Source organism: Thunnus maccoyii, chromosome 24 (assembly GCF_910596095.1).
Source record: "Thunnus maccoyii chromosome 24, fThuMac1.1, whole genome shotgun sequence".
NCBI classification, from domain to species: Eukaryota; Metazoa; Chordata; class Actinopteri; order Scombriformes; family Scombridae; genus Thunnus; species Thunnus maccoyii.
This window is the reverse complement of record NC_056556.1, coordinates 7,703,792-7,775,643: the sequence shown is the minus strand read 5'-3', so window position 1 is coordinate 7,775,643 and position 71,852 is coordinate 7,703,792. Positions and strand designations below refer to the sequence as shown.

The 71,852-nt window shown below is 41.1% G+C and overlaps 3 protein-coding genes and 2 long non-coding RNA genes across 7 annotated transcripts; 4 read left to right on the top strand and 1 right to left on the bottom strand.

The window, feature by feature from the left end:
- The first annotated feature begins 454 nt into the window (after positions 1–454).
- On the top strand, positions 455–2,179 carry LOC121891806. Its single transcript, XR_006094167.1, has 2 exons — positions 455–838; positions 1,693–2,179. It is a non-coding gene; the product is annotated as an uncharacterized LOC121891806 (long non-coding RNA).
- A 1,867-nt stretch (positions 2,180–4,046) lies between these two features.
- Positions 4,047–7,103, top strand: LOC121891779. Its single transcript, XR_006094154.1, has 4 exons — positions 4,047–4,123; positions 4,226–4,440; positions 5,900–6,081; positions 6,640–7,103. It is a non-coding gene; the product is annotated as an uncharacterized LOC121891779 (long non-coding RNA).
- A 39,494-nt stretch (positions 7,104–46,597) lies between these two features.
- LOC121892156 (cyclic AMP-responsive element-binding protein 1) lies at positions 46,598–53,019 on the top strand. Of its 2 annotated transcripts, none has more exons than XM_042405014.1 (8): positions 46,598–46,970; positions 47,948–48,042; positions 48,137–48,283; positions 48,804–48,904; positions 49,268–49,407; positions 49,917–50,099; positions 50,263–50,416; positions 50,663–53,019. In XM_042405014.1, exons 2-8 carry the CDS (start codon positions 47,956–47,958, stop codon positions 50,805–50,807), a joined length of 957 nt encoding a protein of 318 aa, XP_042260948.1. In that variant the 5' UTR covers positions 46,598–46,970; positions 47,948–47,955; the 3' UTR covers positions 50,808–53,019. The 2 variants fall into 2 exon arrangements, with proteins under 2 accessions (XP_042260948.1, XP_042260949.1); XM_042405015.1 differs by lacking the exon at positions 46,598–46,970 and adding an exon at positions 46,977–47,138.
- Positions 51,561–54,411, bottom strand: mettl21a (methyltransferase 21A, HSPA lysine). The gene is made up of 3 exons (XM_042405016.1): positions 53,970–54,411; positions 53,769–53,880; positions 51,561–53,518 (listed from the first exon to the last, which is right to left on the bottom strand). The coding sequence occupies exons 1-3, from the start codon at positions 54,114–54,116 to the stop codon at positions 53,121–53,123; spliced, it is 657 nt and encodes a 218-aa protein (XP_042260950.1). The 5' UTR covers positions 54,117–54,411; the 3' UTR covers positions 51,561–53,120.
- A 2,651-nt stretch (positions 54,412–57,062) lies between these two features.
- Positions 57,063–62,627, top strand: LOC121892061 (cyclin-Y-like protein 1). Of its 2 annotated transcripts, XM_042404844.1 has the most exons (11): positions 57,063–57,325; positions 57,814–58,021; positions 58,155–58,229; positions 58,321–58,355; positions 58,617–58,717; positions 59,904–59,939; positions 60,807–60,858; positions 60,953–61,072; positions 61,198–61,364; positions 61,537–61,699; positions 61,823–62,627. In XM_042404844.1, the coding sequence occupies exons 2-11, from the start codon at positions 57,862–57,864 to the stop codon at positions 61,937–61,939; spliced, it is 1,026 nt and encodes a 341-aa protein (XP_042260778.1). In that variant the 5' UTR covers positions 57,063–57,325; positions 57,814–57,861; the 3' UTR covers positions 61,940–62,627. The 2 variants fall into 2 exon arrangements, with proteins under 2 accessions (XP_042260778.1, XP_042260777.1); XM_042404843.1 differs by having other exon boundaries at positions 57,063–58,021.
- The last annotated feature ends 9,225 nt before the right edge of the window (positions 62,628–71,852 follow it).

The following is a 71,852-nucleotide window of genomic DNA, read 5'->3' as shown; positions in this document are numbered from 1 at the left end:
CACCATAATCCTGAATACACTGAGTTTTTTTCTTTCTTTTTTCGATGGGCTCTTCATTGGAACTGCCCCACAGTACAGATTGCTCCTGTCACTGTTGAAGCAGACAAATTCCCCTTCATATCCTCTGCATATGGGATGGGATTGTCTCGTTATGGCCCCGTTACATTCCCCCATGGCAACATTAGCCAGCGGCTGTAAAAAGACTATTAGGATCCAAATCATTCTGGACTGAAGACGGCAGGGCTAAGAGAAGTTAGTGAGGGGGGTGATGGGAAAGAGAAAAGAAGATGTAGAAAGAGATAAAGAAAGAGAGCTGGATTAGGTGGTGTGATTTGAGAGGGCTCATCAGTTCAGAGACCTCCAGCATAGCTCCAATTGCACACATGAACTCCCGTATATATATATGTGTGTATATATATATATATATATGTTTATATCTATACACATACTGCATGCTAAAGCATTCTTTGCAGCAACGCAGCTGTCCTAATCCACCGCAGCCAATCAATAAACACTTGACAGGTACTGAAATACAATATAGAGTACAACACTGGCCTGCTGGTTCTTCTGCTCCATTTAAACTGCAGTTTGACAGCTGAGGAGGGAAGCAGGGGGGAGATGCATTTGGAAATGTCTCGATTGGCCCCGACAGAGGGCTCCTATAGAGGAGCAGACAAACACACACTGCAAAAATCTTCATTTTGTCAAGTGAGTTTTGTCTGTTATTGAGACCTTAAAGATGTATTTTTTTTGCATATTTAGATAATTTTATCCAGTTTCTGATGGAAAAAGAAGACTTTTCTAGCGGTGTAAGTGCAGTAATCTGCTTTGTTTAAAGGTAAGGTTGTCGCTTTTTATCAAAAATTCAAACTTCTGTTCAATCGTAGGACAAAAATTAAATAATCTGTAATTGCCCAACGCAAAATGGAGACAGTAATTATAGCATCAAACCATTTCAGAGATAATGTGTGAAATGTGTTTTTTTTACACTATATAACTGGGGGAAAAAAGTAAGGTTCATTTTGTAAAATGCAACCGCTTTACAGTAACGATACAGCTTGTCACTCAAGCGAGGCAGCGGAGGCACTGCTAATGAAAGGAAAAGGATAATTTATGAAACATAGTTTAGGATTAGAGTTTGTGTGCTGTTTAAATTAGTTAGAACGTAACCACGCTGACATTCAACACGATTTGTAGTGAAAGCAGGTTAAAGTCATTTTAATGCCTTGATATATTTTTCACTTTTTTAAGAAAAAAGACATTTACGATTCAATAATAGACAAAAAATACATCATAAGACAGTTTTTTTTTCATGTGACTCAATATATGGCAAAATATATACACCTGTGTACACCTGTGTGGATACCTGGTTACCACCAAATTACTTTTTTCCCCAAAAAGAAATTAAGTTAAGTAAGAAAGAAAAATAAAGGATGAAAGAATAACATTCTTAATTGTTTTTCCATCCTTTCTTTCCCTCTGTCTTGTGTGGCAGATGAGGATCCGGTGCTAATGTCCCTCTTCCATCACCACTCCTCTCCAGCTGCAAAACGCTGATTGGAGCTGGAACCACCCCATGATTGCACTCTCTTATTGGGTGCAGGGGGGGGAAAAAAAAAAAAAAAAAAAAAACAGAGAGAAAGAAAAAAAAAAACGCTCATTTAATTCTTTCTCTCTCTTTTCATCTTCTAGTGTTTTGCAAGGAGGAAATTGGAAACGCCCCGCAAATGTTTGGGAGCCATCCCAAACCGAATCGAGGTGCCATTACCCCGATGGGTGCAGCACAGTGGGGCTGAAAAATGTCCGGCTTGCTCTCTCTCGCTCAATGATTGTCTCATCAGCAGGAGTAATTTGGGTTTCTGGTTATCGCGTCATTTCTGATGCCGACGAGGGGGAGAAACGGGGAGAGACGTAATTACTTCTTTCGGCAGACGGAGAACAGATGAGGAAATGGGGAGTAATTGATAACTGGCTGGTACCCTCCTGGAGTAGATGCTACCTCCCAGCACCACCGCCGCCTCCTCCTCCTCCTCCTCCTCCTCCTCCGAGAGAGACTTTACTCACTGTGAGAAACGAGTGGGAACATACTCCAGTAGCAGCCTGATGGATCAGCAACAGGCGTTTCAAAGAGGGAGAAACAGAGAGAGAGAGAGAGAGAGAGAGTGGGGAGAAAAGAGAAGAAAAAAAAAAAGAAATGAGATAGCAAGGTGAGAGTGAAAGAGGCGGGGGAGGGGGCAGAGGGAGGAAGATGAGATGGAGGAGTGATAGGAGCTGAAGAGAGAAGAAAGAGTGAAGATGGGGGATGAAGTGGATGGATGGTGAGGGGACAGATTGGCCTCGGCTTTAGTACACATGAGAGGCAGGGGGAGACGAAATGAGAGATGTGTCAGGCAAGTAGAAGAGGAGAGGGGGAAAGATGCTAGTAGGCATTAAGCAAGAATAAAAAAAAGTCTTCACTTCTGATAAGAGGCTGCCTTTCCTGAGTCACTTTCATGTGGAATAAATCAAGAATATATTACAAAAAGACAGACTTCTTCTTTTCTTACTGACCGTTTTCATTTCCTCACCTATGTTTGAATAATGTTTGGCTCTTCCGCTCACATCTCCGGCATGCATAGATTATTTCGCGAAAGCTCCCTGGCAACCGCATTCGCGATGCTGCCGGGGCTTATCTTATCTCCTCTGTGTGTGAGGCGTGTCGCTTCGACAACACATTAGCCTGCACTTTACTGTCCAACATGCCCCCTTTTTCTCTGTTTTTCTCTCTTTCTTTGCCTTTGTGCAACCCTCTGGAATTCTCTTCTTCTCCCCCACTACTGAGTCATCTTCAACACACTTCTACTCTTTAGCTTTTAACTCTGCCTAACCAGCTCAGGTTTTTCTCCTGAAGTCTCTGTAGGTCTGTGTTGCCACAATAGGCTCTGTGTGACCATGTGCCTTTATTATTATTATTATTATTATCATTTTTTTATTCATTAACCCTAATCCTAACCCTTAACCCTAATCCATCACTCTGATTTTCCTCTTTTTCTTCTCTTTCCTTTGGATGTGTTGTGTTTAAAGTGCTATATAAATAAAGTTGAGTTCAGAGTGTAACACAGGAAAACACACACATACACACACACACACACACATATATATATATATATATACACACACATGCAGTGATAGTTATCTACCGAACAGGAGTGCAAACACAAACTGATAGCTATCTCACAAAATCGCATGCAATAAAGTAGACACGGTGGACAAGCATATCCATTTATCTCACACACACACACACACACACACACACACACACACACACACACACACAGCGATGGTTATCTTCCACACAAACAGAAGCTGATAGCAATCCCAGGTACACACACCCACACACACTCATACCATGACTGACCATTTTCGCCAGAGCTGAGTGACTCATCTTCACGAGATACGGTGATGAATGTTGTGTTAGCGCTCCATAGCTGCACTCTAATATTCAAAGACTATACATAAAGGCTTATTTATTGAGGATCAGCACAGATAAAGCCGCAGTCTCACAAAGAGGGATTGTGAAAGGCTGAGCCGGCGAAAGGTAAATGAGTTTGAGTGCGCTGAAGAGGCTCACATTGTTACAGGCCAGTACCAATCAATCACGCTCATCAGGGTCTCTGAGAGAGTTTATTAACAATTCAGGAAGCAGCCGGGCCCCATTTTGACCATTAACTGATTCCTACTCAATTGCTCCGAGTCCGTCTCTATCTACATCCATTTTTCCTGCCTCGTACTTTCATTCTTTGGCACACTCTGCAATCTTTACCATGCATTTCATGCTTTTAGCGTTTCTTCCACACAAATAAAACACATCCTCTCAGGGTGCAGAAAACTACCTCATTCAGGAAAACACTGCTCGGCAGGCCTTGAGTTGACTGTAATTTCAAGTCAATCTTTTTTACCAAACTGTTACACATGAAATTCCTCTTTTGATCTAAAAATACAAACCGTTATGTCTCCCTTTTTTACAGCCGTAGCTATTTAGCCGGTGTTTGTGCACAGCCAATTCCCCTATGGGGTCACAATGATGACGCCAGGTGCGGTTGCTAGGCGACGTGTCACGCAGCTGACTGCAAAGCCTGTAAAAGTGAGTATGTAGGTGTTGCTGAGAATGTGCACCAATCGCACGGATGTCTAAGCCATACTCCGTCAGGTAAGAGGAGGCCTGTCTGTGTTTGTTTCTCTGCAGCCTCCTGTATCCGCTATCTGTTGACAGCACCTGTGGAAAGCAGCTGGCTGGGGGTGCGGGGTGCTTTGCATCGCAGGCAGAGGGGCTGGTTAAACCCGTTGGGGTTACAGGGATGTTACACACCATGACAACAGTCAGAGGCCCTGCTGCTGATGCAACTGCTCACATGGGACACAGAGAGAGAGTTGAGGGAGCTGGGAAAGGTGTTAGCATGTGTGAGTGTGTTCATTTTTGTGTGTTGTACTACACACGGCTGCACAGATGTATGCATAGGTGAGGTACCTGCGTGTGCACATATGTTTAAGGGGAAGAATTTCTGGTATTTTCATGCAACGTAAGGAGTTTCAGTCCAAGAAGAGATGGCAAATGTTGCATACAAGGTGCATACAATGTTTATAATTTAAATTTAGAGTTTACTTTAAAATCTATTCTGATCAAAAGATTACAAAATTGGACTTACTATTATTATTTTTAAGTCATAAGATATAGTATCTTGAGTCCTTTCTTATAAATCTACAAGATTAGTGAGGATATTTAAGGTTTAAGTTTCCAGTATCTCTTGTTAAAATCTGACAAAAATAATATCCATTTAATAATTCATATGGAAATTTGATTTTTAAGATGCTATATAAGCACTTTGTTGCTTAACCATGTTCTGTTCTTTAAATTGAATCACTAAGAGGTTCTCAGGTGTGTAATCAGCAGCTCATTTGTGCTTTCCCCTCATTTTTGCCTTCACTTTCCATTACTGGAGACATTTTCTGAGCTGTCATCGTCACAAGAGTGGCTTGTTTGCTATAAACTGCAGTAATCAGTGTCTTCTTGCAGCAGGAAACAACTCCGAGGTAACTGGAAGTGTACAATCTGGATTTAAAAGAGCTTAAACTGATCTGCTATATCTTCTGTATGAGCATTATATGACTGCCATAAATACATGAATATACGGCTTAAATCTATGCTGTCAAATTTAAATCTTTCTGCATGTTTCTTGACACAATAAGAACGATAAGAATTCACCCTCCGCAACATCTATCTGATGTAATATTGCAAGCTCACCAGCACTATTAGACGCAGATTTACCAATTGATTTCAGTGGAGCCAGTTCTTACCGACAACATGAGCCTAGAGCTGGTCTCTTTGGCAGGTAAATCAAAGGCTGAGGCTTGTTATCGGGTTTCATATGCAGCTTGAGGATCGGGGGTATGTAATGTAATAAAACAGGTGCTCAGTGGGAGAGCTCTGATGGTATTTCTTCTGGTGCGCTGGGTCAGGCATAAGCCTCACGGGCTCAGACGCATAACTTACTCGCATGTATGCATGTAATAATATAGACTCTGACACACAGGCGCAAACATAAATATACTCGTGCTGTGTATAAATGCTAGTATACCACATACACACGTCATAGCTATGAGTGGAAAATTGACATGTTTTAGATGTTCTTGAAATAAAGAATTAATTCATGAAGATTTACAAAACTCTGGAATCAATCACCGCAACTCTTATCACGCCATCTTGCTGAAGTATTGCTCAATTCCCGCTCCCCTTGCTTGACACGACAAATCCCCCCGGCCGGAAATCCAATCCCGCCTCTGTGTGACCGGGGAGGAACCGTGACGGATAGCTTGTAAGCATCCCACCATGTTTCATCAAGCCTTCTTCTCTCTTTGTCAGGGCCGGAGACTGAAGACTTCCATGCAGCGCCTCACCTTAGGGACGCCGCTGTGTTCAATAATTCAGTGGCTGTTGCTCCAGTCCTGCGGAGAGCGCTCATCAGTGACCGATGAGCATCCCTAGTGGGCTCAGCTCCATCCCGGAAAGGATTTTTCTCCCCCTTCAGTAGTCCGAAATGGATAGTAAGTTCAACTAATTACTGTATCGGCCCAAATTTAAGAGAATATATGTGTTTTATGAAGATTTATGTCTTCAGCTAGGATGAATGGGCTTGGACCTAAGAGCCACACAGAGGGTAAAGAAGTCATAAAGTTTTGAGAGAGCGATTTGTTGAAGATAACATTAAAACTTGTATTTAAATGTGGTTGAAGCCTTAATGTGGCTAGGCTAGCTAGTGTCTGCAAGTCTTTGTCAGGCCAAAACTTTGTCATGTATACATGCAAATACAAGATAATGAGACTGGAACACCTGCTTTTGAGTAAAGACTCCTTTAAAGATACTCTTTGAATAAAATAAACCACATCCTTTCAACTTATGGTCATATTTAAAGAAAATTACAGTTAATCACTACAAAATAAACACTCACACAAAGATCATAGTTTTGAATTAAGTAAGTTACTAGTAGATGAAGAGCATCAGCCTTTCATAAGCCTTTTTTCACAGCAGACATTTTGACTTATCATAGTAGCAAAGGTGCAGGTGTCACTAATATCATTAACGATGGCTGCTTTCTTCTCAAGTGCCCCAGTAAACCATGACAGTGTGACAGTGAGCCAGCCTGCACAATGCCAGGACCCTGAAACAGAGGCAGCTGCATGGAATCCAGCCAGCAGTAATTGTATTAGTTACACTGTACTTTTCCTCCAGTGACATGTGGAAATGTCTTCCAAGAAAATGGCATATTATTCATGCAGAGAGAGAGAGATCGGTGGCCTCGTGTAGTTCCTCTACACAACTTCAGCCTGAGTCTAATCAGACAAACTGAGAAGACTTGGGTAGGTATGCAGAGCCTTTCAACTTAACCGTTACTTTTTTTATTGACTACACAGGATATCAGTTCTGTTACAGAAAGTAACAGACCCAGAAAGTGTCTAGTAAGTCCAATCAAGCTAGTCCATGTTACATGTTTTGCTGCCAACCTTATTATAAGAAGAACCTGCCTTTGTATCACCTGTTTTGGGATAAGGACTCTTTTGAAACAAGACACATTTAGCATCTTTTAAATGTATAATCATAGATGTCAGGGCATTTTTAAACCTATAGTTCATTTCCTCTGGTCCGAGTTGTTAACTTGGTGTGTTTTCCCCTTGTTTTTTTTTTTTTCTTCACACAGAGAAACATCCAAGTGACCCAAAATGCATCACTACAAGCCACATGAGAACGTTCACTCTGCTCGTTGGTCAGATGTATCTGGGGCATGAGCAAGAACGTGAACCCAGGAAGAAGGTCCTGTCTGCCAGTACCAAACATGTAGTCCAGGTTGGACCTTGATTCATTCTCCAGGTATCTGCTTGCAGCTGCTGATTTTGCTCATTTGCATCGCAGTATGCAGAACGCATCTGGCCATTTAGCTCAACCTTACAGAGTATGTCTTCTAGTTGAGTCGGATTGAGGTTTGATCACGTTGTTTATGACTGGCACCCTCGAGTATGATTCCTGTGTTTAGATCAGAATCAGAGTCTGATTCAACCAGACTGAACAGCGCAGGTCTGAAAACACCCTTAATCACACTTATAATCTGGATTAATGACAAACTATAGGGTACCGTTCATTCTAATTCTGCTTTTCCATCTCGAAGAGAATCAATAACATTCAAGCAGTGGATTCAATTTGAATTATGACTCTAGTAGCAGTTCCTTCTTCGTTCTGTTTCTCAGTCATGTCACACTCTCCTGCAAAGCTCTTGGAAGAATAGAGAAAGATTTGTGATTGCATTTTTTTTTAGACCACATCATTATTTAACATGATTTAACGTGATTTTCATGACAGATGACTGCCTGGAAAAATATTTTTTAAATAGTCCAAAAACTGGTGTTGTAAAAGTAGAAGTGTATAATTATGGTCGTCTTATATTTGGGGGACTAAATGAGTAACACAGAAAATTGTTTGAAAATTTGTAGTGTTGATCTGACAGTAAAGATGCTGTAATGTCCTTCATCCAGTGATTGCTGATCAGTAGGCCAGTTCTTTGAGGTTTTATGTTGAAGGTTTGCCAGGCCCAGCAGTAAGCCAAAGTTCATCCCCCAGCTCTTCTACTCTGTGAACCCCCGGCGCCTGATTCTCAAGCTGCAGGATTTGGTTTTTGTGGGAAAAAACAGTAGAGAAAGGAAGGCATCAAAGCTGACAGACGTACAAGATGTAGGGAGACAAATAGAGAAGAAGGCCCGGGCAGACTGGCAGACGGAGAGACAGGACAGGCTGACCAATTAATCGTCACCGGTGAGGTTTGAGTCCTCTGGGATTTAGGAGTATTTCAAAGAGAGTTGGAGGTTAACATGCATCTGCGGAGAACACAACAGATAAAATCTCCACTGGGTACATCCTAAAAAAATCAATGCTCTGCTCGGCTCACCTCGGTTTTCAATACTGTTTGAAAGCAAAATTTTTAGCAGTGCTGCCAGTAAAGTTTTCAATACATTGTATGTTATTCCTACAGTTGCCATATTCAACTTGCATTACATTTGGGATGGGAATTGCTGGCCGCTTTGAGACATATATATATTTTATAAGTGTATCGGGCCGCATTTCATTCCCCAAGTCTTCAAAATGGCCACAGTGGGAATAAGGTTAATTCTTAATGATCATGTCTTTTTATTCCTCTCTGCACATACAGAGATTTTGTAGTCTTAGCAATAAGGATTCCTTTTCCAGTCTCCCACTGTCCTGTAGGGAATTCAGCCATAACATCTACCTCTGCCACATTTATGTGCCGTCCCTTTAACAAGGCCAGTGGCCGGGGAAACAGCCAGCGAGGGAACCTGGCAGGAGTCCTGGGTGATATGTCGGCTGGTTCTGCTTCAGGCATTGTTAGGCGAATCCAGGTGGAAGAGGAAAGAAAAGGAGATGGAAAATGAGGGAAGAAGAAGAGCGAGAAGACATAAAGGAGCAGAGGGAGGAGAATGTCTCTGGAATGATCATTATTATGAAGGTAATAACAAAGCAGGGGTCGGGCCAGCAATCATCAGTCTCATTAAAATTATATCATTACTACCTGGATTTAAATCATGAGTTAGTGCAAGAAATGACCGGCTTTGTAAGAACAACAAGAAAGGATGAGAATAAGGTACGTCACTGCACTAGAATCAAGAAAAATGCAACTTTATTTATAATAGTTGTTCAAAATATCTCTAAAAAAAGATGATTTGCAACAAAAACAACTTGATAAGAAGGAGATTTTTGTAGTATTTTACAGCAATTTCCATTTCCATCACTTAGAAAACTAACTAACTTTTTTGATTCCTTAAGAAAAATCTGAAAAGCTGATGTTTGGAGATACATGGTTTTCGCTGTACAATGACGAGGACCAGAGCCAAAACGACGTGGCTGCTGCAAAGCCCGAGTAGCCCAACCATAGCGTCACACAGGGAACACGAGTGGAAGAGGCTTTGTGTTTCACATTACTGGCCAGAAAAAGAGTTGCGACCCATGTCGAGTGTTCTCTCTGAACAATGCGAGAACAACTGCACATGCATGATAACAGCTTTGTTCTTTCTCAGCTGCCAATCTCTCTCTGTAGATCTATAGGAGACACATAGAGCACATAAAAAAAACACACATAAACACACGCGCGGGGGCTCTTTTAGCTCTAGTCCAGCAGTGTTTTCTCAGTAGAGAGTAGAAGAAACAGCATGATCTAAATAGCTCATTAACTTTTGATGACTGGGTCCTTTGGCTGTAGATCTTGAAAGCAAATGGGAGCCAGACTCCTTATGGCTATTGATTCAGCAACACCCCCCCCCCCCCCCTCTCTGCACATCCTGAGGAGGGCTACTAGGGACTCCAAATTATTCATGCCAAGATCCGTGCATTTGTTAATGACTGATTGGGACAGTGTGTCCTGCTCTGTTTTAAAAGCAGAACCAAGGTTGTTTGTTACGACACCTCTAACTGCTGTAACACATTACTAATATCCCGAGGAGAGGCCTACCAGCCAGAACGGCTACAATTATCCTGATAGGAGGATGTTGCGCCTCATGCGTGATACAGAGGCCAGTCCTGCGGCTACAGGTGAGCCAACACAGGCACAAACAGGGCAACACTCACACAGCAGCTGTCACATTTGGAGCAAAAAGCTGACGCAAAGGGTTAACAGCCTCTGTAAATATCTTCACCATAGTTTTTGATTTCTAGTTGGGAGACAAACTAGAAATTGATATCATCACCGCAACACCTGGCAGATGAATCATACGTCATCATGCTGTATTGTACTTCACTTATATCCCCCACAGTGATTGTATTTATTTATATGTATTTACTGTTTGTTTACTTAGCCTCCGGATTCACTGGAAGTCGGCATTTTTTAAACTATAAATCATGCAACAATATACCAGTAGAGCCTCAGAATATAAATACAGATCTGGAAATGTGCAGACATCGGAAACTTTTAGGGAGGAAATACGAGCTGACCAAGCTAACAAATCACAGTTCTTGAGTTCTTCATGTGATATCTCTGCAGCTGCTGTAGCCCCAACGTTTAGTTACATATTTTAGGAGGCGCACATCAGCTGTGGTGTAACTCAACACTATCCAGTATGTCACAATAATGATTTTTATACTTTCTGTACTAATCTTGCTCTTCCTCACATGTATCTTGCTCCCCTTTTGAGGGGTTTTGATCCCAATATTGAGAACCTCTGAACTAGGCTTTAGTCCTTAGTCCAAACCGGTTTGCACGGAAACCCCCCACTAGTATCAGTTTGGACAATAAGCCCAATGTGAAGGTTATTTGCATAGGAGAGAGGGGTTGGTGGGGTGGTGGGGGGCGGACGGTTAATGCTTTTGTTGGAATACCAAACGGAAGTGGTGTATGTAAATTTGGATTAAGCGGATAAGGCCCCCGTCAGCTTCAATAAGTATTGTTGCCTTTGTGTGTGTGTGTGTGTATGTGTGTATGTTTGTGCGCGAGTGTGTTTGCGTGTGTGTCAGCCAGTGGCTTTAGGCTGAAGAAATGCATATAAATGAGCTCTTTACCTGCAACTACCTCTTCAATTAAAGGCTGCACTTGGGCGAGCTCATAACTGTGTGTGTGTGTGTGTTTTTTTTTCATGAGGGATACTGAAGTGTGTGTTTGTGCATGTGTGTAATCTATGAACATATGTCTGTCTATACACGCCTGAGGGAAAGACCAATCCACACTTTTAAATCACACCTTGAACTGCTTTATGACTGCGGGCCAACAGGCTCCGTGTCCGAAGCTGATAGTGCTGCTCTATGACTCAACCTATATCTGGCGTTACGTTTCCAGCATCACGTTCCGCACGGCGCCAGGGGAGAAAGACCGAGGGACCAAGGAAAGCACTGATAAGACGTGGAGCTAGTCGTGTAGAGGGTCAGTGCGGCGGAGAGATAGGGCAGCTACATGGCAAAAGGAAGCCAAGCGTGACCACTTTCTTACTCTTTCACTCATCCGTCTTTCCTTTCCGTCCCTCCGCCCCTCCGGTCATCCTCAATATGGTCTTGTTATCTCACGCAACACTGATGGCTGCTGCGTGTGTCACCACCATGTGTGTGTGTGTGTGTGTTTGTGTGTGTGTGTGTGTGTGTCTCTCTCTGCTTGAATTTGTGCTCCCATTTGTGTATGAATGCGTGCGCGACGGCCTGCCATTTTGTTGTCACTGTGTTCAATTCTGCTAAACATCATTTCAGCCACTATTGAGGTCTGCAACAACGAGCACAGAGCTGCTTTTCAGCATGAACAAAAAGTAAGGATGAGACGAGGTAAAGCCCCTGCATCGATTTTACACCCACTCCTCGGCTGCAGCTGTCCTTGAATATAAATGACGGTGTTTCAACCCACTCCTCTCTGCAAGGCTCCCAGAATTCTTTATGGCTATCATAGTGAGGATCTCTCTCATTTTCTAAGCTTACCCAAACCTGCTCCTCTCATATCCCCACAGCAACCGGAGGATAGACCTCGACATCTGCCTCAACACTGAAACTCATTTTGACGCCCATGAGGGAGGCAAACTAAGATAGAATTTGATCTTCGCGAGTCTCTGGGAGCGAGTGCTCTAATCTTTCCCCCCGACCAATCCGGTGGGGCAGGGACACTTACTGTACAACTCACTCATCTCCAGTGGCGGCTTTGATTCTCTCGCTCCTCTCTGCTGATTTCGCATAATCACACGGTAATGAGGTTGGCTGCGGTGCGCTGGCGTGGCCCCGGCGCGCAGCTAGCTTGTGCTGGCATGTTAAGAGGCTGCAAGGAGGTTTTTAGTTAAGAGGAGGGGAGGGGGAGGAGTTGAAGAAAAAGGTCTTGAGCCCCCTACTTTGCGAGCACATTTGTTAGAAACACAATTACACAGGCGCACAGAAGCATACCGGGCTCCACAATGATTTCTCCATTCTCCAGCCGGTGGAGCGGCTAATTTCCTTAGCAGCTAAGTACTTATGGATTGCTCTGTAACAGAAGCTTGCGACGATGGAGGCGAAGCCCAACGGATGAGGGCAATGTATCGCATGATTGTTTCTGCCTCATATCTGCCATATAGTGAAGCTTGTTCTTATACAGGGGCCACATAAGCGTGTAACACACTCGGTGGGTAAGCACTTGCTGGGGGTTGGATTTTTCAGAAGAATAGGTGTTTGTGATGTTTCGACTGCTAACTGAGTGGAAACACAGGGAGTGGATGAGATGACAAGAACACCTCTCAGAATAATACACCTACAGGGCTATTGTACTGCAACAACTTTGAGGTACTAGGACTTCAGGATTTCATGCTACTTTATACTTCTACTCAACAGGATAAAAAAATCCCATAAAAAAACAATGTGTTATACTTTCTGTCTGTGGCTCTCAACCCCTAGAAAAACAGCCTAAAACAGACTTGTAGTTTTTAGCAAATGTTACTCAAACAGGAGTAAACGTTGCATTTGTTTGGGATTATTTTGAGCTGTGGATTTAGTACATATTTGCTGCTGAGTTTTTAAGGCACTAGGGCTGATGTGTGTGGGATTCATCATAACAGAAGAACACGTCACCCGGCGCCATCAGTGTGGCTCACTGGTGCATTTTTAGTGGTTTTTGGACAACAGCGGAGGTCTGTGCCACAGAGGAATAAGCTAGATCAAGCTCTGACAATCTTGTTAGTTCACTCAGTTCGTTGGTGGTTTTGCTCTTTTCATGGGATTTGTTGAGAGTTTAAAAAAAATGATAGAATTTCACCAACTTTTAGGTAAAATTTTGAATGATAATGAATTTTGAGGGCCTGAAAAAACCTATGTATGCATTTTAGGAGAAATTATTGATCAAAGCACATGTTATTTTGTCCCTAACATGTCTTATTGTGTTGTAGTAAGTCTCAAGGTGGCTCATAAATAAGTATTTCTTTCATGCCGACATTTATTTAGTCAGTGTCCTACTTTCCAGATGGTGGATTTCTTACATCATCATCTTTACTTCAGATACACTCAGATCAGTGGGAGCAGCCGTGTATGATGTGCAGCTAGGCTTGAGGTTTTTGTGTGCATATCCCATAACATCACAAGTGCCAGGCGTCACACTGAGAGTGGACATGAGGTGACGGACCGCTGCGAGCTACTGTCAGACTCCGCGGGGGGTGTCGTTTACCCATCATGCAGCGTTGTGGAAAGCGCAGTACCACCAGTTGTGTCATTAACCCTTTACGTGTGGCTGCGTCTCAACAAGGAGACATCGAGCCGCATCTAATTGTAGTTTCATAGAAGTCGCCACTGTAGCGGTACCAATTTATTGCAATGGTTCAATGCAATTCAGTATCAGAGTTAAAAGTCCCCCTCAACTCAAATATGTGTGTTGCTTATTGTTCACTTGGATGTTTGAGCTTCGCTTCGGCTGTTTTCACATTCATCTGCTGAAAGGGGAAAGTTTCTCTGTGCTCACCTTAAATCTAAGCTGACGACATGTACGCAACAGCATGATTTTGTGACCTCACAAGGCAATGTACACAAGCGTGATGTGGAAACTTGAAACCTCCAGTACACACACACACACACACGACTTTTCAGTGAAGTAGAAAACATCTTGTGTTCAGCAGTTAAACTTTTGAAATGAAAAAAAAATTGAATGTTCATAGATTTTGGATCTTTTTGTGGAAAAACCCGATCACAACAAAAACTATTTCACTATCTGTTTATTATAGTTTCTGTTTTATAGGCTGCATTTTTACACACACAACTCTTTAATAACCAAATGTAAGGGATTCTTATCAAAGATATTTGTGCTGTTATGCATTTATGTTAAAAAAAAATTAATATCTGATGATATATTGTTCATATCTGCCACAAAAATCCAGTATCAGACACAAATGAACCAGAATGGAATAATCAGCACTTAAATTCAAGTTTATTAGCTCAGATTAATTAATTTTGATCATAAATTGTTCATCACTGTCACACTCCACCAAACAGCTCTGAGCATCGCTGCCTTCTTACAAATGTGACTAATGTTTATCTGTCAATTCAATTCAAAGTGCTAAATATCCATCTGCTTTTGTGTGTCGCGGCTTTTCGGTTGTTTTGTGACGCATATTGTGATGATTTCTGAATGAAATATGCTATTTGTAATAAAAACTTGACTTAACGTGACGGCACTGAGAGGAGTCAACCAACTACAAACACACACACACACAAACACACATACAGTCCAACCTACCCCACTGACCTGCTTTCTCAACACAGCAGATGCACATGATGTTCCCTCTTTCTTTCTCTTTCCCTTCTTCACTTCACTTCACTTCACTTCACACACACACACACACACACACACACACACACACACACACAGATGAGGAGGTGAAGAGCGGAGAGGTCTTGTGGGTGCTCATCACACACACTTGACAGAAGCAGTGCTCTTGGCAAGGAGGAGCTACATGATATATGAAGATGGCCACTTTGAGCCCACCATCACACACACACACACACACACACACACATATACACACACAGCTCATCAGCCCCCTGCCCTCCAACCAGCTCTTGAGACGCTGATGGTGACATATATGGAACACATGCAGACTGAAACCTCTTAAATATTCATGTCTTGTCTGTGTGCCTGTACGTCACTGTGTGCATCACAGACGGCGTGTGCGTGTTTATGTGTGTGTGTGTGTGTCTATACAATTGCAGACAGATGTCAGTCTGGGCTTGTGAGTGTGTGTGCTGCATATTGGCACATGATTGTATACTTACTGTGCATCTAGCGTCCTATATTTCAACTGTCAGCTGTAAATATGTGCAGACTATTCTTTATACCATCTCAACAGGGGTATAATGAAACCTGATTTTGCTAAATATATCTTTGATTCCCACTGCAGCCATTGTAACACATATCACATATAAAGTCATGAACGATGGACTAACCGCACCTATGCAGACACCCAGTATAGCATAAACAAAGCAGTGTGTATACGCTTTGAAGTATAATGTTTAAAGTTGTTATTGGTACGATTTCAGTTCATTTGTTGATTTGGCGACACCCTGTGGTTAATGGTGGTAACAGCAAGTGTGTATTAATAATCGCTTAGCAGCTACTTTCTCAGAAATATGGACAAGCAGCTGGTGTATTTGTTTGCAGTGCAGCCAAACGAATTCATGTTTATTAAATAAAGATGTCGGTCAATAATTTGACTTTTTCCATCATGCCATGAGCAAACGTGATGTGATTTGAGGAGCCTGCTACTCGCTGCATAATTTTCAGTTTGCATTAGCAGTAACTTAATACAGCTGTGTTATGGTGTTAGGAAAGTGACCAGTAAACATGACATTGAGATATCAATGAGATAAAATTACAGTCACCCTGGATTACATGAAGGCAATTTCAATCCTCCGCAAGGATGGAGGACTTCTATTAGAGAGGCTATTATAGAATGTAAATGCATTGATTGGCTGTAAATAGTATCAAAATCTTTCACTGCACTTGGAGTTTTTTTACTTCTCTAGAGACAATTTGAGGTTTTTTTTTTAAGTATAAAAATTATTTGAATAGATGGGGAGTAGAACAATTATGCTACACAGACCAGCAGAGGACCAACAATTCACAGAAAGAAGAAGGGTAGTAAACGGCATAAAACACTTCAAAATTAAACTATTTCTCACCAAAGAACAAAAGCTATGCAAGTATAAGTCCTTTGAATGCCCCTGACTGCTCACTTAAGTGTAAGTGTATGATTTTGTCCTTAAGTGTTTATGGTCCTACATAGATTCACTCAATTTTCAGCGCTCTTGAGGAAAAAACAGAGTGTTGTTGTGGCCCACACCTCTATCACATTGATCCATCTCTGTTCTGAGAGTATCCTACAGGGCTGCAGTAATTTAACACAGTGTTGTGGCTCCAAGCGTCTACGGCAAAACAACCAGTAGCTTTGGATACAAATGCCTCCAAGATAACTTCTCAAAACGATCTTTGGGTCCAACCAGGTCTTTCTGACACACTGTTTTAATGAAAGCCCTCGCCTCAAGGTCTATCTCAATGCTGTAATGTATGGTCGAGTGTCTGGGCCTATTTGCCGTTATAACACTTGAATCTAATCAGAGGATAGGCCACTTTTAGAGTGTTTGGAGAAACCACTTGTGCCCACAGGCAATCAACACCTCATCAGAGGTCCCCCTCTTATGTGGAGAGAAGGGGGCACCAGGCCCAGCTGTGAAGAGCACAATTTTACCTCCTTGTCTTTCTTCCCCTTTCTTCTATTCCTGTACCCTTTGTCATGTTACTCTTCTCTGTAAAGTGTGCTTCTCTGCGAGATACAACCATGAAATATTTGTTTTTGCTGCTTTAACCACAATCATTTCCTAATTTCATCTATCATGAAGCCAAGATGAGTCGTCTGCCAGCAGTGCTCATCAGGAGCCAATGTAATGCTACCACTTATCATGATTTGCTGAAAAATACTCCTTTTTTGGGGGGTTTGTATTTAAGTGGGATCACAACACAAGAAATTGGGTTGTCCATTTGTTTTCTGCTTCTATTCAAGGAAAAAAGGTTTGAAAAGAAAAATGATACATAGGACACGATAGCATCTGCATTCAAAAGAGGTTTAGAAGTGTGAATTGTTGTCCATGTGTACAGCCAGTAATTGAGGCCACGTTACATGGAGCATGACAATAAGTTGCCTGAATGAATACGACGCAGACTGTTTCCGCTGCTTCACAGTTGTGGGATGAGCACTTAGTGTGAGCCCTGCTTGGAGAAATACTGAACAACCTGGGCCCAGACTTAGCTTCACTTCACTTCTGCTGAGGGAATTATCTCTGCCTGTGCTTTCCCCATTGTCACCTAGTAGCAGCGCATATCTCCACCCCTGCACACTGATCTGCTTCTGAGACAAAACAGAGGGAATGTATGATGTCTGTTCTCTGTGAATACTCCTCCACCTGTTTCCCCACGATTCCCGTCAAGAGAGACAGACGGAGAGAAAGCAGGGTAGAGGGTGAAAGAGGTAAGAGACAAGAGAAGAGACGTAATACACACAGACAGAGACACACTAACGACGTTGTCAGACAGCCCTCTAGTCTTTGAACACACTCCCAGTTGTGTTTGCGGGTGCGCCTCTGCGTGCACACGTGCGGACTAACACATCATTGTATTAGACAGGCACTCCATCACTGTCAAGTGGCAAATTTGGAGGGAGAGGCAGCTTCCTGCAGTTGCAACAAATCTCAAAAAGCCCTTTTGTGTCTGTCAGTCTAGGAGTCTTTCATTTTGACGGCAGAGAGAACCAACAACATCAGACTTAACAGCGTTCTTTTCATCTTGCCGGGGATAAAGGAAGACAAACAAACCAGTTATGTTCTCCTCCGTCTCTCCATCACGTGGTCTAATCTTTTGTAGGAGCCACATAGAGATTCAATATTAGCCTGGAGATAACTGCTATTTGGATCAAGTGAGATTATCTGGATAGTTTTAGCATCTAAAGTGGCGTTAAAACAATATCATCTGGTGTGGTATCGTCAAAGTTTTGTGTTTCAATCACACAGTCAATAATAAATGTGGACAATTAGGACTTTTAGTATCAAATACATGTTGCATAAGTGTCTTTTTTTTAGCATTTCGGGGAGCACCACAGCTCAGTGAGCAGAACCCACATGCACTCAGTAATGTTATTCATGGCCTCCCTGACTGACACATTAATCAAAAGCACGATCTACTGTTATCCGACATGATCAAGTGCATGCCTCTTTGTGTCAAATGCCCCAACCGGTTAATGTCGATTTTATAGTTTAATAGTTGCACTGAGGAAGGGGACAAGTAAACACAAAGTCAGTAAAAATGATGGCACACAGCTCACACATTGACAGAACTGAAACTGCTGAATGACACGAGGAGGAGAATTTGCCTGCTGGTACAGGCCGTTTGTAAAGATGGGCATAGCCAGGTGTGACATCACCCACTGCTTTGCATTGCAGCCGGTTTGAAGCCCAGAGTTGCAGCTTATGATTGGTGTCATCTTTTCCATTTGGAGCCAGGACCTTCCAAATAAGGAGTGCAGGGTGTTACCTTTCACGGCCTTGAAACACACTCCGCTACCTCAAAGAGAACGCTAACATTAAACTTACCTAAATATTGTGGCAATAGTCCGACTCAGTGCAAGTCCCAGAGCCGGGACTCAGGTGAGTGACCACAAAATGACCACCAGCACACTTATTTAGCAATGGAGACAGTACTGAGTCACTGAGAAAAATGATTGTCGCAGTTGTTCTAGAGAGAAGTTGACGCTTTTTGAATGGGAGTCAATTGGAGAATCTAGTGGCCGTCAGCGGCGTTGCACTTTAAGGTACTTCCACACTGGCTTCAGCCTCAAGCCGTGGTAGTTGCTATCTGGTACTAACACTACGACTACTACTATCCTCTACCTACATACTACCGCTAGCAATAAAGTCCACTCCAGCTCCGCTATCTCTGAAGTTTGAAATTCACTTGTGAATGTATATAAATGCTGATATTTAATGACATTAATTAATAATTGACATGAACTGAATCTGTAATGATGCATTCCGGTTATTGTCTTTATATACATAAATGTAAATATATAGCCATACCAGTTGTTTCTTATTTGTCACTACTTGATATCACTATAATGCTTCTCTTCCTTGTCCTCTTCCTCCAACACTACAGCTTCTAAATACCAATAACAACAGAGATGGCAAGTAACTAAGTATGTTTACTCAAGTACTGTACTTAAGTTCAACTTTTAGGTACTTTACTTGAGTATTTCCATTTTGTGAGACTTTAACTTTTACTTGGTAAGAGTTTCCAATTCTCTACTTTTACATGCTGTATGAAATATGATAAGCTCATAAAATATTGCACATTGCATACTGAACTACTAAAGGTGATACTGAGTGCCACTACTGCTAAGTGCCAATACTAATTTAAACACCACTGCTGCTGCTGCTCCTGCTGCTGCTACCTCTGCGATTCTGATAATGATTACTGTAGGGTGAAACAAGAATAAAACAGGCAGGAGGTAAGACTTTATGTAAAAATATGCTTTGAGAAGTGATTCAGAAGACGCCGCCGCATTGTTAAATTAGCCCTCAGTAACGCAACGGAGCCGTTAGCTAACCAAATGCGTAGCAGGCATGTTAGTGCAACAGAACAAAGACAACAAAATGTCAAGATTGCGATACAAATCTGTTGTGTCTTTGTGGATGAATTGTTTGACACCCCCCCCCCTCCACCAACACCAACACCACCACCCCTCCTCATCCTCCTCATCCTCCTCATCCAACTTGAGAGACAATTCCTCTGTTCCTTAATGATGTCTGTGTGGGAGGGGCTTTTTTTTTTCCACCATCAAAGACAAGACACTCAAAGGCGAGTATAAGAAATGACTTAATCATTGCACCAGCGCACAAACTCTCTGTCTCTCACCCTCTCTCTCTCTCTCTCTCTCTCTCTCTCTCTCTCTCTCTTTCCCTTTTACATCCACACACTTCTCTCCTTCTGTGTAACTTTGCTAGAGGCAGCAGCTTGGCACCCTCTCTCTTTCTTTAGAACATTCTCGCACCAATCAGTGGAACCCTGTCCTCGCCCCAACACACAAGGGGAGTGTGTGGGGCATGAATAAGGCACCAGGCTCACAGCCACAACGTTCAGCCATGTTCTCTTTTTCTATCTTTTTCTACCCCCCCATCACCACCACCACCACCACCCACCCACCACCAGCACCACCACCACCAAAAAAAACCCAACTCCTCCCCCCTGAGCCCTGGGTGAGTCTTTCTGCTCTTTCAGCACCCTTCTTTTTGATGTTTGACAACTGAGAGAGAGGAGAGAGAGGAGGGGTTAGGGGAGTGGGGGGGACGACTGCACCTTTCATCCAGCGGATGCTATCCTAAAGGGAAAGAAGGGGTGTGTGTATGTGTGTGTGTGTGTGCCAACATTGTGTAAAAAAAACAAATTAATGCTCCTCAACTATGAAAGATTAAAATGTATTCACACAACTCATCAACAGGTACAGTAAGTAAGAAATGCTCTTAAAGGGTAATTTCACCCAGATCACAAAAAACTAGTGGTATATACCCATGCAGATATTTTCAAATTAGAGCACTCTTGAGTTTTAAAACATTACAGCTTTCAACTGCATCTCATGGTCCTCACTGAGGGAATAGTAAGTGGATCTTTTGGCTTACAATCTTTTTGCAGCTACATGTCATGTTCCAAAAAACAGTGTTCCACTTAGGATTATATACACAGACCGCATTGTGATCGTTTTTATAACCAAATACCAGTATAGGTAAGTTGGAAAGGGTGTTGTTTGGGGTATTTGGGTGTCTTCTACAGTCGGGGGTCAAACTAAATAACTACAATATCTTTGGTAAGATGCATATTTGATTAAGGCGAATAAAAAGTTTTCATGAACTAAAACAGTCAAGAAAGTTTGGGGGTGAAATGAATCTACCTTTTCACTATCCTCGCCTCCACACTTGACAGTGAAAACCATCCAATTCAGTTCAATTCAACAATTCAATCAAACTACTGTTGTTTGTATTCTGTAGGGTGATGTTGTTGAGAGTGTTGTTTCTGCAGGTTTATGGACAATTTCATGTGTAAATTACTGCATTTTCCAACTAATACCACAGTTTCAAATGCTTGACAGAAGATCCTTGTTGTGAAAACGCCAAACAGCAACTTTTTTTGGTCCAATTACAATACTGATTATCTGTTTTGCAAAGTCAAAAGTATAGCACTTTAATACTCAATACTCTCAATACTGTAATCCTCAGATGAACTTGTGATGAAGAGTTTATGGAACAGTGAGTGATGTGATAGATTTTCAACTTCAAGCAAGCTTCAAGTATGACTAACATGAAGCTACGAAGTACAAAAAATTCATAAACCTGCAAAATCAAAAAAACAACATTTGTATTTCATAAGATAAACAATGCAAAGTCGTCTTTTAAGGCGTCATGACCCATGCACATTTTATGAAGCCAGGCTGACGATATGCAATATGTGCACGTATACAGCATGTATACATGCGTTTACTGTACATATGCATGCATAACCACGTGTGTCACACTTTGAGACGAGGATGTGCAGTAATGAGCCTCACATGTACTTTGCACAGCGGGGGATGAACGCACACAGGCCGCGTCCCCTTCACCAACAGAGAGCGGGAGGGAATTGAAGTCATATATGTGTCCTTGTCCCCGCGTGGAAGCTCTTGTCATTGTGCAGCAATAGGCCTATGATCTCCCTCACTCTCTCGCTCACTAACATAAAGCCCCCTCAGGCTCCTCTCTCGCCCACCTAAGGTTTCAAGGTTGCTGCTCCGCTGTCACATTCTGACTATTCGTTCCTTTTTTTCTTTTTTTTTTTCTTGCCTCTGCTTTGAATAGAGTGTTCACCTCCCCCTCGACTTCACTGTAAGCTTGTCATTATGCCCAGATCAGGGTTTGGTAATGGAGTCTTGAAGTCAATTTATATATACAGTACCTCCTTCTACCGTATGTTTCCCGACTGCACATCCCACTTCTTTACTGTACGCAGCAGTAACACTCATCTTGTCTTGCAGCTGTAAAAAAAAAAAAACGTACTGCACATTATTCATATATATTAAACTCTTTCCATAACATTTACATATTTAATGACACATCTTAATATGATCTTCTAAAACACTTTTGATTGGCTCCTCTTCCTACAGCTTCTATATGTTATATAGACCAAACTAGAGGTTCACAAATGAATTATTCAGTCTTACTCTCAACTTCTGTAGTTATTCACTTTTAAAACAATCCCACAGACAATCATTGTATCTAGATCTGATTCACTGTATAGACTCAGTTTTCAGTATTGTTCAGCTGATCAGCTTTAAGTTCACTGTGATGACAGTTTATGAGTTATATAATGCATTAAATGAATGTAACAAACATTCATGCATTAAATGGCATCCTTGCTAGAAACAAACAGACTTAAGTTATTGAAAGATCATCAAAATATGAATGAATTTTCACTCAATAATCGATTGTTTCAGCATTAGTCATTTTATCTCAGCAGCTGTATAATAACTTATCAGTTCTGCATAATTACATGATGATGACATATTAAGTTTATGAGTTATTCTGACTTATATAATACATTCAATTCTATGATTTCCAGTTCATTCCTACTGAATACGTCGTCTTCCAAAACGCCGTGTTGCTCACTGATTGATTAAACTTCTTTGCTCCTTATGATGACATGCAAAGTTAATGAAGTTGTGCATTACAGTGCAAATGCATCTTAAGTATTTTAGAGCCAATACTGTCAATATAGCAAATATATCAAGGGCAATGAGTTTTTTTCAGACACTGGCTGACAAACAACACATTTGCTTCAGGAGAGGCTGTTCTAGTTGCATCTATTAGTAGGTGTGTTTCATATTGGTGAAATATGCCCTAAAACACTTCACTGTTAGTAATGTGACTTGCATTTTGTCCGTGTTGGTATATTTCTCTTATTCTTATTACTGTAAAAAAATATACCTTTGAATCAAAGAGCAAGTTTTCTTGTAAACTCATTTATCACCAACATTCAAAAGTTACACAGCAAGAAGTTCTTTGCAGGGAAAGAATGAGATTACAACAAGTCATCACAAAATAACTCTTGTGTGCCTTGAAGATCGCAGACTCATGATTTATTGCGGTTTAAGAGTATCTGAGGGCAGATTTGTCTTTTAAGACCCTCTTAAAATGTCCGTGTTATTGCTCCTCACAATAAACCCGCTGGAAATGACCGGTGTCATTGCATTGACTGAATTCAAACACAGTTTTTAGGAGTTTCACAAGGTCAGCAGTGGAGTTTGGACACTAATACACACATATATACACACACACACACACACAAGCTGGCGTCCATAAATCCAAGCATGCTGGCCTTGGTGCAGTAAAACCAGCAGTCTCTCTTTCTGTCTCTTTTTTTTCATTCCTTACAGAGTCGTCACACACTTCAACACATTCGTCCTCCATATTCTCTTTTTGTCCACTCCTTACCTTTGCTTCATTCAGCCAACCCAGACCTTGTAAAAATCATAATTGAATGCAGTCAGAATACGTGAGGTGGGAAAAAAAAAAAGCATGAGGTGCACTCGAATCATCCTTTCTTCTTCTTCTCAAGTCTTTTTTTTATTGATTTTACTCCAGTATTGTGAACAATAAACAGTGACATATCTAAGACATATAAACAACAAAAACACTAACCAACCCTCACTTCTATTGACTCCTACCCAACCTTCAAATCTTTCCTTTGTGAATTGTCCTGCTTGCCTCTCAGAGTCTTGGAAGGTGACCAAGTGCATTTCTTCAAACTTGAAAAAGTAACTTCTTCTTTTTTTTTTTCTTCTTCTTCTTCAGAATGTCCGCAATTCTGTTTTAATTATACAACGGGTTTTGAGAGGTCATATAAATTCTCCAGCGTAAAGAGGATAGTCAGTAAAAAGTAGAACTGTGTCCCAATTTCATACTACATACACTGGTGGCCGAATGATTGTGAACAACCTGTCCTCATACTTTTGTATACTTCACTTTAAGGGTTGTTATAGCAGCAGATGAATGGTTTTGGATGCGTATTAAATCAATTTTATTTTTAAAGACACAAGATCTCTATAGTTATCTCTTGTTAAATGCCAAATATATGTCAAAAAAAGAGTATATTTGTTGCAAACACCTCTTTTTCCTCTTCCAGTCATCTTGAACTTGTGGGGTGTACACATTAATTTGTCCAGTCATGTGATCTGAGGCATCTCTTTTCATGTTTTAAAATGTCTTTCCTATTTTAACATTGTCATTGTATTTTATTGGTTTTATCTAATTCTTATTTTATTTTAGATTTCTTTTACTTGATTTTATTATCATTTATCTTTTTTTTCACATGTGCACATTGGTTCTGTCTTCTTATTGGCTTGTCAATCATCTATAAAGCAATTGGAATTGCACTAACCTGTCCAACCGAAAGGTGCCCATAATAAAGTTTGATGGATTAGCTTGTGGATCATGTTAGCTTAGTAGTAGTGAGTCATTGATCTTTTACTTATTGCAAAGACTGCATACTTGCATACATACAACCGGTGGATATATTATCATAGAGCAGAATTTGGACACAGGCATATAAACTAGCAAAAACAGTTACAACAATAATATTTTTATCCCTTCCTCCACCTCTGTCATCCTTCCCTCCTGTCTTCCTCCTATATGTCACCCCATCCCCCGTGTCCACGCTTGTATTTGTACAGTTTTATTTTTACAAGGACATATATGGCAGGATGACTTACTGCCAGCAATTGCCCGTTGACTTGTATGACAGTATTCTTGCTGTTGTTGGCCAAAAGGGTAATGCTCCACTACCTGTCAGATATGGATTTAAGGTGGCGTCAGATCAGTAGAAGTGTGATTTTTCTTTTTCAATATCAGGTGTTAAACTTGCAACCTTTCATCGACAAGACAGTAGCCGCTTCTTCAATACCTGCTCTGTCAGTACAAGTGGAAAAAGATGTTGCACGACAGGATAGAAAAAGTGCAGAGGAGCTTGAAGGAGGAGTTTATCTATGTGTACTACATGATATTTTCTTCACTTTAAGACTCTTGAGCTGTACTGCTGTCAACATGATGGATAATGTTTTAGGGCTAGGTCTCCTGGGAGTGATCTGTTGTCTGTACTATCAACTGTGGAGAGCAGAGACAGAAAAGAGAAAGACAGAAAGAGAGAAGCTGACAGAGGGCAACAGACAGAGAGAGCAGAAACAGTCCTCATTACAGCCAAATCCTGCTGGGGGTTGACCAAACTGGGGCGATTTGAAGTTTAAAGTTTAAAGAATTTTCCTTGTCTCTTTCTAGCGCGATCTCTCTGTACTTTAATAACAAGGAAAGACAAAGACACACACACACACACACACATACACGCACCTTCAGTCAACACACGCTTGGCGCCCTATCTCTAGCCTTTGGGAACTCATTATCTTCCCAGACGAGTGGTGCCACGAGTTGCCAGGTCGGTCTCCTGCCACTGTGTCACTTTGTGACGTCCAGTTCAAATATGTGGGATGAAGAGACGCTTGGGTGGCAGTAGACAGAAAGACAAGGCAACGGCTGACACACAGGACCCGGTTTAGGTCTTTAGGGTATCACATGGTGTGTCCGTGGGGGTTTTTTGGTGATTCATTTGCAGGGCTCTTGAGTATATTTGGAACAGGCATGGACCAGTTGTAAAATGTCATTATTGAAAAAACAAAAAACATAACACCTGAAGTTTAACTTGTAATAAAGTAGAGGATCAAAAGACCAATAGGTTGTCATTGTTGGAAGTCATAACCAATATAATAACAAACTGAAATAATAGCAGTGGAACGGAGAGGAATAAAGTCATTTATGTATCACCTGAAAAGTGAAACATGCTCCTGTTTTTTTTTTTTTTTAATTATCCTTGATGTCATAAAGCCATAATCCAGATTACCTGCAAAATCTGACCTTGTGTTTCTTTAAATGATTGTCTCATAATGATTTCAGTAGATGTATTGATGTTAAATGCTACACAGTGCTTTTACTAGAGGACTGTAGCCATGCTTTAGATATTCAGAACATTTTCTCCAATATTTTATTTATTCAACTGTGCCATTAAGAATTATTCAAATTATTATTATTATCTCCAAACATAAAGGTCTGAATGCTTTCTCAAAGCCTTCTTTACACTACCTGGAATAAATTGTTTTTCTGTGCATTCATTTATTTATTTTGTTGTGTTGAGTGGTCAAATATAAATATATTTAGTCTAAAAGCACAGAAATCAGCCAATTAAATATCCCGCATGTGTACGTTTTTAATTGAAGAGTATGAACTATACCCCCACGCTGCTAAAATGTCTAGAGAAAATGGAGATGATGGTAGATGTGGTTCTGCTTTTATACATCCTGTCATCCTTTGCCGCTTTGTTTGGCCTAAAGGTAGAAATTATTGAAATGTTCTTGCTATACAAACATTTTTTTCTCATCTAGCAAGCAGTATGTGGCACAAAAAGGTTTTCCTTTAAAAGAAATTTAACCTTTACGACACAAAAGAGTGTCACTTTGACAGCCACTTCAAACCCGCATCAATTTTCCTTGAGGGTCTATAATGTAAACCACAGGTAAACCTGCTATCTCGGGAGCAGCAGCAGCGAGCGTTAATGCGGTGACCCTGGATGGAGGTTAGCAGGTCATCCACTCACCGCTGCACAGATGATCTACGCACCGCCTCACAGAAATAGGTCGATGGCATAAACTAAATCCAATAGGAATATTGCTTTTCATTGATTTTTTATCCACCTTGGGATAATACACGTATTTCAGGGAACGGATTGGGCCTGCGCGTGCGTGCACATGCATAAACACATGATGGATAAAAGCACTGATGATTGGTCATTACAGTATGTGTTGACTAATGCCTTCATCATGGGGGCGAATGGAAGCGTAAGTCTTCTCGGACATATAGGAGACATAATACAGTATAAGACTATAACTTAGAAGGAGTGTGTTATTATTAGTGTGCCGGGTCTCGCTGCGGAGGGAGACGGAGAAGAGTTATTTGTTAAATGCCACCACGACTGTACTGGGTTCCTAATTGGATTTCCTCTCTCGTTCAAAACGTCCCCTCTACTTTTTATGACAATGACCTCTGAATCGGTCACATGCGCACGCTCTTACACACATATATTTGAAACACACTAATTCAAGTACAGGTGCACACACATATTTGGCAAATGTGAAAATATACTTTCTCATTTACTTGTAAATTTTTCACAATCATGTGTCGTTGTTTCTTTTTCTCTCCTCAGATTGCATTCCTGTTCTTTAAACTTCATTATGCATCATCAAGGTCGCATTATTTTATTTTGTGTGTGTGTGTGTGTACTTGGCCTGGGTTAAGGTCATTCTGTAATAAATGAGTAAAGGAGGGAAACAAAAGAGGAAACTATTTGGACACATCGGCACAGAATATGTGGGATGGCTTTTTATGAAAAGAAATGTATCCGAGCTGAACATTTCACACATGTCTTATTGCTGAGGTTGATACAAAGAAAGCAAAGAAAGTGACTTTAACGCCATCTCTTTGGGTACATGTTGTACTGACACCACAAAAATAAACCAACATGACAGCTGAAAGCCATTTAAGCATTTGGATTCATGATGTTTTGCTTTAATAACAAGAAATGATGAGCTTAGACAATACATATAATGCTATAGGAAAGCATTGCAGTTACACAAATGCCCACAAAAAGACATTCAGGCAGAGTTGTCACGTTTGTTCCATTTTCTATGACATACACATACACAAATGAATCTCTAACATATTAATGTATTTTGTTATAAGCTTACATAAGTGCTTCCTGAGTTGGGGTCATTCTATGATAAATTAAAATGCAACCGCTTGTGCGTACACAAGTCCAGAGCCGGAAAAAAGGAGTAAAATGCAATCTGTGGGCTGCCATTCTATCCATTGAAAGGGGTGTTGCATTCACAGATGTTATTGTTGAGTTTGATGCCAAGGGAGCAAGGAAAGTGACTTTCACTTTTTTTGTTGAGTTACAATATTTCCTGCAGTATAATGCTGCCATTGTAAAATATGCTAATATGACAGTGGACTGCCCTAAAAGAACATAAGAGTTATTTTCTTTGGCTTTAAAAGCAGCGAGTGATAAGCTAAGACAATGTATCTTAAGCTATAGGAGAACATATTGCTGCTTAAGCAATGCATCCAAGCTGCAAAAAATACTGACGTACATGTTTTTTTGTTCCTTTTGCTGTTTTATCACCATTTATAGCAGGTGGAACTGTATTTTTCAGGGCCTTGAACGCCAAGTTCACACAGGGGCTCACACCCATCCAGCATTCACGTTACACACACATTTGTATGCATGTATGCTGAAGTTTCTAGGGAAGAAAATACACACAAATAAGAGAGATTTTCATTCATTCCTTCGATATAACCCCCCCCCAAATGCATAAATACAATCATTATTCTCATCTAAAGCGTGCAGTCTGCTGACTTTAACTGCTTATTTATGCTGTTTTACTTGCTCTGTCTCATCATTCTGGAAACAAACCTGTCCGCCTGTTTACAGATGGCAGAGCTCAGAATAATCCTCATCCACACCCACACACACTGGCTTCAAACATACCTTTTTTTTTTCTTCTTCTTCTTCTTCTTCTTCTCTCATACATTTCCTACTCCTACTTTAATAACTGCTCCCATATACAGGCCTCTAAACTCCCACACATGTGAATGTATATGTTTGCTGTATGTCTTTTTTATATACATATATATATAGAAAGTAGGCTATTTCATATAGGTCTTATTTGTGTTACAGATGCACCAAACTCTCAAGACGTGTCAGAAACCACAGGTGTGATAGATTGGTTCGTTTTCCTAATTAAAGCTAATTAATGCTAACGAGCCTATCAACGAGGAATCATGTGTGTCGGCAATGTTTAATTACCGTATGAATAAATAAAGTGAAACGTTAACATGGAGTCAGCATATTATTGACTGTTTGTATTTGGCCAACATAGATCCAGCAAATGTGTTCATTTACATACATGATAAGAAATTGCCCTGCATGGCTATTAGCATGTAAATGGCCTCATTCACCATCTAGCCTATTGAGGCAACAATCAAACCTCTCAGAGGGTGTAAGAAATAAGCTGTTTCCAAGCTGCGGATGCAGGTTTCAAATGATTTAAATGCAATTTTGTGCTGCAAATTTTAACTACAATTCAAGGAGGAAAAATTAAAAAGCTACAAAGAATGATATCATCACCACAGGAAATAAATGGTGGCCATTTTCACCTCAAATTATTATTCCCTCTATCCCTTTTCTTCTCTCTCTGTAAGCGAAAAGGCAGAATGTCACATTTAATATTCACAACAAGCTTCTCGCCAATCCCCCAGAGTTCCCTGGTGCCAGATGACGAGCAGGCTGTCAGGGGTCACCCGGCAACCCGGTCGCTCTCTAAACACCCGCCGGTCCTCTACGGAAGTGACCTAATAACTGTGCCAGGCCCTTGTTGCGCCCTGCCATCTCTGTCCTCGCCGCCCGCTCAGCGGCCACAGATCGTGATCTCGCCCCCCGGTGCCATCGAGGATTACAGTCCCCACTGCTTCCACTTCTCCCGCCTCAAGGAATCCTCACTTCTCAGATCCGCTCAACAGTTTTACGAGTTGGGGTTTTATGAGCTTCATCTACTTATTTTTTCCTCTTCTTCCTCTTTTTTTTTTCTTTCTTTCTTATTTCTAACAGACGTTCCTGCAGACAGCTTTCTCAGCTCATTTCCATCGGATGCCCTACAGGGAATCGCTGAGCGTAAAGTTGTGTCTATCCCTTGCCGCCGCTCAACTTCTGCGCCCATAAAGCAAAATAAAAATGTGCTTTAGTGATTTGTCAACTTCTGTCCTCAGGGAGATATAATGTGGAGATGGGCTATCCTTGAAATCTATTGTTTGGAAACGCTGTGTGCCATCCTTCAAAAGTGTTCGATGAACACTTGGTATTGTGTTTGTGTGATTGAGTGTGCGCGTTGCTACACGTGTACTTTTTTGTTTGTTTGTCCCTGTGACATGATCTCTTAAGTTGTTACCATTCATGTGTGCACCGCAGACAACTCGTCCATATGCTTTCATCAGCCATCAAAAAATATGATGACTATCAGCAAGCCACTCAACCCTTTCTTCTCGTTCCAAATCAAACCCCCTCAGCACACCACTCCATATCCTTTGTCATTCAAACATGACTCCACCTCTATCCTTTATTGTTCCTCTCTTCCTCCTTAACTCTCTCTCAACATGCATCCGGATGAAAGACAGCTTCTTGTGACCTCCTGTTATCTTCTATCCGTCTCTGCTTTCCTGCCCCGCCCTCTCTCTCCTTCCATTCACACCCAGCCCATTACCGTCAGACAGACCGCCACGTGCTGCTCCCCGTCCCTCGCCGCTCCGACGGGTGGCAACAATAGAGACAGGAGAGCCAAAATGGCAGCCGCCCGCCCCTGTCTGGCCCGTCCCCCAGGGGCCAGTCCCGTATCGGCCCAGCCAATCTTAATGCACGTCTTCCGCAACAAATTGGCCAGTTTACTTAAGAGTCTGCTGTGGCCCATGAATATTTGATGCGGTCAGGGCTGTGGAGTGGAGGGATACAATGACAGGGTCTTATCTTATTTAGCCAGACAGAGGGGGTCGGTTCCTGGTCCGACCCAGAACACTCCACCACTCTCCTGAGATCTGGAAGAGCCCAATCCAGGAGACTATAAAAACATTTTTTTCCTCCATTTGTCCACACCTTTGAAGTGTAAAAAGCCCAGGTCTTGAGATGGTACCAATCATGGCTGTTGGATGGAAACCAAATTGAGAGCAGAATGCTTTTTTTTTCCCTCAGTGATTGACATTTGGGAAATCATAGAATGGGCTTTTAACGGGTTTAATGGACCCAAGAGTGATATAACACACCCCAGCACGCTCACTCAACTCACTTAAATAAAAATGTAAATTTCAATCCAAATAACAAAAAGAAAACATGACCACAATATTGAGCACAGCGCTCATGTTACATCTTCTGTGTTGGAGATGAAGATGTGGAGATTTGATCGTCAGAAACAGAAAACGAGATGACATTGTTCATGAAGAAACGTGAGTAGAAATGTGAAATATGTTATTTCTCTCCATGATAAACTCAACACAACATGGATAGCAGGGAGAAGAAACAAAATAAGCATAGTTTTCCCAATTATCCCTCCCTCCTCCTCCTCCTCTCTCTCTCTCTATGCCTTCTCTCTGTCCCTCTGGGCTCAGGGTAGCTGTGTGATTTAAAAAAGGCCTCTCATATTGCCTTGGCTGTGATGGCTAGTAATACTGTAGCCTCCAAATCAATGGAGCCTGTCCTAGATTTCGCTGCGGTCTCAACTCTCTCTCTATAAAGGGAACTGGAGGGCACTCTATATTTTTATTACCTGCAGAGAGAAATGGAGAGGTCCGGGACCTGGATCTCATTTCACACACATACACACACACACACACACACACACACACACAGTCACGTATGTACACAGATGCACACACAGAAACACACATGCTCAAAAGCAGGCTTGCATGAATGCAAACATAAAAATTGTCACACGTACATGAGCACAAGAACAAATACACGCACAACCACGCATTCAAGCGTGTATCCACACACACGCACGCACACATACACACACACACATACACCAACTGTCCACCTACTGTACCTGAGACCCCTGGTGGTTGGAAAAAGGGGACCCCAGCAGAGACTGTCTCTCTTCATTAGGAGCTGAACACACACACCCACACACACACACAGGGGCATGATGCAAATGCCACAGTGGGTTATGCTGACTACTCTGCTGACTGTGCACATTGGGAGGCTGCAGCAGCAAAGGTTGCATTTGGTTTCTGGAGCGAGGGGAGGATGAGAGAGGGAAAGGGTGAAAAGCAGAAATGAGATGTGTTGTATGTCGTGCGCTGACAGGAGGAGCAGAACCCCCCAAACTTTCGACGTGAAACATGAGCCACTTTCACTTTCCAGCAGCAGCAGTGAAGGAACGCTCTTCAACAATAGGCCTGAAAGGTGGTTCTGAAAAGTTTGCAGCTGGCTGATTTATGGAGGAGCAAGAAATTACATTCATATACTTTTTTAGTAGCATAATGAGGAAATGTCAAGTTGCATATATCATATTGTTTTCCTACAATTTCCACTCATAGCAGCTGAAGAACTGATCTCCTTTTTTTTCTGGTTATGTCTAGGCACTCAAAGCACTTTCCTTAACCAAAGTGTTTTGTAGCGTAACCACATGCAGGACTCAAAATGCAGTGTCTGGTGTCAAAGTCCTGTATTTTGTACATCCACTCTGTCCAAAACTCTCCCGATGAACTGTACAGTACAATTATGTAGCAATATGTTCCCACCAATTACAATCCTAGCAGCAATTACATTTCCCTCAAAATGTATCTGGCAAAACAAAAGAGTAGTATATAAATGTGATTTCTATAAAATAGAGTTGGTCAAAAAGGGTATTAAAATGTTAATGAAGCTTAGAAATAGCATGACTACACATAAAGTCAATGGAAAGATGCTAATATATTCAAGGCACAGGAAAGTGAGGGGAAGATGTATCTGCGCAAGTTGAGAATGTGTCTGTGAAAATTTGCTCTTGTGCAGAGGCTCTTTGACTTCACTTCATGAACGGGCAGAGCCGAGAAAAAGAAAAAGGAGAGAAACTTTTCCAGCTGCAGCGTTCGCACAAATACAGCAAGGTGGTTCACTTCAGGTGCATCATAAGAAATCGATAGCATGACATAGAAGTAGTGTACTTTACTGTAGCTATGTTGCAGAGAAACTACGAGTGTTTGGACCACAGAGAGCATATGGATGGAGCAGCTTTTCAGAGACATCTTTCAAGCCTACAGGCATTGAGTATCTGATACTCAAAATGTCGATTTCTGGTGGAGTATTCCTTTAAGACCAGTTTTATGATCCTGCAGCCTGCACTAATAAATTACTTCATTTCTCACACACAGTTCATGCAAAATGTGCGTCAACTCGACAGCTAATGCACCTCACCCCTTTGACATCGGCAGGTTAAAGGCGAACAACGCTCGTCTCCCCCGTGAGCTTCTGCGCCCCGTCCACCCACCCGACTGCCAGCCAGCCAGCCATCCAGCCAACCTTCGTCAGCAGCTAATTAAATCTACTGCTATTCATTTGGCCCTAATGTGCTTTTAATTGGATTACAGGGCCAGTCATGGGGAGGGTTCAGGAAGGGGTGAGGAGGACGACAGAGAGCGGGGCGTGAGGTGAGGGGACGAGGGAGGAGAGGCTGTTTGACATGAGCGTGAGCGAGGTAACCTTATTATTCTGTCCGAGCAGAGAGGGTGGGGTGGGGGGTGGCAGAGCAGGGAGGGAAAGATGGAGGGGCGGGAGAAGAGACGGAGGAGAGAGAAGGATGAAACTTCCATAATGATGCGATAAGTGTTTGTTTTTTTGCAGTCAGCAGGATTTGGATTTTAAGAGAAACTCGGCACATCTGTAACCAGCGGGGGGGGACAGAGAAGGGCAGAGATGGAGGGTTAGAGTAGAGAAGAGACAAGGCTTTGATGTGGTGATAAGAGTTACAGTATGTAGGTATGTTTTGGCATTTGGGAGTAAAATAAGAGCAGGAAAGAAAGACAGCACCCAGTGATAGCCAGAGAGGGAAGAAAAGATCAGAAGAGCGGGAGGAGTGATGAGAATGCAGATGGTGGAAAGAGGAACTGAGGTTTTGGCACGGCGGTGAGAAATATATGAGTTGTTTATTGTCAGAAGTAGAAGTCCTAAGGGTTTGGGAGATGCAGCAAAGCAGAAGCTGAAGTCTAGAGCTTTTAATAGTCTTGCTTTTGAACTCTAAAGCGAGAGGAAGACAGAGAAAGCTTCTGTTTCACCGTGACTTGTTTAACTTTTTCGGAATTCATGCACTCGACCGCTCGCTTGGTATTCAAGTCATAATGTCTGACAAGATTAAAGGGGGGGATTTTCAAAGAATGCTGTCAATGTTTAATTTTTAGTTGAATTGATAAATAAATTACAGTTGGATCGATGGGGTTTTAATCTGCAGCTAGGTCTTGACAGGCAGCCAAGTCTCACTCCCCCCTCCCGCCCACCGCTTGCAGCCAGTGTTGGCTGCCTGATTATGAATGAAACTTGTGTCCAGCATGCTGACCCTTCATCTCCCAGCACACTTAATGTATGACTTTGTTCATACTACAGCTTTAACACAGGTACACATGTGTACATATGTTTTTAGCCATATTGGCATGCATGGCAATGTCAGTGGGTCAGTCCATGCTGAAATATCTCAACAACTATTGAGTGGATGCCCATGAAACTCAGACATTCATGGTCCCCAGAGGATGATGGCAACACCAGCAGGTCAAACATTTCACTTATCCTGTAAAATATCTCAACTTGATTGGCTTTCGTGTTGTAAAGTAGCATCATTTTGTGCCATAAAACAAAACAGACTGTAACCCTGTGGCTTGCAATGGAAATGCAATGCCAAGACTGGTAACTGGTCCCATTTGTTTACAGTAATTAAACTAATGTCTCAATGAATCAATGCAGCAATGATTTATAGATATTTAAAAGATAATACCGGTGTAATTTATTTGTTCCTGTGTGCAGTACACAAGCCCACCAATGCTTATGCTAGTCAATAGCCACTATTGTGTATTCCTCTGCAGGTTTGTCTTACTCAAAGCTCCCAGAGCTCACATTGTTTTATAAAATCCATTAATGGGTGCCATTTTCATTTTTTCTATTACAGTGTGCCGCTCCATACTTCTTCTGGCTGCAATGAAGTGTCAAAACAAAAACTTAAGGCCAAATGGCAGGCAAATTTAGGTGGAGACGTGCATTGATTTCTTCACTTTCAGTGCCGGTAGAACGGAGTTACTTTCAATAAAAATGAAATGATTGTGACTTTATAGAGCTACAAAGCCATGTTTGGTAAAATTAAACAGGTCACCATCCATCAAGTGATGAATTGTATTTGCCAGTGCAGCAGCAACTGTTTTAATGCACTTTTTACAACAGTGGGAGACCATGACCTCAGGGGTGGAAGGCAAACCTGCAGCGGAACAAACAGCAGTAGAGGCAGTATTTCCCTTTCCGTAGGTATTAAAGGGGAACTCCTGTGTGGCTCCAGGGGAGCTTTTTCAAGTTTGAAAAAATGATTCAGAAGACATCACCCAGGTATCTCAACTCGAGGTTGGAGACCACAAATTTTTAAAGACCATGAAAACCTCTTTTCTTAAAAAGCTGAGCAGCGGAGTCCTACATAAGCAAGCACAGTTTTTGCCAGTTGTTTAGTTGTTTGCTTACATTAACCAGCCATTGTCATCAAATGTGATCAAACCACACCCACACAGTCCTGATGAAGAAGATTAGCTGCTGATTAACTGATAATAATTTAGGGCATATTTCCAAACTTTAACTCTGATTGTTGCTTATTTAGTCATGAATATGTAATGTTATAGAGAAATACTTAAAATTTGAATCCAAGCTTTCAGGGGCCTCAACAGAAAGTAAACTGATGGCAGTTTGAAAGAGTCAAAGGGTCTAATAAAAAGACACAATTGCATTATGGGATCTGACGGATTCGTGTTTTTTGGATCTCGACCCATACTAGTGACTACAAGAGTTAGGATATCTCTGTGTGTTCCGCATTAATTATTTTTTCAATCTGTCTCTCACAAGTTCAACTTTATAGAAGTGCCATACTAAATCAGGAGTCGATTAGCATAGCTTAGCATCTTTAAAGCCCAGTTATTAACTACTTTATTTGTGGCATGGACATGGCCAATGTCAAGGTGTTGCTGAATTGTCTCTACCAATGTTTTTACCAATCTCAGACAATCTTGCCATTTTAACTCAACATAACGTTAGATCTCAGCAGGGCTGCCAGGTGTTTTCTGCAAAAAAAAAGTGGGTTATTATGATAAAGAGTGAAAGAGGGGAATACTTGACTTCACTTCAAGCTGTATTACGCATTGTTGAGTAGCTGCAGCCCAGCAGAGTCCTGGTAGTAGTAGAGGCTGTGATGAACAATGTTTAATTTGAAGTGCTTAGTATTTATTCATAGCTTAAATGTTTTAGACGTAACAGAATTGAAAACGTCTTCACTGGACAAAACTAACATCATATTTAAATTTCAGGCGTTAGGTGTTGTTAGCTGATTTATGATTCTTGCTCAGACATGTCGTTTAATCAAAGAACTATTACTGTAGGCGAAAATTACTCCCACAAGCAAATTAAGACTTCAGGTGTAAGTAAGAGGCTTAGCTGAAATAATGCTCTTTAATCAATGATTAATCTTCTTTGACATTATTATATATAAATATTTATATAACCCCTATCCCTCCCCTGCTCAAAGAGTAGATGAGTTATTATATAACACACTGCAGCCTCTCAGTTGAGCTCTGATGTCATAGTGAAAGTTAAGTTTAAAAAATAACACAATTAGAAGTTTTTTTAATTATTAACCAACAAACTGAAAGAAGAGCTGCAGGTTTGAAAACCTTACAGCAGATAGTTGGTGCAGGTTATTATACATCATTTTCTTGTAGCAGTTATTGTGGAAAATTTATCATATGTCAATTTTAGATATTATTGCCTGTTTCAGGCAAGTTATATCAGTGTATGTGTGTGCATACCAAAGAGAAAAGACAGATAGAGAGCACATGCACATACACTACTGTTTATTTTGGACGTTTGATTAAAAAAAAATGGCCCTACCAAGGTTAAAACCAAATCTACGCCCTTGGGTTGTGGTTTCATGAGGAGTTATGTGATTAATATAAGTTTTCAATGTTGTGAGCACCACAAATTAAATTCACCTGTAATGTTTTGAGGTGGAAGCATAAATCTAAGAAACTAGTAGGGCAAATTAAACCATAACTATTTGCATAGCCACTAGAGGTAAGAGAGAGATGTTTTAGCATACAGAATCATATTTTATATAAGACTTCTAATCAGCTTAAGCTTTAACATAGCTGTAATAAGTTCATGGACCTCAGCGGCCCTGTAAGCCTGCTGACACAAACAAGGTGACACTTTGGTCGCTTTGGTTTAAGACCCAGCCTCTAAAGCACATCCCAACCAGATGATGTCAAAATCAATATGGCAATGTCATCAGGCCTGCTCCAGGAGTAATGATGGTCCCTCAACCTGCTCTGAAGTCATGCACATGCACACACTTAAACACACCCACATTACTCCCCCACTTCTTCATCATATCATCAAGCCCATCAGCAGGCTTAATGGGGAAGGGATCAATACATCGGAAGGGGTCGAGGTGAGCCAGGCGAGTACACCGGCGGCTCGTGACACTCGTGCTAATGGTGCTGTGAGCCGCCACCGCCGCTGCCCCACCCGTCACTGTCAAACTAACTGTCCCCGAATGAGCCACCCATTGTCCTTATCATCGCCGTCTCCACCCTCGCCTAAGCTACTCACTGTCGCCACCAGTGACCAATGTGTTGGATGATAACAAGGCGAAGGTCAATCCCTCTTGATACTGCGCTGTCTTCAGTTGATACCTTAGTTGAGCGTTGGAATCATGAAATCCAAATAAGATCTCGGTAGATTAGTCGTTTCTCGGATTCAGCGGCTAGAACGCCGTTCGCTCATTGGCTTGAGTGCAGGTTTATGTTTAGTCTGTCCCCTCGCCCTAAGCCCTCATTACAGCCAGTTTATCATGCCAGGAAGAGAGTGGCAAAAACAAATTAGTCCACGGGAGGGGAAAATAGCTGGGGATATCGATTTCGCCTTTTCATGCCAGAGTGGAGCACAGAAAATATTGGGCTATAAAAGGGAAACAAGGATATAAAGCCATTACGGTGCGCACTTAATTGATCCCACTTCCCATAACAAATTAATTGAGCGGAAAATGGCAGATGGCTTTGATGAATGTCATAAAAAAGGCTTGTCAGCAAGCCCGGTGTGTGCGACCCCCTTGCTCACTTGCTGTATCGTATGAAGGAGCCGCTCAGAAAGGAGGCTTGTGGGAGTGCAGTGTGTATTTCTTCGAGTATTTACATCTCAGTGATCCCGATGTTAATCATGTTGACTTATTGACATCGTTGCTAATTGTCTACCGCTTCTTGGTGGATTTTTTTTTTTTTTCCTTTACTCATTGTCTTGTTTCTCTCCCTCTGCGTTCCTTAACTGCAGTTGGTGTGCAGGTGCATGTTTGTTTGCCCGCATGGAAGTGCGTGTGTGTGCGTGTTTCAGTGTATGTTTATACTGACAGGCTGCTGCCCCAGTAGCAGAACAAATGCTAATTTAATCAATTGGCTATAAATCCTACTGGCCGCTGACTCATGCATCTTCTGCCCTGGGGACTCCAACAAAAACCCTGCCAGTGCAGTTTGTTCAGCATACACACACTCATGCCCACACACACACATACACACACATACAAGCATCCATCTTCCATTCTCATCTTTTCCCTCTTCCATCACTGCAACATCAGAATTATTTTGGAGCAACCAGCAAGTACAAACACACATGCAGATGTTGACATACTGAGATAATTGCTATTTTTTACCATCAGCTAAAATTCTTCAGCTGTGCAGACAACTTGGAAGCTGCGATTGATCCATGCTGGCACTCATACGCACACACGCACACACACATTTGCACAAGCATCTTACTGTTAACTCTCCTGCAACCCATCTTAACCAGAGAATTATTTATTGAAAGCATATTCCCCCTCACTTTTGCCCTCTCTCCTTCGCACACACACATGCGATGCTGACACACCTGCAGTTTCATGCCATCCAAATCTGCTAAAGCTGCTGAGACAGCGTCTTCAGGGGGGGCTGCGAGACTGGTTGGAGGGCACAGTGGGGCGATAGAGTGACAGAGAGACAGAAATATGGGGATGCAGAAAGCGGCAGAGTGACAGAGAGAAAAAAATGCCAGAAAGAGCAACAGAGCGATAAAGAAAAAGTCTGAAAAAAGGATAGAAAAAAACAGTGACAAGAGAGAGGGAAGGAGAGAGGAGCTGCTGTCTGCTTGCAGCGTGGCTGGTTGGTACCCACAGGCTCTGTTCAGAATTCTGCGGGGCCTCTGTGGCCCCCGTGTTCCCCATCAATCTCAGCCTGCTCTGGCAGCCGCCAGCGGCTGCATCTTAATCTGCTGGGGCTGGACGTGAGGACGGACAGGTCGCCTGGGCCGCGCAGTAAATAACCCTTCTCCTGACTGTCCCCTTCTATTCCCCTATGCATACACAGGCATGGAAACACACACACATTTAGGCTGCTGTTTCTCTGCACAGATATTCCGGCATCTTTCGACTCCAGAAAGACAGCGAAGTGAGAGTGTCAAGTTTTTAGCTTTAAAACATGCACGCTAGATCATTAGAAAGTCAAATTTTTCACAGCGAAGAGGGCAAGATATTTAAAGTAAAACATTTTGTTTTTTTATTTTATGTTATAAACACTGCAAAAATGTCTAGAAGTTAGACATTAAGACTGTGGCTTACTATAAAAAAATCTAAAAAAATATATTTTAAGAAAATTCAGATATGGATGAACACTATGCTGGAGTTAAGTGACATTATCTGACTTGACTGCTTCATATTTTGTCTTATTTTAAAGAAAAACATAATTTGTTCAGATAGATATTTTGGTCAAGCTAGATAACACTTGCTTAAACAAGCTTTGCCGAATGAAAGTGAGCAATATCGTGTAAACAACATGTATTTTCCCCACCATCTCTGAGATAAATTTAGAAACTACAGAAATTCTGTTGAGCATGAAAATCTTGATGTCGGAAATAATAGTTATTTACTATCTTTCAACTGAATCACTGGGTCATAATCAGTGGAATTTGCTCAGAGGAGAAAACTGTGGTTTTGAAAGTGGATGAAAGCTCTGCAAAAAGCAAGTAAATGCACTTAGATATGCTTTTCTTTTTTCCAAAAAGAAATTTTACTGAACAACTGATAATTTCTGTTTTGTAGAATAACCCTGATATTTCTTAACTTCACCGCAGACTTTGTCAAATTCCCTGACACTCCTTGTCTAGAATACATATTTCAAATTTACATGATATGTGCGACTTTCCGAGCCCCATGGGTACCGTACTCTCTTTTTTAGGGGGCGGTTTGTAAAGGCACCTTTCACATCTCTCAGTATTTTATGTGTCTGTGTCTCTGTCTCACATTTATAAACACACACACATGCACACACACACACACACACACAAACCCACACAAAGCCGGCATCATCCTTACAAGCAACAGCAGTGACAGCTGCAAAGATCTGACACAAAAGATGCACTATCTGAGAAACACGGGGGAGGCAAGGTGAGAGAGACTCGGCGGATTAGAGGGCGGCTATCTTTCTCGCCCAGGGCCCTCAGAAATCCAGGAGGCAGCCGGCACGAGTCGCAGGGCTCAGAAGCTATAAGGCCACTCTGCCCACAACTCTACGCCGCTTCTCAGTGAGGATCAGTTGAATTTACAACCTGGCGCAGCCCTGTTACGCTAACCCCCACTCCTCCTCTCCATTCGTAAGACCTTGACAGGTCAAAGGTCACCGTATCCTCCCCACCTGCCAAGCCCGCTTGCTCCAATGGCTCTAGGGCAGAGCGAATTGTGTCCCCACTGGGACGCCAGTAGCTATGGCAACCTTTGAACTCAGCAGAGAGGGGAGGTGAGGGATGAGAGCTGGGTTTGTAAGGTAACGGTGTTCTGCCTGTGTGAATGACAGCTTCTCAGGGTCTTTATCTCTCTCTCTCTCTCTCTCTCTCTCTCTCTCACACACACACACACACATGTTCACCCACCAAAATAGTCGAGGCATATGTAAAAACACACACAAACAGCATACACAACATATGCAATCACATGCTAAGTCAAGCCTACATGGAGAAGATATCCACACATTCTGCATGAACACACACACACTTGCCTCCTCTGTTTGACAGATGACCTTACGCTCTGTGTCACTGAGCTGCAGTGTCTGCCTCTGTTGGGAGTAATAGTGTCTAGAATGACATGTTATGACGGGAAGGAGCACTGCGGCAGTGTCCACACAAACACACAAACTCTAGCACCTAGCCCATCATGTGTGTGTTTTTGTCTTTACCGCTGTCCTACCCTCCTACTGTCTCACTAAGAGAAAAAAAGGGCGATGGGGGGATTGAATGTTGATTTTCATTTCAGAAGGTGACAAAGTCATAGATCAAAAGCTAAAATATGAAAAATGCACTTCTGTGCCTCAGTTTGAGGGTGTTTTTTTTCATTGTATCAGACATTAAATGTTGACATTGATGTTGATACATATGAATGAGATATGACATCACTAAGAATTATGTTTTTTCCTACTTTTTACTTTGCTAGATCATACAATCTTCTTAAAATGTTATGTTCATTGGAGTATAACTTCCTGCACGCCCGTCGAATTGTTGCAGAGTTTGTACTACATGTTTCACCTCCAGCGTGAATACCTGAACGAGCAGTTATCTCTCTCCACAGAACTCTAATTAAAGAAAAGATTCTGGTATCGTTCTGCGCTTCTGGTTTCTTCACAGGAACGAGATGGCTTCAGTTGAAACTCGATTTGCTTTGACAAGCACAGTGGAGTGCGGGAAGCACTTGTCTACCTGTGTGAAGCCAAATGCGGAGGATAAAGAAACACCAAAAACCAGCTTCAAACCCCTAGCACTCAAAGAAGAAAATTGCAGCCGGTAAGATACTGCAGCGACTTCCCAAAATTGAACTGAAAGTAACAAGGTGATGCTTAAAATGAGACACTGTAGGTTGCAACCTTTTCTGCCCTTTTTATAGTCTTGGGAAAGGTTTTCTGACACGCCACAAAATTGATATTGTACACACTAATTATGACCTAGACTTTATTAAACCCATCTCAATGCAATGAGCTTGCAAGAATGTTGTTATCCAACAGCCTGTAGGTGCCTTTAGCCAAATCAAACGCCTCTTCTGGCAGTCAAACTGGACATGCTGATTGATCCCCTCTCTACAGCTCAGCAAGGAAACACTGGAAACACAGAGAACTTTGGAAGGTGCCCATTGACTTAACATTTTCAAACCTGCCTCATTTAGTCTGATTTAATCAGACTCTAGTTCTTTTTCTCCGGTCACACAGATCTGAACACAGGTGTGGACCAAACCAACTGTACCAAAACCCTTTGAGGAAGTGGTTTGACACAATGAACTCTGGAATGGTTAATTTGTGGTGGGAACGTGATTCGACCCAATCACTAAGCAAGTTTGAGCTAAAGAGCTTCCGTCGCCAGGTGCACTTTGCATATTGGGATGCAGATGAGGGAAATCGACCGTTGCTAGCAACTAGACGGAGAATGAATCGAGATCCAACCTGGACTAGTGCAACAAAGTACATTGAATTTGGCAAGAGAACCCTCTTGACGCTCTTGCTCCCATCACAGAAACAACTAACCAATGAGTGGCGTGAATATTCTCACCTGGCTTTTAGTGATGCATTTCGGTTTGCTTGATTTTTTTATGTGTGAAAAGAAACTGAACCGAGAAGAAAACTGATTTGAACCAGAGCAAACAAACTATAGATTTTTAAAATGCCCTGAGGCTGTGGAAGCTTAATATAAGCTTTGGCTAAACTTTGGAATACCTTTTTCCAAAGGTAAGGACAATATTCATATCCTTTTCTTAAATTGTTAAAATAGGAATACCACACTGCAAAAATACACCATTACAAGTGACAGTCCTGCATTGAAAACATTACTCAGGTAAGTATTATCAGCAAAATGAAGGCTACATAAAGTATTGAAAGTAAAAGTACTAATTATGCAGAAAGATGGCCCCTAGATATTACATCACTGGATTATTATTACTGATGTGGAGGTGGAGCGGATTTTAGCTATTTAATGTTGGGTAGTTTCATTTGCTATATGTTTTTCTGTAAAATCTTCATTTGTAAAGTAACTTGTAAGATAAATGTAGTGGAGTAAATTCCCTCTAAATTGTAACGGAGTAAAAGTATAAAGTAGCATGAAATAGAAATACTCAAGTAAGCAGTTTATATGGGGGCATAAGTATTTTAATAAGACAGACTTGAGGAAATCCAAACCTATCCTTTAAGAAAGAAAGAAAGAAAGAAAGAAGGGATGGTCAGATTGGAGAAATAGGGGGAGGGGAGAAAAAAGGTTGAAAAAACCTTACACTAGGAAAAGATAGAGAGGGAGGGGGGGGAGCTGACACCTTGACGGATTGATTGAGATCGCCCAATACACGGTGTTGCCTACAGCCTAGATTAGCAAGAGGTCTGGGTCAGCACAATCTCTCTGTGTGTTAGATAACTTCCTTGCCTCGCAGCTGCAGCTTGATACTGCACCTCAGTGGCACAATATTTTACTGGATATCTCTGACACTCACATCTTCAGATTTGAGAACCTCGCTTAGGTGTGTGTGTGTGCGCGCGAGTGATAGAGAGAGAGAGAGAGAGAGAGACAGACTGTGGGGCCCAGTATCCATGGCAACCCCAGCCAGGTGCACTGGTTCATATGCGATTCAGGTAATTCAACCTACAATGAAAAGCATGCATATAAGGTCAGTGGTATTTAAATGCACTGCATGTTTTCCCCCATTGGCTTCATATTCAGCCGCTCTCTGGACGGTGCCACGTGGCCTCCTGGGCGCCAAAAATGAGCTGCTATCTCCCACAATGCCCCTGCTTGAGTGGCAGGTATGATATTTCCACTCTGTTTGATTGAGGGCTGCATTTGAAATTCGACGGCAATGTTGACAGACTATATCAGGCATGTTATTAATACACTCAATATCACAGTGCCACGCAGGGAAGACAAGTCTGACGCCAGGGTATGCTTGTTACATACACTGCCTCAGGCCATGATTTTTCATATGACTGCGTGATTAAAAAAACACACACACACACAAATAGAGAAAAGAAGGACAAATTGAGGGAAACAAAGAGAGAGTAAGAGAAAAAAAAATTGGGGAAATAGGAAGTGTCATAGGGCTTGCTGTCGATGGGGTTTTGGAAGCTTGTGTTAAGCCAGGGGCTTTGACAGCCGGGTTTAAGGAGAGAGGAAAGGGCTATGGATTGGAGTCAGGTCTCTACTTCATATTCTGAAGATTAAACTCCTATCCTCCCCCTACACCGTTTTGGACGTCTGTGGCATCATTTTACTCGGTGGTTTGTGGGTGTTTTCAGCAATGATTTACAGCCAGGGTCGTTGCTGTGGTGCGGTTGCTGCAGAGTGCTCTGGTGGAGCTTGCAATCAGATATTCTGTGCCAGAACTCACCGGCGTTAGCAATCAGAATCAAATTTAATCACCGGGCACCACTGACTGACCATGTTGATATGCGCACGGGAAGCGTGATAAAGAAGTTAATAATGCAAGGATATTCTGATTGTGTTTGTGCGTTCATGTGTTTTCAACAGCAAATGTGAAAGGCTTTTATGTGATAGGGAAATTATTTTAGTCTCAGTGACAAAAAGAAACAAAATGTGTTCATAAATTATTCATATTATGTCAGTTTTATCTTATTTTTCTCCATTTCTCTTACAATACTAACTGACTGCATTTAAAACATAGCAAGTGTCACTTGAGAGAATCATGTAAAAAGCTTATTATTATATTGTATAACTCTAAATTTTGGAAATATTGTGCACAAGCTTGGTATGCATTTACCTTGGAAACAGAAATGGTTGTCTAGCTCTTTTCTTTTTGAGTATTTTGTGTCTTTATGTGCAAACAATTGGCAAAATATGCACAACAGGGATACGATTTGTAGACCAACTTGCACAGACATGCTGCAAATTATGTGGATGTGCACAGCTTGCACAGGAAATTCAGTGTAAAAGATTCAGTGATAACTAATGAAACGTCTCCTCTCATGTTGCCGGCTAATCATTGTTGGCTAACGCTATCCTAGTGGACATTATTAAGAGAAATCAATGTCTAATCAAGACATTGACATGGACTCAGGAGCAGATATAAAGCCTGCTTTGTGACATATATTTATTATATGTGCTATGAGTGTTTTTTTTAATAATGAGGTGACTGTGTGATTTGTCACTGTTGCTTCATTTTGAATGGAAAAGTGCACATTTAAGAGTTTTGTTGTCAGATACTGTTCAGCTTGTTTTTATGGTAAAGGACACAAGACTGGTTGGGTCAGCAGTGAATATCTCTGCACCACTGGGGTAGTCAATCACTTGATAGGTGAAGATGGGTATGTTTGACATCTGTGCGTGTGTGCGCGTATGTGTATTGAGAGGCCTCCGCAATGACCTCGCACATAGAGATGATGGTCATAAATTGGTCTGAAGTCTCATTTTCCCCCCAGGATTTTGAGCAGCTGCCACAGCTTAGAACCCATTTCACTCCTACAGCACTAGTCCTCACATGCCGAGTGTGAGGACGAGTTAATGAGTACATTTTATGGCTTGAGTCGACAACCAAGGAGAAGCAGATCTAATATGAATCATGAGAGCTGTAAATAGTACATAATAAGTAATACGGGGCTGGAGCCCACTGGTTTCTCGTTAAAGTCACAATGTGGTTTGGTGTTGCAAAGCCAGTAACACAGTTTAGATTAATCTATTTCACAGATATTCAGTCATATGAGGCTGGGATAAAAGGAACATGTGCTTAGACATAATACAACAGGACGGTGTCAGTGCTGACTGTCATGGTGGAAGGAAATGGAGAAGTATTCTGCTGCCACCATGTGTACCACAATAGCCATGCAGCCTATGAGTTTAAAAACCATGTATTTATTTTTAAGGACAAGTGCATATAAGAAGACCATTTAAGGTCACCAAAGTGATGAATTCTTAAATATTATATTTAATTTGTTAGTGAAGAGTTAAAATTCAATGATAAATCAGATATTTATATTAGAAAAAAATCATACATGAGTGTTTCAATTTAGTTAATATGTTGTTTGAGGATTTTGTGAATGCACCATTCTTTGTTATTGTTATTCATCAATTGTAATTATTTTACAAGATATTAAAATTGTACAAAACCCTAATATATTTGACTATCTTATAGAGCGGAATATAACCATACATGAAGGAAGTCATGCAGCAGACTCTAACTGTAATCAGTTAAGATCAGCTTTTCATTGAGTATCCTCTTCCTGTTCCTGTGAACACATGTTGATACTATAACTTTGTCTTATGAGCTGAAGAAAAATACAGCAAGATAATTGACTGCAGACCAGTTATACCGGTCTTACTCATCTGCATTCACATTTGATAATAATAATAATGTGTTTGATTTGTACTGGACTTTTCATTCACAGTGAATATCAAAGTGCTACAGCGTTCAAAAACGTATAACATGAAGAAAATAAGGGTTAATATGAAAAAGCCTTTATGAATAAAAAGGTTTTTATTCAATAAACATTGTTTATTAATTGATTGCAGTCAGTGAACAACCTCTGCTGGCTTCATCACATCATTAAGTTACAGTAATATTTCTTTTTTTAGTTAATTAGATGTTCAATCAAATCAAATCTAGATTGCTCTTTTCATGAGCTACAGCTCCAACCATGCGCATGCGCAGATCATTTCGAAGACAGCACGTGTTCCTCGGCCATCTTCGTGGCTTCCCCCCTCGTTTCCTCGGCAACCTTCGGGACTTTCCGGCCCTCTGCGTGTCCACTCGTGTCCTGTCGATAGAGCTGCTTTTCGCTGTCGTCGTCTCCCTCGTCCTCCTCTCCGTGTTGTTGTTCTCGGTGACGCGACGGAGGTGTAGCCTGACGCGGTCTCTTACGTGTCGGTCTGAATAAAAGTGGAGCTCCGTAGACCCGGGAGTGACGAAGCGAGTCTGTGTTGGTAAGAGGATACGCATCCGATGTTTGCTAAACAGATAGATGGCTGCCCAGAGAAGTTATTTGTGCCTAATATCAGCACAAAGCCAACAAAGAGATCATGGCGGCGGTGTTGCAGAGGCTCACAAAATGAGTCAGTGTCTGCGGGGCTCGCAACACAACTGAGACATAGGTATTAATATGGGGGTGGGCTTGAATCTTTTTTCTTTTTAATAATCAGTCTTGAACTAAGTTACAAAAGCAATTAGCCACGTACAGCTTAGTCACGTCAACACTGTGCTAAACTAAATTTGAGCCAATAAATCAGTGAAAGTGAGGTGTCCTACTTGCAAACAAAACTGGCATACAATGCATTGCAGATTTCCCTCCATAGCAACTTAACCTTAATAAGAAAGTTACCTAATTCCGTATTCATTTGGGCTGCATTTGAAAATGAAAGAATAGCGCCAAACTGCGACACGAGTCGTGGTGCAAGAAAAAAGAATAGTTGAAATAGAGTCATTATAAATGTTAAAACAAACGTCTGCTAACTGTGCTAGCACTCCTATTAGCTTGTTAGCATGCTAACAGAAGCAATGGATGTCCATACTACTCAAGCTAGCTACATGCTAACCGTTAGCTGTCGGCGTTCATGGGGAGCCCTTTTTAAAATGGAGCAGCATTTTTTAAATAGGCACATATGTGTTTATGTTGAACGTCGCCTCTGCTAAATGCTTTTAGACATATATTCATAATATTTCTGTTGCCTCAGTGAGGAAGCCCGTTGAAGATGTTGTATAAATGAATTCATATTGTAGCATGTGAAGCTAAGCCACACCCTCCTCCAGGACATCAACAAGCACTTAAGATGTGAAAAAGGCGCTATTTCCATACGATGTCTCCTTATATGGTGTTCTACACCATATATTACCTTTTTTCCCCACTGTTTGTGCTGGACAGTTCTTGTAGGCTCAATGATGAAACGTTTCTTGCATTTTGCAGATTTCTAAATGACCATGGAGGCTGGTGCAGAAACACAGCAAAGTGGTGAAACAGCTGTCTCTGAGTCTGAGGCCCAGCAGATCACCCTGGCCCAGGTACAGCAAATCCTCACTGACACTTTTACAGTATCGTTAACTGTTCACAGTTGTAAGTTTGCAAACAAGTGGTGTGTGTGATTATGGGTTGCAGGCGTCCATAGCAGCGGGCCAGGTGACGTCCAGCAGTCCCACAGTCACTCTGGTGCAGTTGCCCAACGGTCAGACAGTCCAAGTGCACGGGGTGATCCAAGCTGCCCAGCCCTCTGTCATCCAGTCTCCACAGGTCCAGACAGTACAGGTACACACACTTTTGACACACAGTATCTAAACAGATCAGTCAGTATTTCGTTTCAAGTTTTATATCCCATTTGAAAAGTATTATTATTCCATTCTGTCTGTAGAGTTTAAGTTTTTCATTTAATTGTAGAACTTCCTAGTTTCATTATTATTACTACCTCACCCTTGTTCTATTTTTATTCCTCTATGTTGCATTTGTGGGTTGTGGAAAACACCAAGACACACTCTTTGTATGCTTGCAAATTTTGCTAATAAATAGATTCTGATTCATAAACATCCCTGTTTTCCTGCATTGTTGCACACATTGTAATCTCAAAATGCTGTCATAATATTTCATAAAGGATGTGACCTGAAGTCAGTGCATCAAGACTCTTGATTCGTAACATATCATTTTGCAAAAATGTTGCAATAGTAGTTAACCAATCCTAATCAATGATTTTATGCATGTTTGATGTAACTGGATACTTTTGTTGTTGAGTCATCTGTCGATTTGAAAGCACATCCATTTTTCTTAATTTCAGATTTCGACTGTCGCTGAGAGTGAGGACTCTCAGGAGTCCGTAGACAGCGTCACAGATTCTCAGAAGAGAAGAGAGATCCTGTCTAGACGACCTTCTTACAGGTCTGTTTGACATCTTAGCAGAGCGATAATAATGAGTTTTATACTTTTATTACCTGTGTGACTCATCATAGTCATAGACTTAGAACTCTTTCATTTCAGACAGATATATTTCCTTATAATTTTATTGTTTTGATCTTTTTTATGTATCACATGTCTGTGTTTACCTGAAGCAATTCAAACCACAACAGAAATGGTGTTCCTTATTATCTCTTCCACTTAAGAGAGTGTGGAGAGGACTGCTTAAAGCAGGCTTGTGAGTGGAAAGTCCCCCCTGGTTTGGAGTTTGAAGAAAAAAGGGATGCTCTGTGCTCAATCCTGTGACACAGTTTGCTGATGTTTCTCGGCGATTGTACCTTTCTGCAGGAAAATTCTGAACGACTTATCATCAGATGCTCCAGCAGTTCCTCGGATTGAGGAAGAGAAGTCAGAGGATGACTCTGCCCCCGCCATCACCACAGTCACCATGCCCACTCCCATCTATCAGACCAGCAGTGGCCAGTACAGTGAGTACTTGCTTAATATTAATATTCTGGCTGCGCGGACTAAATTAATTCATTGTCAGTGCATAACTAAGCCTTGATTATCAAATGAGTTATAATATTTAGCTAATGTAATTCTATTATAATACATCAATGATTGAATCATTTTAAGCAACCACACCACTTTGATGGCATTGAGGTAAACCCTGATTGACAGTGTTTGCATTTATCTGTTGCCTGAAGACACTCTTACATAAATACACATCAAAGTCCTTGTTAGATAGGAAACATCACTGGATACATGTTGTTTGATGTGCAGAGAGCGATGCTACTGAGTTTGCTACTGATTTTCCGCATAAAGACAGCATAACAAAGATAGTAAAGGAGTTGCTGCAGTTCGCTGTATTTATGTTGTTGACTGTACACAATCTTAAATTTGTGTTTACTGCTTGCTACCTTGCACTGCAATTTCCAGGTCAATCACTGAAATTAATTTGGGACTAATTCAAACACATGATCATATCCCTTTGCAGTTGCCATTACCCAGGGAGGGGCCATCCAGCTGGCCAATAACGGCACAGATGGAGTTCAGGGCCTGCAGACACTGACCATGGCCAACGCCGCTGCAGCCCAGCCTGGTGCTACCATCCTGCAGTACGCCCAGACCAGTGATGGGCAGCAGATCCTAGTGCCCAGCAACCAAGTTGTTGTACAAGGTAGGAAAAGTGTAATGTTCTGCATAAGTATATCGATGGTAAATGCTGCACCACTTTATTAAAAACATAAATGAGGGCATGAACATTACTTGGGCTTTAAACGACATCAGTGGACGTATGTTATGTGCAACTGACTGAAGGTTTCTATATTTGTGTCTGTCAGCGGCCTCTGGAGATGTCCAGGCCTATCAGATCCGCACAGCACCAACCAGCACCATCACTCCTGGGGTCGTCATGGCGACCTCACCTGCACTGGGCACAGGAACAGGCACAGAGGAAGTCACACGCAAAAGGGAAGTGCGCCTTATGAAAAACAGGTATGTTGATAGTGAAGTTGACTTACAATTACCAGTTGATGCTGTTGTGCCTGCTGTTAACAGCTATCTGTCAGCTCCGCAAATCAAGTAGTTCCATCAGATGCTCTTGAAAGCATTTTTTTTTTCTTACTATCTACGTGTTCACTATCTGGAGATGAGGAAAAAGTTGGAGATGGTATCAGTGCATGTACGACGTTGGACCGTAGTTAAGGACATACACTTACCCGTGCTTCTTATGTCACACAGGGAGGCAGCCCGCGAGTGTCGCAGGAAGAAGAAGGAGTACGTCAAGTGTTTGGAGAACCGCGTGGCTGTGCTGGAGAACCAGAACAAAACCCTCATCGAGGAACTCAAAGCCCTCAAAGACTTGTACTGCCACAAATCCGAGTAGAAACATCACCAAACGCCTGCCAGTGGCTCAACAGGTGCCCGTCTGTCACCATGTACAGAGACTCCGCACAGAGCCATGCATCTGGATGCCACTTCTCCCTTTTCTACTCTTTTGCTTTCTTTTTAAAAACTGCTGAAAAATCTATAAAGTGACACACCAGGAAAAGAAAAAAAAAAAACAACAAAACTCCCAATTCAACGATTTGCAATCCTTATTCTTTTCCCATCAATCCATGAAAGGGGTGATGCGATGATAAGAACGGATGTGGAGGATTTTTTTCCTCCGAGGGGAGTTAATCAACCATACAGGGTCCTCGTGGTGAAGTGATAGGACAGACGATACGGCTGTTCGGGGTTTTTTTTTTTCGACGCCACCAAAGGGAAGCATTCCAGTCACTGGTGCCTGGACGAACTGGGCAACATCACCAGCACAGGAAACTGCTCAATTACCATCACTACTAATGCCGGAACTTTTTACAGTTTTACCTCCCTGAGACACTTGGATCATTTGGAGAGGTTACCTTTGTGTGCAACGTTTGTAATCGTAACTGCGCTCTTGCATTAACATCTGTTACTTAATAATGCTTTGAACTGTAGGTGGGCTGTGTCATGGACATTTTATCTTTGAGCTGTGTTTTGGTTTCTTATGTATTAGATTATCTGCTCGCATAATGCCATTGACTTTATATAAAAACTTTAATTACTTTGCCTTGATACCACATGAACAAAAAATGCTAACCATTAAGTTTGGTTGTAAAATTTTTTTTTTTTTTTTTTTTTTTTTTATGTTAAATGCAGCTTTAAAAATACACAGTGAAGAGAGATTGTAGAGCAAGGATATCAGTGGATTTGGACACCATAGGAGTCAAAATCTAAAATTACTGTGTCTTTTTAGCTTTTTTTTAAGTTTTACAGACACAGTAATTAATGTCAAGAAAAACATTTATGGTTAAAGAGTTCCTCAAGTGTTTACTGGGTCTCTGATGCATGTTCCCCATGTTTATTACTGTGATTTAATACATTTACTATTATCATCGTTTTCCAGTTCTTACTGACCTTCACCAAAACATCTCCAGATTTATAAAAGGACTGAAATTGAAATTCTGTCCACACTCATCCAAAAGTTGTTTCCTGCTACAAGAAGACACTGTTCACAGGAGTCTTTAGGCCCTCTTGTGGCAAGAACAGCTCAAATGAAATGAGTGGAAAGTGAAAGAAAAAAACAAAACAGATGTTGCAGTTTTGTTCCTACATGCACCAGACTAATTGACATAATGAGGTAAAAAGCGGTTAAACTAGTATCTGTGCTACAAGTGGTATTTTAAAATTTGTTTTTGTATCGTGGATTTTTATTAAAATCCATTTTCGGTTTTTTTTTAATTCAATACAGATGCTGGTGATTTCCTGGATTCTTTTAAAGATGAAGACCAGAAATAATGAGCCCTACTTATAACTTGTTATGCAACGAAAGAAATACTTTGTCTGCCTTTTTTTAAACAAATTGTGGAGACAGATGAAATCATGGATTCCCTGATATGTTGGTCTGATACGCTGTCTTTGAACATGTATATCCCAATTTTTTTTTTTGTTATTGGGAAAGTCTTGGGAAAACTCTTCTATGTAGTTTTGTTCCTGACTTTCAAGGCATCAGCAAAGTCTGTCTCCAAATTCTGTTTACATAATTGCAAAGTGGCATGTGCACTTTCCTTGCATATACAATCCTGCTACATTTCACATGATTTAACAGGAAGGTCTCACGCAGCGCTGACAGTCAAATGGTTTCACTTGAGAGTAACACTGCTAACTAGTAATTAATCAAAATGTCCATGAATGTTTTGTTGCTTATTATCAAGGCATGACCATGCATTTGATTGGATGTTTGTTAGTTGTGTGGAGCATCAAATTTCAAGTACAGTTTCAAGATTGCACCTATCAAATACCCTGCAAAAGGATTGTAAAGTGCGACCAAATCAAGGAGACACCGACTTCACAGTGAACAAAAGTGGATATTTTCATGATAATGGAATGCCATATTGTATTCTTTAGGTATTATGTATAGTCATGACATAGTATGCTTTTTTTATGTTGCTTTTCATTCATTTTCTATTCACGATTTCTAAATGTCAGCACCAACTTGTATAATACAGTACATTATGTTAGAGCTATTCAAATATTACATTTTTGGCAGCTGTTAATAAATGTGTTTCTGGTAATCTTTGATTTTTTTTTCATTCATTTTATTTGATTCTCATACAAAATCAGTTACTACAAACAAGAAATTAAAAGAAAACTGACAAGTTAGGACACTCAACCATCACAAATCCCTCCTGGGTGGCAGTTTCCAAGCTTTATATATATGGATGTCCCTTTGTTTCTCATAGTAAACCTCTTCAACTCTGAACTGCTGCTTCAACATGCCCAAAAAGTTAGTATCTCGCTCATAGCGGATCTTACAGGCCAACAGCACCACAGTGGTGTCTGAACTCAGGTGCTCCAAAGTCTGCAGCAGTGGCACAAAGGTGTCCTCCAGGTAAACAATATCTGCTCCCAGCACGAGATCAAATCCCCCAGTTGGGTACCGTTCAAGGCCTTCGCCCCAGGAAAGCTCTGACACAACCGCTGATCCCTGGACATCTGTGGGAAGATTAGCCTTGATGTTGGCTGAGAGGAAGTCCAAGGCTGGCTGTCTGTCAGTGATGGTTACATTGGCACCTGGAGAAGTCAAGAATGTGACACTTATAGGCCAATAATTATATTATGGGTGCATGTTTAATACCTTTAAAGGTGCAGTGTGTAAGATTTAGTGGCATCTAGCTGAATAGACTTGGTAGAAATGGAATATAATAGTCATAAGTATGTTTTAATTAGTGTGCAATCACCGGAAAATAAGACCACTCACAGTTGAGCTTATATAAAAGGGACAGTCCGAGTTTTTAAATGGTAATGGTTTTGATACACTCACCCAGCAGAGCTGCTACAATGCCGACCAGTCCAGTGCCAGCTCCCAGTTCAATAGCCACCTTCCCCTTTAACTCCACCTGCCCCAGCTCCAGGTACATACACATGACAACAGCCTGGGAAACAGACAGAATTTGCATTAAATGCAAATACGTAGTAATATACAACGGGGCAGTAGTAACGTTACCACTAATGCAGCACTCACCGCATCCCACACAACTGCTGCTACCCCTAGCTTTTTCCAGTCCTGGACAAGACGGATATCATGGTTGGCAAAATTAAACTGTGCTGATGAATTTTGCAGTTTGGAAAGCGCAGGTATCGCATTCTCTACATAAGGAACGAGAGCCATGCTGTTTAACACATTGAAATTACGCTATCTAGTCATATTTGCGTAGTTTCCGGTCCTTTCTTCTTCTTTGAGGTTTTACAGCATCATTACTGTTGCATTGCTGCCATCTTCCGGAGTTAATTATCTCACTCGGTGTCCATTTCCTCTATTAATTCGCTCCATCTTTTATGTTTTCACCAAAATATTAAACCAATTTTCTGCCTCATCACTGCTTTGTAGGTTTGTTTTCGGTAAACATTGTAGCGCGAGCAGAACAGCCCATTCAAACGTCCCCAGCCCACACTTCACACATCAATGAGGAATTTCAGCCAATCATGTTGCAGTTTGGCTAACAGCGACCAATGGGAGAGCTCGGTTTCATCGTGGGCGTGTCTTCAAAGGTTTTCTGAACGGCTGTGTTTTCTACATAATGGCGGGGGCGGAGCCTGCGCATGAAACTGTTAAATTAGCAATACATAGGAGCAATAGAGTTTCCGCTTCGTTTGTGTTCCTCTATTCAAAATCAATGCAGGAAGATAATCTCTTCTGGAAACGGGACAGAGTAAAGCTATTTTTGTAAAGCTATCTTACTTTTGGTTTGACATGCTTGCATTGTTGATTTCTGGTTGACATTGTGGGTGTATGTGATGTTCTGTTGTGTGTGGCTTTGTATTTTGTGTAGTGTGTCCTGTGTGTTTTTTGCTTTATACTGTTTGTTATTGTGCTGTTATATGTTTAAATTGTAAGGGCCTGCAGATGAAAATTGGCCTGAAGCTAAATCTGGTACATTGCATCATTTATGTTAAAAATAATAGAAATATCTCCTCTCCTGGTGCATGGTGAAATAAGAGAGAAAAAATACAGATCTTTCCATTCTGTTGATCCAACTTAAAATACTGGATACTATGGTCCCTTTTAGAAAAGCAGCAAAAACCCATCTGTTCAAACAGGCGTTTGGGTAGTATGTGGTATTTTATATTTTAATTTGACTACAAAGCACTTTGTGACTGGTGTCTGTGAAAGGTGCTATATAAATAAACTTTGCTTGCTTGCTTGCTAAAATGAGAGCATGACCAAAAAAAACAAACAAAAAATTAAAGCTGCAAGCAGCGTCGAACGGGCCTTCGCGCCCTTGCGCACATCGGGCCGCGGTGCAGTCAGCTAAGCTTCTGGGAACCAAGAAAACGTTTGGAGATGATCAGTGTGAGAGTCTTTTGACACACAATACTAACCAGTGTCTCTCTGTGAGCCCACCCCTCTGTTCACAGACAATTATATATATGAGGGATATTTCTTACAAGTGTGGTGTGCTTTTATTTTGAAAGTTTGATTGACATGTGTACTGTCAGGTGTGTAGAGACAATAAGTAACTGCAGCTGGACACAGAAAAATACTCATATATTTGAATGGAGAGTGTGAGCGAACCCACACCTTTTTGAACATTTACTGCTTCCACATAATTTTAGATACAAACTTCATTTTAACTTTAAATGAGCCACGAGACTTTGACCTACAAATCTTGAATTTACATGTGTTTTCTATCTTTTATTGTTTTTGAGATATTAGAGTGTGAGTTTTAAAGTCTTTTCTTGCTCCTCCTGTGATTTTGTAATGAGTGTGTATTGCGGAATGTTTCAGAGCACTGAGGGAGTGACATCACCAGGAGCAGTTGGAGAGGAGGATATTAGAGAACGCTTCTTGTGAAATATCCTCATAAATCCCATGACTTTGGCCAAATCCTACATAAAAATCACATTTTTTTGTAGGAATTTTCGTCGCGAATCCATTGATACAGGTTTGAAAGTGGTCGGACTTATAGTTTAGACGCCAGATGCCCCAGTTTGGCACAAAGTCCATGCCCAGAGATTGCCTCCCCATTGGTTTACATTGTAAGGTGTAATGTCGCACTCCAACTTTCAGGGCTTACTAAATCTAAACCGTTCGAGTTATTACAAAGTTTTTAATAACTTTTGCTCAACACAGTGTGATAAGTCATGTATTTAAGTTTGAAGCCGATACCATTAACGCCCTAGGAGGAGATAGCGTTTGTTCGGGGGCCAAAATTGGGGCAAAGTCTTATTTTGAAAAGCTGATTGCAGACTTCCTGTTGGATTTAGGTCAGGGGTGTCAGCGTATGATTTGTAGGTCTTGATGAGACGAATAATTGAGTTTTGGTTCGATCTCTCTACGACATTCCTACGGGCCGTGGCGGCCGTTTTAGATACATAGGTGGCGCTAGAGAGCACATTTTGGAACTTCGGGGGTTAATTTTTACATTTTATCAAATTTTTCACCAGACCTGATGTGCGTGCCAAATTTGGTGAGTTTTTGAGCATGTTTAGGGGGTCAAATTTAGAGTTAAAGTGGCGGATTAATAAAGAATAATAATAAGAAAGAAACAAACACACGAAAAACAATAGGGTCTTCGCCCTTTGGGCTCAGGCCCTAAAAAACACTCAGACCCTTAATTTCAATCCTTGATTCAATCCCCTTTCAATTCTCCTAGCTAACTGCATAAAGTAGTTAAAACTAGCTCCACTTCCAGCAGCTACAACAGTAACATGCTGCTTGCACACTGATGCTTCAGAATTAATAATCGAATGATGTCATATATAATAATATATCAGTCAGAGGGACCAAACTACTACTTTTACTGCAGTACTTTAACTACATCAAACTGCCAATACTTATGTACCTCATGCAGGACTTTTACTTGTAATAGAGTCTTTTTACATTGTTGTATTGGTACTTAAGTAAAAGATCTGAATACTTCTTCCACCACTGCAACATTGTAAGTACATTATGAAGGGATATTCTAATGGCCAGTATGAACAGGAGGGATGATTATGGCAAGAAAAACATATTTCAATGTTCATTTGGGAGCCTGACTGTAAATTGTTAAAAATTATGAACTCGTCCTTTAACGCCACAACGGGACTTTTACTTTGAAATCCTCCCGCCGGAAGCCACAACTGGACTGAACTACTTCGGTCGATTTGACAACCAGGACGCGTCTCCTGCAAATGCGACGAGATGAACGCCAACGCTGGCTTTCTTTTAAAAATTCCAACACTGCTTCCTCTCCGTTTCCTTCGTTATCTCTAGAGATATCTCATTCAGCAGAATTGTATGTGTAATTCTGACTGAAAAGCCTTCAGTTGTGGCAGAGGCTTCAACTGCAGTGGAAATGGATTGATCCATGCTGTTGAAGAAGCCAAGAATGGATTGAGGTGCGGAAGCTAGCGTTAGCCGGCCGGCTAGCCATGGGGGGTGATAGAGAAGCCTGTGACTTTGTATTGTTAACCTCTAGGCTGTAAAATGAGTTGATATTAGTCATTCACCGTCCAAAACTATTCAGTCCACGCATGTAATTATTCCAAGTGCGACAGTGCTATGCTGCGCACACGCCCAGAGTATGTCAGCTGTCCTGCAGATACCCAGTTGGCTGTCATTGCAGAGATCCCCCTTCTGCTCTGATGCTAGGTTATTTCACTTTGCAGCCACACACACAGGATTTACTGGTCTTTAATGTACTAAAGCTTTCTTTAGGAGAAATTAAGTGCAGGATTTACCTCTTCAATGCATTGTCAGACATGTTAAAATTAGCAACCTAGAGTCAAACAATCTATTTAGGCATTACATTTCTCACAATTACTGGTGCTGAAAGGATTTCACTTTGAGAAAGTTGCAGACACACGAGTGAGTGATTCCTCCTCAGTTGTATGGGAAACAGTGCTGGCTGTAGCAGGACTGTTGCAGGTCAGCTATGGGAGGCTCGGTGTCATGCTGCATCTCTCCCGGAGAGAGTCCCAAGGTCCACAGGAGAGAAGTGGAGCTGGAGGAGTGTCCCATCACCACTGCCGAGGACGTGAGTGAAGACACCGGGACCTACCTACAGCACATCAGTGACAGGGAGCTCCCAGATGGTGAGCGCTTGACTGGAAACTTCTGATTAAAGATAATTTTTAAGAATCTCAAGACAAAAATATTCTGTGTAGACACTTCTGAGTGTAGTGTTATAAAATCCACTAATTTCACTTTCCCACTTGCATCTTCCAGAGCTGGCCCAAGAGGCCAATCCATCAGACCACCCCAGAGCCAGCACCCTCTTCCTCAACAAGTCTCAGACGGACGGTCAGTTAATTCTCTGTCCTCATTTAAGCTTTTTACTCTCCTCTTAATCTCCTAATCTCACTGATTTATGTTCTTCTTCTTCCCAATGCAGTGCGTGAAAAAAGGAAAAGCAACTACCTGAATCATGTAAGTCTGCCTGCGCTTGACACAATTTGGAAAGGAGTCTGAGTACTTAACCTTCATTTTAAAATCAACAGGAGTTTAACTGGCGTCTAGGGCTGGGTGATACAGACCAAATACCTCAAAATCGATATTGTAACAATATTGTAGGGATGACTTGGAATTGCTAATATCACTATACAGCCCTACTGGCATTTCCTCAGTTATGTGGGTGTTTTTTCAACCTTTTTGCTAACTAACCCTCCAAAACAATATCATCTCTACCAGATGTCCCCAGGTCTTTTGACAAAAAAATACAGTTCCTGCTCAACAATATTCATCGATGATAGCACAGTCAGTCAGCCCAACCTCAAGAGCACGATCAAATGGTAAGTGGCCTTCTGGTTTGCTTTCTGAATATCTGCAAAGTAATAATTTGACATGTTTGAATGTGTCCTTCAGCAGACAGTGGTCATGTGATGAGAGAAAGGTTAAGGCACTTGTTCAGTACTCTTGTTAATTATTTTAATTCAAACTTATGTGCTTACTGCTACAAGCTAAATAGCTCATCTGTGGTTAACCCTGTGTATTAATTAGGGGTGGGAATTGAGAACAGGTTCCAGTTGAGAACCGGTTCCAAAATGTCAGATCCATTGGAATCCATGCCTCCGAGTTTATCAATTCCTTTTATTGACACCGGCATGTTTTTCTGACTTGCGTATTGCATAACAATGATGTCAAACTCATTTGTCTACGCTGGTGGAAACTTGCAACAAGAGGGAGTCATGTTGGAGAGGAAGAAGTGGTCCAAAGCGCCATTTCAGGAAGAAAGATGACAACAGTTCTAGTTGTAATGTCTGTAAAATGATCATTTCAAGTAAGGTGGAAATACCAGCTGAAACGCCTTTTATACACAACATGGGCTTATATTCCAGGAATTCCATGTATTTGACTCTCTAAGCACAAGTACTACTGCTTCCCAACCGAGCAGCACGTCTGTTACCGAGGGTAAATATCCAATGTTATAGTAACAGGCAGGCTCAGCAGATTTTTTGTTTGACTAAGAAAACCTAAACAAAAACATGCTGTACAAAGTTGATAACCGGTTCTAAATCAAACAGCGGTTAAATAGTGGAGCTTATGCACACCTGAGTCACATGCATGCCCTTTTCTACTCTGTTTCTACACTGTGTTCAGACTCAGAGATGATAAAACAGTTGCGTTGACGCTGATAACCTGTGCAGGTCTTTTTTTTTATTCCACACGTAAAATGTATCAGGAGTCAGTAAGGGAATATATAAAGAATCGGACCAATAAGAAGATTTGATAATGGCATTGGTATCAATTAAATCTTATCAGTTCCCATCCCTAGTATTAATAAAGCACATATTTCAGTTTTTCAGACAAAATATCGATTCCCTTCAATATCAGTCGCGCCAGACGTGATCTGCATGCCTGTCGGTAAAACTATAGATGTAGAAAGCCGTGACATGGAAATGCTAACACAACATAGCACCTCTTGTTTGGCACAAAAGTGGTTCACTATTTGTCTGTGTCGATTTCTTTCTGTTCCAGCGTCGCATTGGCCATATACTATCACATAAAAAACAGGTAGGAAAAGTTTGACTTTGTGTTATAGACTTAAACTCCTGACCTTTTGCTGATGGCCCATAGTTAGGTAGTTAGTTATGAATCAGTACTGTGGGTTTATCAACCCTTGGTGACCAGTAGTCAGTCAGTTAGTTGGGAAACACACCATTTTATTAACTTTTAATGGCATTATAGTAAGTTTTGTTGGTGGCCAGTAGTTGGGTAGTTAGTCATTTAGTTAGTTAGTTAGGAAACACATCAATTAATGAATACCTTGGGATTTTATTAACTTTTAATGGCATCATAGCAACCTTTTTGTTTGGGGTCAGTTAGTTGGTCAGTCAGTCAGTCAGTTAGATAGATGGGTTTATCTATCTATTGGCATCATAATAACTTTTTGCTGGTGATTAGTAGTTATTAGATAACTACTAGGTAGTTAGTCAATCAGTTAATTAAAAGTAACAACTTTTTGCTGTTAACCAGTAGTTAGTCAGTCATTCAGTCAGTAAGGTTGTACAAATCCCTCAGGATCTTACCACCTTTATTGTCATCACAGCAACTTTTTGCAGATGGTCTGTTGTGAATGTGTCAGTCAGTCAGTCAGTCAGCTAGTTCATCAGAACATCAATCCAACAAACCTTTTATGAAGAGGTAGTTCATTTAACCCAAGACAGGAGTTGTTTGGGTGACATGTCCTGCTTGTAGTGTCTAATTCCATGTAGGTTCAGGCTGAAGTAGAAATGAATGGTTGAGTAATTGGTATTGATCTCTAATACTACTAATACTATCAACCCCCCACAGATAGACAGTGGTCCTTTTGTGCTGTGGGACTGTAAAAATCACATGCAGGTCACATAACATGAGCTTGTCCTTGTTTGTCTCTTGCAGAGATTCAAATCGCTCCCTGGATATATTTGATGAGAAGAAGCATCCTCTGTCGGTGAGTTGAGTTTTTCATTTACACGAAGCAACGATTTTCACTGTAGGCTCTGTCTTGATTCCTGACTGACCGATGAGGACACTCTCTCTAACAGCGAGAGAAAGTTCCAGATGACTACTCTGTGGTGGACCCAGAGCACAAGCTCATCTACCGCTTCATACGAACACTCTTCAGCTCTGCACAGCTCACTGCTGAGTGCGCCATCGTTACTCTGGTAAGTTTACAACACCAGATCAACTTTACAGCACCCTGATAAATGACTTTAAGACATATTCAGACCCTTTTTATCTCTATTATTGTTGTTTGTGCATATTGCCAATGAACAAATGGTTATGTTAGGTGTACCTGGAAAGGTTGCTGACATATGCGGAGATGGACATCTGTCCGTGTAACTGGAAGCGTATTGTTCTTGGTGCCATCCTGCTGGCCTCAAAGGTCTGGGATGACCAGGCTGTGTGGAATGTCGACTACTGCCAGATCCTTAAAGATATCACAGTAGAGGACATGTGAGTGTTAATTTTGATCCATTAAACACTGTTAATTGATCTTAAAGTCATTTGGTTGACATGTCGAAGCCCAATGTTCTAATTTTGATAATTTTCTGATAACGGATTTGTTTTCACATAAAAAACTTAAATCCTCTCTGACTGACTGTCCACTTTGTTCCATGTGCTGCAGGAATGAGATGGAACGTCACTTCCTGGAACTGCTCCAGTTCAACATCAACGTCCCAGCCAGCGTCTACGCAAAGTACTACTTTGACTTGCGCTCACTGGCCGACGACAACAACCTCAGCTTCCCCTTGGAGCCACTCAGCAACAAGCGGGCCCAAAAACTGGAGGTGAGTAGATCCAAGGCCGCAAGTGAAAGTGTCCAGATGTTTTCTGTCTTCTTAAACGGCGCTGGCGCCTTTCTTTGTTTTGTTGTTTGGGTAGTAAAAGTGTTGTGTTGATATTGACTGTAGGCCATCTCCAGGCTGTGCGAGGACAAGTACAAGGACCTGAGCAAGTCAGCTATGAGGAGGTCTGTCAGCGCAGACAACCTGGTCGGCATCAAGAACTCCCAGGCTGTGCTGTCTTAAGTCTGCGACAGCCATCTTCAATTTGGCGAGGAGGAGGAGCGACGGCTTAGGTTCAAGCTACAAGCTACAAGATGTGACACCACACGTCGAAAGACATTTCCAAAGTAGATTATGTTAATATCGGTAAAAGTTTCATCACAAAATGTTGATTATGGACTTTCGGGGAAGTACAAAAGACATTGCTTACCATACAATATCTCTAAAATATAATGAATTCAGTCTTTATGTGTTCTTTAAAAAGAACTTAAGCTATCTGCCTTTAAAGCATGGTCATTTGATGAAATATTTTGCAGACTGTCACATTTTTTCTAAATGGTGGATGTCTAACTTTGGAAGGAATCAATTCAGCATGAAAATGCTTCCTGAAGCCACACAAATTGAGGACCTCATCTTCTTTTTTTTCCTTTTTTTACATCAGCCGGTATTTTGGGGAGTCCATTTCTCTGGCTTCGGCCCTCTTTTTTCCACCAGCTGTACCCCCCCTCTCCTTTATTCAGATGATGACAAACTGTCTTGAACTACCCTGTGGTGTAGTTCTGCACATGGACAAAGAGTAGACTTTGTTTTGCTTACTATGTAGGCCCTTATAGCTGTGAAATGTATGAGACTTTATTTAATTCAAATAAATTTCAGTCGCTGTTTAAAGTTGAGGCTGCTTAGGTGGGAAAACGTGTCTTGGTGATTTTTGTTTGCGGGATCTGTGAGGTCTTTTTGAGGAATGAAGATGTTTGAAAAAGGAGGGAAAAAATATCCATGACAGCTTAAAAATCAATTATGGTTTTACAATGATATGAAATGCATCTATGAGGTCCTTTCTTTTGCCTCAGCAGAGTCCCCTTGTTTTTTTCAAAGTGATACATCACATGTTTAGGTTAACATTATTCCAATTAGTTGAATTTTACAGCTAGAAGTTTTATCACTGGAAATGATATCCTAGAAGCTGTTTGTTTTTTAACAAATGAATGAGTTCATGACCTAATGAGTAACCAGAAAATGCCATTAGTAGCCCTTTTGGGTAATTGATTGACTCTGAAATACCATATTGGCTTTATTGGAAATGCACAAGAGGATTTCAGTCAGGAGAGAGTCATGTGGAAAAAGAGGAGTGATTAAATCAATTTATTTGACATTGTGTGCACAATAGGGATAGTTAAAGAAATATGTGAGGATAATTAGACCCCATCGTGATGTCATCACTTTTAAAAGGGTAGTCATGCCATGAGCTGTACAGGAATATCCCCTGATGGAGTCAAGACACTTGTGGTGGTGAAGGAATGAAGGGGTATAGAGCAGTGGTTGAAGATCTGGACAGAACTTCTGATGAGCTCAGTTGAGGGACCCATGGACGCTGGAGCCCGGACGCTGAAATGACAGCTGACGGCAGTGGAGAAAGTAACCGACGGGATGATTGACCCACCGTGTTTGCATCTTAAATACCATTAACATAAACAACAATTAGGGATGCACTGATCCAACCTTTTCTACCCAATACCAATTCTGATAACTCATAATCTTTGTCGACTCCCAATCCCATACCAGTGCTTTCGTTTACCCCAAGTAAAAATAAAGTCTGTGTACCGCACTGCACTGAACTAATGGGGATAATTTTTATATAAGGCAACATGTGACATCGACAAATTAACTGTATTTAATTGTGGATTGTCACTCCTGGATGATACCCGCTTCCACTTCCTAATACCGGACCAGGCTGATTGGATCATTGCACCCCTGCTAAAAATATTCACTGTGCACATACAGGACTAAAATGAAATCTTGGCACACATTTAATCTTTCAATTCAATTACATTCAAAAAGAGTATCAGGATCCAACATACTTGTCTACATTATGAGCATTTTCCCTAAGTGGTGCATCAGTTAATCCTATCAGTTTATTATTAACCCAGCACTAACATGTCCATATTAATGTAACGCAAAGTCAATTAACAAGTGAGAAACTGTTGCTTCTAAGTTTAGACCCTGTCAGACGAAAGGTGGAGCTTGACCTTTGCTTGACAGCCCTGCTGACAGAGAGACACTTACACACTTACTCTTGACAGGTAATTACACAGGAAGGAAAAATGTGAAGGAATGCAAAAGATACTGTATATCATATATATATTTGCTATAAGCTAACTCCGGTACAGTAAATGGTAGCATTTATGTTTAACACTGTCAGTTTAGGCATAGAGAGACTGCCTTGTGCATAAGTGCACACAGCGTCTCTCAGCTGCAGGGAGATCGCTGCATACAACTGAGTTTATATGTAAATCTATATATCTGCGGCGCTAAAGTGAATCAATAGGACGGGCATTTGAATTTCGTGAGGGGCACACAATGTATTGCATATTTCTTTATCCTGTTATAAAACAAGTTGAACACTGCTTTGGACAGAGAGTACATGGACCGCCGGATAAAAACAACAACGAATTTGGTCTTTGCAAACGGAAATGATGTCTGTAGTTATTTGCATATAAAGTGGGTAAGTGAGATCCAATCACAAGTGGTCACTCAAGACGCATGTGGAGACGCATGTTAGTGCCAGGTGTAAACAGACATACTTAAAGCTGTCCATTTGTGATCAGATCACCTGAGACAGATGTTAGTGCCAGGTGTAAACAGGGCCTGTGACCCCTGGCAAGTTGAAGTGTTTGAGTGCAGTATTTTCCCAAATTGCGCAATCAGGCCCTGAACACAAATGATGCTGCAGAACAGACCTGACTGCCTCTTGAAAAGAAGAAAAAGGGATTTTGACTTATCACAATGGCTTGTCAGAGTGAACTGCAGTTGTGCTGATGGAAATAATTGTGTACTTCAACCCTTCAGTGCTTCAATTATCTACTGACATGCATCATACTGAATGCAAAATGAAATGAAAATTAATATTCAGTGAATGACATTTTTAGGCACTTTGACACTCTGAAAAGAAGAAGAAGTGGGAGGATAGTAAAAAGAGTAGGATATTTGTTTTAAAATGAGAATATTTTAATTTTAGTCATTTTATTCAAGAGTGAAAGATGATTTTGATACCAAATCACTTCATTTTCCAACAAAATAGAATGCAAAATGGTTTGCTAATTCAATAAACAAGGTACAATGGTCTTAATTAACTGCTATTTTGAAGGGAAAACAAACTTGTACCTTTAATTAAAGAAGTCTGGCGCTATTCTATATTTCAACTAATCCCATTAAAATGCCAAAACTGAAAATGCATAAGCCCCTCTCTCATTATTTTCCAACTTTTCTACCGTCTGTGGCACTCAGCCTCTTGCCTGTTTATTCACAATGAAGCGGTATGTTTATGAATCTTAAAAAAGGCTCAGTAATTTCCCAAAACAGCTAGTCATTGTATCGCTTTAGCAAGTAGGAGGAAAAAAATGGACTTTCTGGATGTTTCTTGGTGGTTTGGTGTTTCGCTTGACCTTTGTCATTAATCTCCTTTTTTGAACTCTTTGTATTTGCCTTTTGTGTTCTTTCTTTCAAGGTTAATTGCTTTGAAAGTGTGCGGTTTCAGCATCTCAGAGGCATATAGCTAAGTGACAATAACAACAACATGCACATTTGTCTATTTACGCAGAAATATGCACACAAATGACACGCAGCTCAGATTTCACAATACTGGGCCATTCTTCTCTTTATTTGGGACTGTGTATTCATGTTGCACACATTAAGCCACGTATAATGTCAGTATGTCTTTATTCTGTTGAAGTTGCCTAGTAACCGAAACATCAGCATGAGTTTGACTTGACACATAGTTCACTGTTTTTTAATGGATTGCACTTTTTTTTTTCTATTTCAACCAGTGGATGAAATGTTTTAGTTATGTAAAATATAATACATTTATAATCTGAACTGTATAAAAGTTCACAATGGAGTAATCAGCTTCTGAATGGTTGACATTTACTGGAAATCTTCGGTATATTAAGCAATACATAGAACATGTGGAACATGAGGACCATTATAATGGTAATGGTCCCTTCTGCCTATATCCTCTCTTCTTTCTTCACGTCTCCTGGTTACTCATGGCCCCTCCTCTTAACATCTCTTCAAGACCTTTTCATCCTCAGACAGCAGAGTCCTCTACCTGTAACCATGAGTGTGCAACATGTGGATGAGAGTCCTTCAAACTTCTCTCTCTCCAATTCTTCCAACATGACAACCACAAGAGACTGGAATGAACATGAAGATGACGTGTCCAGCTGTCTCTCCTGGGACTTTTCTTTTCTTTTCCTTTTTCTTTTTCTTGTGTTTCTCGGCTCTGTCCTTTTTTCATCTACAGCGAACGGATTTCTCATTTTTCTGACGGTGAGATATAAACAGCTACTATGGCAACCACAATACATTCTGCTAAAAAACATATCAGTTTGTGGTTTTGGGATGAATTTGGTAACTGCTTTGGTTGTATTGTCTTCTATTGTGCGTAAGCAAACTCAGATCTATGGATGCTGGTGCATTGCACAGTTCTGTATGTTGCGTTTTTTTTTCCTGACGTTCCAGATTACTTTGGCTCTAATGGCAGTAGAACGCTACATATTCATTTGTCATGGCATCCACTACCTGCGCATAATCAATACCTCCAATGTTCAAATTAGCATTCTACTTATATGGCTGGTCAGTGGAGCGGTGAGCGTTCACGGAGGGTTAGTGTTGAGCCAGAATCAGCGTGGCTTCCAACAGCAAACCAGCGGGCTCCTGTGTGATGCTGTTACCATCAAGGAACATATCACATTTTCCCAGGAAGAGAACATGCTTGTGTTTGGGCCCCCATCTGTCATAACAACTTTTTGCATATTGACCATCTGCTACTGCTATGGGTGCATGTACCATGCAGCGCTCAGAGTGACCATGACTCTTAAGTGTAACAACCATCGAGCCAACCGCACTGTGGGATTCTACTTTTTAATGTTTTTGCTGCAGCTGGTGCTGAACATTTTTTTTGTCATCCTTACAGTGATGGGGGAGAGAAAAGCATCCTCCTGCAAGACGATCAGTACCCTAGTGACACCACTAATAATAATCATACCTACATGCATCAGTGCAACCTTCTTTATCTTCAGGAACCCGCAAATAAAGCGACTGTTCTTTTCTACTTGGCGCCAGAAATACCAGTCTACAATCAGGATGGAGGTGGAGATGCTTCAGCGGAACAAGACCAGTGATGAGATGAGAGATCATACTCATCAGGGTGAGAACAAAATGCAAGTGGAGGCAGAAAACGTGGTGGCTACACCTAACCCTCTACCTGGTTATGTCTCTCCTTCTACCCCAGAGGTAGAAGGAGAGACTGTTAATAGAGTCAAACCATTGACTGACCTTTAGTGTGACCCAACACCTCTCCAACACCTTCGGAAGTGTGTTGAGCACAATTGTAGCAGCATGAAATCTGCTACAGTCTACAAAACTGTCATCAACAAGGTCTATATTCAGATGTATGACATGGTTACTACAATTGTATTGATAAACCCTTTGTGGTTAATATGAGCTTAATAACCACTTAAAGTGATTGCAAAGATATTATTTTGACTATATGTTTACTGAGTGGCATAATTTAGCAGTTTTTTATACCTATAATTATGGTGTTTTTAACACTACTACAAATAAACTATTTTCAATACCAAGATGGTCAAGTAAGTTGGTATTTTTCATAGAGAAGTGCTCCAACGCACTGTGCGAACGGTATTTTGTAAATATTGTCATACCGATTGATCAATTTCTATTACATTCAGTCCAAACATCTGATCTGCAGTATATAACTTAAAGGAGACATATTCTTCACATTTCCAGGTCTCTATTTTAATATGGGATTCTACTGGAATATCTTTGCAGGATTTACAGTTCAAAAAACTAATAATTTATATTATACTGGCTCTTTATGCAGCCCCTTAGTTCAGCCTCTGTCTGAAACAGGCTGTTTTAGCTCCTTTCTCTTTAAGGTCCTCCTCCAGGTGAGCCCACTTCGTCAACAAACGACGAAACGTTCTTTACTCGAAATGTTAACTTCTCGAATTTATCTGTACGTGTTTGAGCCGTAGCCCTATCAGAAATATTCGAGCAGACAATGCAAACAACACATGTAAAAACCTTAGTAACGACCTTAGCAACCGGGGCTACGGAACGGACAGATGTATCATAGGCATGCAAGCTGATTTCAGCTCATTAGCAAGGTAGAAAAAACGTTGCAAACGAAGTATTCACGGCATATTGAAGCCCTGACTTTTGACTTGCAGGGAGCATTTCTACATATGTTAACCTCAAGTTTTGGAACTTGACCATGTTTAACATAGATATACAACATCATAACAGCATATAAATAAACGAAAACCACAAAAAGCATAACATGTCCCCTTTAAATATTAATTTTAGCTCCTCATGAATTTCATTGTTAAATATAACTTTGTTTAAATGTAATATTGCAGAATGAAATGATGTAATAGTTCTGGACGCACATTTTGTTATTTTACATTGGTGTTGTTACCAGTTGTGCGCATTTTCTGTTTTTGATATTGTTACTTGTATAGATTTATTCAAAATGTGACTTAAATGCAGTATTTCCCTCAGATGCTGATATGTAATAAAACATTTGTTGATTTTTATGTGAAAGTTTGAACACGTTTCCGTTTTCAGTCACTACTTTGTAAATAAAAACATTCGTGAAGAATCAATAGTTTGGTTTTCTTGGACTGTGCAGAGTACATTGAAGAGGACAGAAGCTTTCACGTTGAAGTATACCGGAAACCAACACACACATTACTCCTCATTTCTCACCACCCATTGGTTGTTTTAATCTGAGAAAAGCACTGTGTAACTTTATTTTTGACTAGTCTGTTTGAACTTGAAATGATTTGTCTCAAAGTAATAACAGTGATCAGATGTGTCAGAGCCCACTTTCCAATGCGGACAAAGACTTCCACTTGAGAAAGCTTAAGTGAGTCAATGTGATAGTAATGAGAAATGACATTGGAGAGACAAGGTCAACACGTTTTCTTTTTCTTCCCTGCGCTTAGAAATAGATCACCTTGAGCTTTAGAAGCCTTTCCAGTGTTTTCAGTTTGCATTTACAAAATAAGGTAGACATCAGTCTTATAAACATTTAAAGGTCCCCTTCCATGTTTTAAGAAAAAAACTCTGCTTGAAATAATTATCATATAATATCGTGTGGTTTTCAAGTTTCCTGCATCACACTTGTGTAAGTTGTATACTGGACTACCACTGGCTCCAAATTAGTTGTGATATCACAAGTCGTCCTTGTAGGTACAGTGTATGCCTTTAATTCGGATTTATGGTGAGCACAGAGAAACTTCCCCTGTTCAGCAGATGAATGTGAAAACAGCCCTCTAGTGTCAAACTCTGCACATACATCATTCTACACATTGAAGCTCAAACAGAGTGAAACACATTTTCGACTGGAGGTAGATTTTAACTTTTGGGAGAACATCTTTTTAAACCTTGCCTCCAAGAACGTGTGCTGTTTCTTATCTTGCCTCGTCTTTTACTAACCTCACATACTTTAAACTAGTATATATCAGTGGCGGCTGGTGACTCAAATAATTTGGGAGGACAGGAGGAAAACCAAGCCACGCCATCATGTTATTTTACACTAGTTGGCTACTTATGTCTACTTTATTATGTTCAGGTTATGTTATGTTCTTATATTCAAACGCAGGGCCACACAGAGACCTTTAGAGGGGCAGGGGGCAGTTTATATGCCAGTAAAACAATTTGCTTTAAAAAAAAACCAAAAACCCCTGAGTGATGAAAAGACTAGTCCTATAAAGACATTTATAGTATTGTTCTGTTGTTACAACAGATTTATGTTCTCATCAAACACACGTTTACATGTTTCCTGTATTTTCTTAGTATACCAAAAGAAAATACCACAAAGCTTATAATCTGATTGAGGTACAGATCAGTGGTGAATACTTGAGAGATTGAACACTGAAACATTCACAGATCTAAAAGTGTAGATTCACATACAAAAGTATTAATGCATGTATCAAATACATGACTTACACATTCTTATCTATATGCATGACACAAAATATAGCCTACAAAGCTGACATGTTAGCACTGTTGTTATTCTAGTTACTTTAAGCTTATTACTCAATATACGGCTCAGCTTAACAACAAACAAGAATGAAGAAATTCTCACAAGCAAGCAGCCAGACCTCCCTCCTGCATTCACTAATCACACAACATCAACAGGTGGCTGAACAACCACTCAATTAAAAACTAGGTCAATTCCAAATGACTCAGACTCTTTCCATGTGAGTCCAGACCGCTGCAACTCTTCAGTCAACTCAACTCAACAGTCCTTCAGGGCTGCTACAACAAGCTAAATGTTGCATTGCTATCTGATGTCTTTAAAAGTAGTTTGCAATTTACACGTTATAATTTATTTTCTAACGCTACTGTATGAATCTATCCCTTTGCTGCATACAGTGGTAGAGATTTGAAGATGAAATTTGGAAATTGTCATTGGACCAACGCGATGTTGATATTGTGTTCTGGTTGTAGATTGGTTAGAGAGGACGTCCTCCCTTGGAGCGCCATTTTACGTGTTATAGACAATTGTAGATTAGCATGAAAAAAATGAAGTACCTTAAATTGATATAAGAGATCCCGCCCTCAGGAGGACAACAGCCCGCCCTCCTCTGCCCCCCACCATCACCACTTCACACACACCTGCCTGCCCTGAAGGTATCACTGTTGAAGCATTTTAATCAGAATTTCAATAATGGATTTTTTCCAAAGAAGAGAGAAATTTTTTTAAATAAATGATACTGAGATTTGGTAATGGTTATTTCAACCAATTACTCATTTTTATATTTTGATCATCTCCCTCTTGCCTCTCAAAAATAGAGGAGGAGCAACCTCCTCTGCCTCTGTGTTTGAGCCTCCTCTGGTATATACCCTTGGGGAATATTTTGCCTCAAAGTCCAACCTTTTTTTTTTTTCATAGCTGAACAAAGCTGAGAGGTTGCTGGTTGCATAAGTGTGGTACCCACTTGTTACCACAGAGAGGCAGTGCTGCAATGCGTAACACAGCTGGCCTGACTGCAGGTGTGAGATAAGTCTGTGTGTTAATGCGACATCCTCTCGACTCTCCTGAGCTCTGGTGCAGCTCGCTTGTATCATCGCCAGACTGGAGGATGGAGATAGACGCAAGCAGGCCTTTTTCATCCGATCATTACGGATGAAGACTGAAACCTTGAAGATTTACAAAGCGTTATTCATGACATCATGCTTAAATGACAGTGGTGACCATTAGCAGTCTTGTATTTAAAAGAGATTTTCTATTTGAAGCTAAAATTCCTGCTGGGAAAAAAGACATGATGTAAAAATTGAGTAATTTTGATCAGATAATCCTATCTGCATGCCTGCCTGGTTCTACAGTCTGGCAGGGCATGCAGATGAAAATTGATCATTATAAATCTGCTTGAGTGCAGGTTTGTTTGTGAAGACATTTGTAATGTGTGTACCACCCTCAGTGTAATAAATACCCGCATTCTGTAAAGCTCACATCATTGCAGGTACATGAAAGTGTCATAATCTGAAATGAATAGCGTGTGTGCATGTACGCCTTCGACTGTGTGTGTGTGTCCTGTAGAGATCACAGTGCCAGTGCAGCTTCATTAATCTCTCAGCATCATGGGACTTGTCTGAACTCTAAAAGAGGGCTAGAGAGAACAAGCTGCCCCCCCTGGGGAGTCAATCCGTTTACCCTCCACACACTCGGGTCACTCCTCATATCACACACTCTTCAGCTATACAATGTCAAACCCTCCAGTAGGCCTGAAAACACAGAGCCGCTGCCACCGCTGCTGCTGATCTGCGCAGAATGTGTGTGGATGTGCATTATTTGCGTGTGCATATTTTTGTTTGCTCATGCATGAAGAGTGATAGAAGGTGAGCGGCG

Coding starts and splice junctions, on each gene's coding strand:
- LOC121892061 (XM_042404844.1), top strand. CDS start 57,862: ATGGGAGGCTCGGTGTCATGCTGCATCTCTCCCGGAGAGAGTCCCAAG. Junction 58,230..58,320: donor CAACAAGTCTCAGACGGACG/GTCAGTTAATTC, acceptor TTCCCAATGCAG/TGCGTGAAAAAAGGAAAAGC. Junction 58,718..59,903: donor CTCAAGAGCACGATCAAATG/GTAAGTGGCCTT, acceptor TTTCTGTTCCAG/CGTCGCATTGGCCATATACT.
- mettl21a (XM_042405016.1), bottom strand. CDS start 54,116: ATGGCTCTCGTTCCTTATGTAGAGAATGCGATACCTGCGCTTTCCAAA. Junction 53,881..53,969: donor CAGCAGTTGTGTGGGATGCG/GTGAGTGCTGCA, acceptor TCTGTTTCCCAG/GCTGTTGTCATGTGTATGTA. Junction 53,519..53,768: donor CATTGTAGCAGCTCTGCTGG/GTGAGTGTATCA, acceptor TGACTTCTCCAG/GTGCCAATGTAACCATCACT.
- LOC121892156 (XM_042405014.1), top strand. CDS start 47,956: ATGACCATGGAGGCTGGTGCAGAAACACAGCAAAGTGGTGAAACAGCT. Junction 48,284..48,803: donor CACAGGTCCAGACAGTACAG/GTACACACACTT, acceptor TCTTAATTTCAG/ATTTCGACTGTCGCTGAGAG. Junction 48,905..49,267: donor TCTAGACGACCTTCTTACAG/GTCTGTTTGACA, acceptor ACCTTTCTGCAG/GAAAATTCTGAACGACTTAT.